At 42.6% G+C, this 60,948-nt stretch overlaps 1 protein-coding gene across 1 annotated transcript; it reads right to left on the bottom strand.

The window, feature by feature from the left end:
- Positions 1 to 11,599: 11,599 nt before the first annotated feature.
- GLI1 (GLI family zinc finger 1) lies at positions 11,600 to 31,523 on the bottom strand. Its single transcript, XM_088465891.1, has 11 exons — positions 31,406 to 31,523; positions 30,722 to 30,820; positions 29,731 to 29,926; positions 27,096 to 27,249; positions 25,466 to 25,573; positions 23,465 to 23,605; positions 23,188 to 23,337; positions 21,927 to 22,091; positions 21,145 to 21,405; positions 19,171 to 19,453; positions 11,600 to 17,226 (listed from the first exon to the last, which is right to left on the bottom strand). The coding sequence occupies exons 1-11, from the start codon at positions 31,509 to 31,511 to the stop codon at positions 14,783 to 14,785; spliced, it is 4,107 nt and encodes a 1,368-aa protein (XP_088322017.1). The 5' UTR covers positions 31,512 to 31,523; the 3' UTR covers positions 11,600 to 14,782.
- Positions 31,524 to 60,948: the final 29,425 nt, after the last annotated feature.

The following is a 60,948-nucleotide window of genomic DNA, read 5'->3' as shown; positions in this document are numbered from 1 at the left end:
AAGTGAACCATGTGGGGTCCTGAGGGCCGAGTTTGAGAACCACTGCACTAAACGATGTGTGTGATGAGCGATTTTGAATGTGGCGGGCCCGGCGGGGGTGTCGACATCAGTAAGTTTATATACACTTGCCGATGTCGGCCACGATGAATGACGGATGGGGGGCGGGGCCATGCTGCATTCGACAGCATGGCTTCGTTAAAGCCGCGTACACACTAGACGATATTTAAGAACGATATGGACGATAACGATATCATTCAACGATATATCGCTCATATCACACAGTGTGTATGCACTAAGCGATCGACGATGCACACTCCGGCGAGACGAAAACGATATCCCCCGTCGGCTGAACATGCAGCTCAATCTGGGGATATCGTTAATGATGCCATGCTGCCGAGTGCAGCATGGCCCCGCTCCCCCCGCTGACGTTCGTTGGTGCAGACATAAGTAAAAGTGTATACACTTACCGATGTCGGCACCCCCACCAGGGCCTCCGCGTCCAATATCGCTCACCGCACACATCGTCTAGTGTGTATGAGCCTTTACATATATTTACAGTGCTCAGGTTGTGGCTGTGAAGCAATCTACTTAGAAATCTGCACAAATTGCAGGTTTGGTCAGACTATATGGTAGCTAACAGGGAGCAACTAATGAGAGACTACAGCTATATATTTTGCAATCTGCATGTTACATAACTACTTATTTCTTTCTGTGAAGTCTGGGTATCCCTTACAGGTTAAATTATGAATTATACTTGATTATGAACCCCAGTTTTTTTACACACAATACTGCTGCATTGGAAGGCAAAGAGGCTTATTCATAATATAATAAATGGGACGTTAACCATGCAGAAACTATAGTTTCTGCATATTTAGGTTACCGGGCCACTCATCATCAGGAGTCCCAAATGGACCACCTGTTATTCAGCAAACTCTGAAAACTGAAAGTTTTTAGAGTTTGCCTGCAAGAACAAGCGACATCTTCAGATATGCGAAGGAGTTCCGGGGATGCAAAGAGGGATCTGAGTGGATCCCTGCATCACCTCCTCACTGACTCCCCGGTGACTTTGCGTCAGGGACGTGCACAGAAGCCAGCCATGGGAACAGGTAAGTAACGCAGGTACTTCTGTAGCTGCGCTACTAATCGTGGTGACAGCAACTTTGCAGGGCAGCTGTCCCCACACCGGAGCAATGATGAATTGCTCTGGTGTTAAGTATCCCCCGCAGAGAGGCGGATACTAAAGTATTCCCCACGGTGAGGTGAATACTTCATCATCAGCGTTGAAGCCTGCCTTTGAAATAAGCATGTTCTTTCAATCTCCCTATGCAGGTGATAGTGGGAATTTGAATTAGACATGATTTACAGAAAGATGGGGCAGTTTTAAAGTGTGAGCACACCATACTTGGGTCTCTTGGGAAAGGTAGTATCATGTGCCACTTGAGCTGACAACTTGCTCTCAAGGAGCTCTTACATATGACTTAATACACTTGCAAGATGTTGCAAACCCTTTGTTCCTGGTGAAGGTAATGAAAACTACAAGTCCAACATACTTAGCAGAATCGTTTCATCTCCTCCTTCAGTTTCTCTAGCTGTTTTTCCAGTAGTTTAGCTAATGGAATCAGATGACTCAGGCTGGCAGTGTCTGAACTCACTTCATTGGTTACTTTTTCAAATGGTTTCAATATCTTGCATAAAACAGAGGGTATTCTCCATTCTGTTGGAGTAAGGTATTTTCCCTCTCTTCTCCCTAAGTCATGGCTTGTAGTATAGGTTTGGTTGGTTTTTTGCTGTTCCTCCAGTCAGTGAAGCATATAAAGGGTGGAATTCCACCTGGATACTACCTCTTATTTCACTTGGTGTAATGGTAAATTGAACTGTTCTTGACAGCTGTTGCAATCTTTTACATGCGGTTTCTGAATGCCAAAAATGGCCAGAAATTTTACTGGCGACAGACAGCATCCCCTGCATGCTCCTGTCATTTTTTTTCAAAACTCTGAACTACCAAGTTTACTGTGTGTGCAAAACATGGTAAGTGTTTAAATACACCAAGTTGTAATGCTTGTATAATGTTACTTGTGTTATTGGAAATTACAAATCCTGAGGAGAGTCTTAGCGGGGTAAGCCATTCTGCTATCACATCCCTGAGTTTTTCCTACAGGTTAACACTGGTATGCAGAGAAAAAAACACCACAATGGCACTAGTGTAACTCTTAATCCACACAGCTCCAAAAATAAATATATGTATAATCCAACCCTGCTATTTACCTGGGTTGGATTGCCGGGTCACTCAACCCGGCGATCCAACCCACTCCCCTTTTACACCAGGGAGCTGCCCGGCTTAACCCTGCGATAACCCGGGTTTTAGCTCCGGTGTAAAAGGGGTATTAGTGAAGCCAGTGATACATAGAGTAGCCTGCCTTAGTGTTAGATACTGATTCTGCTGCTGAAGGCGATACTAGCATAGCCATCATGACTTCAGTGATCTGTTTTGCAACTGGATGGCTGCTTTCATACTTCTTGCAAATTATTGTTTCACAGTCAATTATTGTTTGAAACTACTAGTCTTATTGGCAGAGCAGTACCTAGACTTTGTGGTGCCCTGTGCCAGAAAGGCATTAGTGCCCCCACCCCCACTATATTTCAAATATGGACATAAGATGTGCACCAGAAAAAGGGCCATGGCCTCATGGGGAAGGGTCAGGGAAGAGATAGGGGAGGCCAGGAGATGCTGGGGATAAAAAAGAAGCTACAAGTGAGAATGATAATAATCTATATAAAATAAGAAAATTGACAGGCCCCAACAGCGCCCCCTGCCCTGCGGTATCCTGTGCCATGGCATAGGTCGCACTACCCTAGTTACCGCCCTGCTTATTGGTCTCCTGCTGTGGTGAAAATTCACCCCCAACACCAGTAACAACCCTGGTGCGCAAGGATTCCTCTTTGGAAAACTGGATAGGGGAAGAGTCAGCCTTTGCAAATTGGATGCAGGAGGACTACCTCCGATTATTAATGAGGAGATTCATGATGAAGGTGTTGGTGGTGGAGATTGCATGTGCTGGTATCTATTTATGCTGCTTGCAGCTGATGCTGGACTGCTTGAGAAATGTTGTCAGGATTTGGGTAAAATAATTCCACACAAACTAAGTGGATTTTTTGGTCTTATGCCCAGGTATAACAAAGGCCTTCTTCTTATCACTGGCAAGAACTGCTGCCACTAGTGGTTGACTTACTTTGACACAATCAACAATCTCCTCCTGAATTTTACCAACTTCTTATTGTCCAACACATTCATCACCAACAACATCCTCAGTAGCTTCAGATACACCAATATCCCCCTCATCCTGTTGCACTTCTACAGTAGCATCCTCAATTTCTATGTCACCATCATTACTTTTACACTAGTAATCCTCACATTTGCAGAGCAAGAAGGTGTTACATGAGAGGTTGCAGAAAATGCTTACTGTGTTTGGCCCTGGCTTGCATAATAGGCATTCTATTGATTGAAACAGCAGTAGCAGGACCACCACTCACAAAGAAAGGCCATGGTCTGAGCCTTCCTTGCCACTGCGTGTGGTGTATGGCATCCTGGCAATTTTAAGTTTGGTCGCAATAGTTGCTCTATTGGCCATGCTGCGTAAGCTGAAGCTTACCTCAGTCTGGTCGATGCCTGGTCATTTGCAAGGCCAGGAAATCTGTATCCACCGATGTAGACCCTGGCCTTGTCCCTCCCAGAAATTGGGGGCAATACACCCCAGTTTTTAGGAACAGTGGGCAGCCAGGCCCCCCCATTTGTCAATCATGCTGCGACTAGGTTGGGACTGTGGGCCTGATTCAGCAAGGAATGCAACTGCTAATATGCACACAATCAGCCGATTGTTGTGTGAACCGGCCACTGCGATCGGGACTGCAATCACAGTGACTATGCAGACCCATTGCAGAGTGATTGACAGGAAGTGTCATTTGTGGCTGGTGACGGGGGGGTTGCCAGAGAAACGCAGGCATGCCAGGGCCGTTGCAGGGGCGTGCATAAATTAGCAACTGAGACAGCATACGCTGCCTGAGGCCTCATAGCGAGCGATGAAGTTACCAAGTTCTGAGTAAGATCAGAGCTTGTGCAAATGCACATGAGGCTGTGATTGTACCAATGCTTTTGCAGTCTTGCTAAACATTACTAATGTGTGTAAGGTAAAGTGGGCGTCCTTATGTTGTGCTGCGGCCTTATATTGTGATCTCAATGAATGAGCATGCTATTGTGGGAAACCAAACCGCTCATTTGTACTATATATGCAGACAGGCCTTGTTCCTACTTAGAATACAGAAAGGCCTAATTCATGTTATGGGTTGGGTATGCTATCCTGTCGTACACAATGCCGGTGGTTAGAATCCCGGGGCCGGAATCTGGAAGGTTGGAAATCCAGGTAAGTAATTTTACCTTCCGCTAACCCTACCCCTAACCCTGCCTTCCCGCAGCCTATCCCTAACTCTCCCTTTTGCCTAACCCAGATATTTACCATCGGGATCGCAGCTGCCGGGATTCCAGAACTAGGTATTTGAAGGCCCCATAGCAAAAGTTTGTAAGGACCCCTGTGTACCACCCAATGGTGAAAAATGTATATAACACATGTAACTTTGACAAGGAAGATGGACCCCCCTAAGCTCTGGGCATTATAGCAGCTGCGCCCCTTACACCTATGGTAGTTACACCCATGTGGACAGGCGGGTTGGGTATGGGATGCCTGCGCTTGGAATCCCGGTGGTCAGAACCTCAACGCCGGCATCCCGACAGGATTAGGATACTGACCAGTGGCAGATTTTGCCTAGGGATTGCGAGGCTCCAGCCCACCCCCAGTAAAATCCACCACCTCAGTGTTGTCAGTGCAGTCCGTGACTGCACTGGCTACACTGTGTGACTGGAGCTGGCTTCCTATTGGAAGCGCCACCTGCCAGTCACATCTACAACAGGCAGCTCCAGGGGTAGGTGTCTCCTCCCCCTGGGACTGCCAATCCGGGCTGCTATTAGCAGAGAGCAGCTTCCAGGACAAAGCCGCTACTCTGCCTTTCCGCCAGCCCTAACCGGCTCCTAGGGGCTGCAGACAATTCAGCCCTTTGGATGCCAGGGTCATGCGCATGTGTGGCTCCCCACCGCTAGTGCGCATGCGCCGGTCCCAGCGCCTGACAGATCGATTGTACAGGTGCCAGGACCCATCCAGGAGGAGTGGGTGACCGAGGTGAGTAATTGCACCCCTCCCTCCCGTTTTCAGTGACGGCAGCGCCCCTCATCTAAGAGGGTAGGAGCCGCCGCTGATACTGACAACTGTCGGTCGGTATCCTAACCTCCCCCTCTTCCTACCCTAACCCTCCCAGGTGCCTGAACCTAAACTCCCCCCTAACTTAACCCTCCCCCTAGTGCCTAACACTAACCCCTAACCCTAATGCTAACCCTCTACCTAACCCCGCTACTTACCTTCGGATTCTGGCGGTCGGGATTATGACCGCATCACCGACAGGCCTTGTTACTACTTAGTATATAGAAAGGCCGTATTTGTGCTAAATATATAGAAAATACTAATTGACTAAAAGGCTGAGGGCCTGATTCAGAGCCGCTCGCTAGATGCGATACGCATGATATGTACGCAAATTGCGTAAGTAGTGCTACCGCACAACATTGCAATAGCACACCCAGTATTTCTTAGACAGCGATCACATAGTGTATGCAGACACCCACCAGCCTGTTTTAAGACTCCCTCTTTTGCATGTCATGTCCAGGAAGTGTATGCAACCATCGGTACAAATCGGATGCTATCGCATTTCTTGAGGTTGACCATACCCTGCCGCAAGCACTGTGAGCACTGCAGTGTAAAAACAAGCCAGGTGACGTGTACTATACTATGGTGCTGTCTTTTAATTATGCATGCCTCTGAAACGGCGTTGAGATGCTCAGGCACGCTTATGTTTGCACCTCCACTCCCCCGTTTTTAATGGCCAGCCCCTGTTACCACCTACAAATGGCTTCCCCTGTCACTCACCCTGCTGGGCTGTCTATGTGCAGCGAGCGATTGCATTGTGAACTTTCGCTAAGGTATGCACACGCGCACTGCGATGCACACTGCATTCCATCAGCAGCCCCGAGAGTATGCATCTTAGCGAGCGGGTCTGAATGAGCTCCTGTGTTCACTCTATTATACAGAAAGGCTGGATACTTATATACAGACAAGCAATATTAATACTAAATAAAATAAGGCTGTATACATGCTAATTATACTGAGAGGCTGTTTCGATTTTAGTTATACAGTCTCAGCAGTTCTTTCAAACTACTGTCACCCGCACACTATGGTGCAAGTCTTTCAGGGTGCAATCACAGTGACTACGTAGACTCATTGCAGAATGATTGACAGGAAGTGCCGTTTGTGGGTGGTGATGTGGGGTGGTCGTCAAAATGCAGGCGTTCCAGAACGCCATTGCAGGGGCATGCATAAATTAGCCACTGCCACTACGCAGCCTGAAGCCTCAGAGCGTGCGATGAAGTTAGTGATGTCAGAGCGTGTGCAAGTGTGCGTGAGGCTGCAATGGTACTTGATTAGACCGATGATAAACATTACGGATGTGTGTAAGGTAAAGTGGGCGTCCTTATGTAGTGTTGTGGTGGCATAGCGATCACAATGAATTAGCATACTATCGCAATTGAACTGTGTGCATAATCGCTATTGCATTCGCAGTTGCGATCAGTAGTGAATCAGGCCCATAGTCTGAAACGTAGGGATGCCATAGAGTAGACTGCATGTGCAAGCAGATGTGGCTAGGCATGCCTTGGTCTTGTCGGTAAAGTGGTGTATCGTCTCTTAATAAGTTTTCTGGATTCCTGTTTATTTGGGGTTGGTGGTCTGCAATTGGCCGAGGAAGGCATTTTCCTGTTTGTTTGTTTGTTTAGAGAGTTAGTTGTTTGTATGATGGCGGGCTCGATTCTTTAGAACTTCCAGCTTACTGCAGTCCTGGTTTTTCGCTCCCCTGCAATACACTGGATAGGCTGATTTCACCCTACTGGGGTCAGCAGCATCTCTCAACTGAGCAGGCCTTGATAGTGTACTGGTACGGGCATCGAATACCTCCCACTTACTTAAAGGGTTACTTGGCCCTTGCAAGTTTGTGAGCTCACACTTACCATTGATAAAGGGATAGTTGGCCCTTGCAAGTTGTGGTGTTATTTGCATAAGTCAAATGGACAATAAATGGCTGGCCGTTCTTTCTTTCATCATCATACATTTATTAAATAAAGCTGAAACTTTATGAAAGCCACATTGTTGTCACGTCTTTATTCTTGATAAGACTTACTAAGGCTAAGGCAGTGGCGTCCTTACCTTTGGTTGCACCCGGTGTGGGTGTACAAGAATAAGGGCGGTGCAGCCGCGCATGCTGGGCAAAGGGGGCGGGGAATCGGGACAAGTGGGCGGTGCCTCGCATGTGGGGGCGGGGCCATGCACCCGAGCCCCAGTTTTAGTGTCTCCGGGGGGTCCAGGAGGTGCAGGCTGCCCCCGGGGACCAGTGTGCTTGTAGTGCTGGCTCCCTCCCTGTGACAGGAGCCGAGTGTTGCACGTAATTCTACAGTGCAGCACCAGGCTCCTGTCACCAGAGGGGGAGTCTGCACTTTGGTGTCATCCCTCGGTGGGTGACACCCGGGTGCGACCCGCACCCCCCTTGTGACGCCACTGGGTTAAGGTTAGGTCATTTATGTATTAAATGACCTCTGACGATTGGAAGCTTAGGGAATTTCAGTATACTGCATCTATACTATTGTTTATCCATATGTTGCTGGTGCAGCAGCATATGGCGTATAATGCAAGTGTGTATATATCTTAAAGGTATTTGTGAGAATACAATACATAGAAGCACATATTTGAGAATACATTTAAAACAAACCTATAGGTACACCACTGCATTACCGTCTGGAGCTATTGGTCCCTCTATTCCCCAGCTCTATAGGTGCTGCTCTTGCAGCCATTTTCCAAGAGATCCATGGGACACCCCACCAGTGGCGTCACAAGGGGGGTGCGAGCTGCACCTGGGTGTCAATCGCCGAGGGGTGACACCAAAGTGCTGACTCCTCCTCAGTGACAGGTGGCGGGTGCTGAGTATTATGTGCAGCACTTGGCTCCTGACACAGTGAGGGAGCCGGCACAGCACACAGAGTGGTCCCCGGGTACAGGGCCGGTTTGAGTGCCACATGGGCCTGGAGCTGAAAATGATCAAGGGCCTTTTATGAGAAGCAGATGAGGTGTGACCAGTGCTGTGTGGTGTGGCTAGAGACACATGGGCATATACACTCACTGTAATCTCAACACCAATGTCGCCGTAAATATGTATAAGAAAAAAAAATGCTTTGTTTTGTAAGGTAAATAGAAATACAATTTTACTACTTACAGTATGATTTATGGCTGACCGTGTGGACAGCAGATGGTCAGTCAACATCATGCTGTCATGATGATGGAAATATTTTTATTTGAAGGCCTGGAGCTGTAGCTCCATCTGCCCCATTGTTAATCCGGCCCTGCCCGGGGGAAGTTCGCACCTCCAGGACCCCCAGAGTGACTAAAACGGGGGATTGGGCAACAAGGCCACGCACCCTACACTCGAGGCCACGACCACTGCCAGCAAGGCCACGCACCCTTTTTTGCAAGCCTCCCCGCACCGGGTGTCACTTCATGGAGACACGCCACTGCACCCCACAGCCCATATTGATGGTTTTATTACAAAATAGCTAATAAAAATGGTCAAATTTAGAGTAAATTAAGTTTTGCGGAGGAACCAAGTTTTTTGCATAGGTGCAAAGTTGGACTTTTGAGTTCCAGTTTTCTTGGCCATTCTGAGTTGTATTACTAAATGTGCAAAATGAAGAGCCTCTATAGTCTTTGAATGAATCTCAGGGCTGGATTAGTCTCCAGATGAAACAGGAAATGATCAAGGGCCTATTATGAGAAGCTGTGAGCAGTGCTGTATGGGTGTGGTCAGTGCCATGTGAGTATGTACAGCCCATACAATATCAACCCAAATGTCTCCATATATCTTCTTATATATAAAAAAAAATCTTTGGTCTGTTTGTTTGTTTGTCTGTCTCTCTGTCCAGTTATGCCTTCGGACACCCCTGCACTCATTGGGATGAAAATTAAACCAACATGAGGTGGCCCATTTGGATCCTGGCCAGGTTTTATCAAGATTAGGGTCCTGGTCGGACCGCCCGTTGGTGTACACTGGGCAGAACTTTGACCCGGTGAGCCGGTTTTGAGCCTTCCACTGGATGGATTTGGACAAAAACTTCACAGACAGGTAACATTGGATCCCAGAATACATACTAGGGGGTTGAGGTCCTGGTCAGACCTCCTGTTGGTATACGCTGGGCAGAACTTTGACCCAGGGACGCTGGCAGAACTTTGACCCGGGAAGCCTGCTCTGGGTCTTCCACTGGATGGACTTGGATGAAAACTTTACAGAGGGGTGGCAATTGCAAGGGATGCCTAATGGAGTGGTTGGGGTCCCGGTCGGACCACACGGCGGAGTGCGCCACCCAGTTTGTTCTGGGCCTTCCACTTGATGGATTTGGATGATATAACATAATGAAACTTAATAACTTGAAGATTTAAATTTGGACAACACCGGGTACTTCAACTAGAATATGTATAAAGTAGACAAAATGCATAGTTATGTGAGGAAAATAGAAATACATTTTCAATACGCATGATTTATGGCAGCCAGCAGATCGGCAGGCCGGTCATCATCATGGTGGAGGCCTTAGGCTATTGTCCTATCTGTTAACCTGGCCCTGGTGAAGCTGGCATGTCATGCTGTTGTGTGGTGTAGTTGGGGAAGGACTGGAAACACTAAAAGTCAAATTCTAGTGGTGAAACCTGTAAAAACTGTTTGAAAAATTATAAAGGCCATTACTGCGTGTGGCATAATGTGTTATAAAGGGCATTACTGCATGTGGCATAATGTGTTATAAAGGCCATTACTGTGTGTGGCATAATGTGTTATACAGGGCATTACTGCGTGTGGTATAATGTGTTATAAAGGGCATTACTGCATGTGGCATAATGTGATATAAAGGGCATTGCTGTGCAAGACATACTGTGTAAGGCGAATTTCTGCACATGGCAATTATTCGCCACGAGGGGAGAGCTTTGGGGAAGCCCGGCACCTTCGTAAGTGCTGGGCACACCCGACTGTGTGATGAATTGGGAGTGTTCTACAAGGACATGCCCCCTTTGCATGCCCCCAGAGGAATGCCATCTAAAAAAAGTTATTTCTTTATTTTTTTTTGGGGGGGGAGGGGGGGGAACGCAACTCGAAACTTTCGCCCTGAGCTCCACAATGTCTAGAACCAGCCCTGGGGATACACCACAGCCTCCTTCTAGGGACGTCTTCCACACTGATTCGGGCAGAGTGCCAAACAGAATCCCCCTCTTTCCGGCCAACGCGTTTCTACCTCTCAGAGGTCTTTATCAAGGCAACCTTTTTTGGGAATTCACGATTTCAAGTATTTTCTTATAAAAAGAGTATTTATCTCTAGTATGTATATTATTATGAGAATGGAAAACATTCTATTTTAAGGATATCTTTGTAGAAGTGTCTGCACTAGATTGTCCTTTTCTTTCTCTACTTACATGTATTTGGAGTACACTCTTGGTAAAAATTTATGGACGATTCTTGACTAGGAAAGATAAGTATATTATTGTGTTGAATAGGTGGCGCTCTGGTATAACTACTTCTATACATTTTTTTCAAAGTTTTGTAAGAGGTTAATTAGGATAACACCTCTTTTAGAAGAAATTTAACTAGAGCAACCCAGGCGCAATCACATAAACATCATCTGGTCCTTTTTTAGTTTGAAAAATTGGTTCCTGTCTATATAATAGTATAACATGGTACTTGGTCACCACCTAGTGGTTGAGCTACTGAAGTTTTGTATGAGTGATCGTACAAAGAAAGAATCAGGGAATTAAACTCCTATATGGGATGCAGTCAGGAAGCCGACGGTCAAAATGCCGACCGCCGGTTTCCTGGCTGTTCAATCCCGACAGAGGACTAATGATGGGCGTCGAAATCTTGATGCCTATCATTATCCCTACCCCTGACGTCCGGCATACTGAACGAAGGTAAGCTGGGCGGCGGGCGTGGACAGCTGCTGGGGGAGGAGGGTTAGGTTAACTCCCCCTTGGGAGTGTTAGGGTCAGGCTAGGAGAAGTTAGGGTTAGGCACCCCCGGGGGGAGGTTAGGGTTAGGCACCCCCCCAGGAGGTTTAGGTTTAGGCTGCGGGAATGGGAGGGGTTAGGTTTAGGCACTAGGGGGAGGTTAGGGTTAGGCACCCCTAAGGGAGGGTTATGGTTAGGGGGTTTAGGGTTAGTCTTACTTACCTTAATCCCCTGTCGGGATCTTCACTGCTGCCGGTCTTTCGGCGTCGGGATTTGATCTGCCGGACATAGGTCCGGTGGTATTTCACACCGATCCCTCCTATATAATGCTTAAATAATACACCAGTGACAAGGGAGACATTTTTTATTGTCTTATGAAAAAGGCTAGCAAAACGAATTTACAAATATAAAAATACACACTGTACAAATAGGAAAGTGATTTACACGCTTCCCTCAAGCTGTTAAAAAATAAACTTTTTGTTTGTTTTATATTTTTTACATAAAACATTATTTAAACATTTAAATGTAGATCAGAAACAAGAAAGTTATAGCGTTATAGCTCAAGAATCATTCCTATTTTCTACATTATATTTATATATCTTTTTTCTCCTACATACAGTAAAATGAAATATACAGTAATATAAAGGAGAGGTGTGATTTTATTATAAGACATGTTCTTTGGTATTGCTTTAAATATTATTATGTTTTACTTAAGAAATAGTTGGGACAGCCATGGCTACCGTAAATCTCTCCGTTCTTGTATGGAGTTATTTTTCTGGAAGACATTGGGCCTGATTTAGAGGTGGACCCAGAGCAGATGTTTAAGCAGTTGTCCAATGGTTTTTGTACTGTGCATGCGTCCGAGTCACCCTGTGCATGCATCCCCATGGATACCGCCGGGGAAAGCGGAAAGAATTTCGATGCAGAGCGAGGCAATTTCGGTGGGTGTTCTTGGGAGGTTGGTGGTGGAGGTTGTGGGTGGCTCATCATACGCGGGCAAGTTGCTGCCAGCGACTGCAGGTTTTTTTTCAAATTTGCGCTGACAACAGTGGCCATTTGCCAATGAACATTCTAAGCATCCATAAGGCGGCACTAATGTCTTATGGTGCGACCAATGTACCTCCGATGGCGCAACTTTCTACTCAAAGCTGCGAATTAGTGCCACAGCCGGCGGGCGTTTCTATACGAATTCCATTGGCTGCGGCATTAGCATAAGGTAGCAGACACACTGCATAAAAAGATGTAGTTGCGGCTGCATTAACGTGCACATCTAAATCAGGCCCATTATTTGACTAAGTAATCTCTGTACGCCACAATAGAGATGAATTAGGTCACAAGCTTTACACACACTGGAAGCAGCCATTTCTTTGGCATGATCAATATTCAGAATGGACTGGCACTTTTAATGAATTCTTATCTCTTTTGTAAATGTTCTGTCTGAGGGATCATCAGGGTGAGTGGTGCAGGGGGCATGACGGCATGAATCACGTCATTGTGACACTGCCCTTCCTGTACAATGGCGTGATACAAGGTGAATCATATCATCATGTCCTGAGACATTCCACTTCCTCGGGCTGGTGTACTCCCATGGGCGGTGTGGTATGATGTGTCAGCTGTCATAATGTCGACATTGTAGATGTCTACCTATTGACTACACCCAAACCCCCCGCTCCTCCCCCTGGCTAAATGTGCTTATGGATGCAATGTTAGAATGCTTCTATAAAAATAAAGTGGGTGCCCAACGCTGGGTACACACTAGACGATGTGTGTACCCAGCGACGGTATGATATAATGGGCGGTCCGTACACATTGCACAATCTGTTGTACTGCCGCCCGATACACCGTTCCTCCGCTGCATCCAGAAGCATGATGTCAGCCACCGGAGATCGCACGAGAACATCGCAATAATGCGTACACACTGAATGATGTCCAATATATCATCTATTGTGTACCCAGCTTTAGGTAATAAAATAGTGGTGTGGACAAATGTGCTGTAAAGATCAGATTCCATCTGTGGTTTTGTAATGCAGTAAAACGTCTGATTGGTCCTATGGGTTACAGTACACATAGCAATATTATTATTAATTGAGGATAAGTGAGTTATATTTTAACACCAATAGCTTTTGTCCTTTATCCATGTCAAAAATGTTTTGCACATATGGTTTTGCCTTTTATAATTTTTGTTTCAATGTTATCAATGGGAAAGACCATTTCCACTGCTGACTCATGAGATATCATAAACAGGGTATATTTTCATTCCAATTGTCTCAGATGTGAGGGGACTGTCTCAGCCGTTCTGTGATTAACTACCTTTGCCCTGAATCCAGAACAGATGAGAGATGTGTGCAGCTAGCGGTTGCCCCTCAATGCCACACAAAACCAACAACCGGTGTATTTGGCATTGAAGGGGTGATTTTTAGTGGAGGTGGTCGGTGTTGTGAATATACCCCAATGTGTTGAGACTGTATCCCTGTGTAATGTGACCACACCCCTTTTTTGTCTCAGTGTAAAAAGTTGGGAGACATGTATTTCCCTTTAATTAAAGGATCACATAAGACAGGCTTGTGGAGAAGTTTCATCCATAACACACAGTAACACAAACCTTAACAGTAGGAGGTAGAAGTAAAGTTCCCTAATAAGGTGTTTAATTGATCAGAAGGCACATAAGCAGTGACATGTATGGTGTATGCTACAAGCAGTGTCATATTGCGACTGGTAGTATATCATGCAATTAATATTTCATTTTCATATGGTCTCACTATAGCCAAGTTTAAGAACTATTATATTTGTAAAAAGTGGTAACAACAAAGATGTTATGAGTACTTGTCACTGCACTGATGATGGAGGCAGGCAGCCATTTTGACAGCTACAATATTCATAACAATGCAATTTACAATCTCACTCTAGAACCAATGACGTCACTCACTCCCTTTGTGTTACCAATTCCAAGTGAACTGGAAAGCTTTATTCAAATGAATATTAGTTTTGTTCATAGAATGGCGGTCCAAATTGTCTTTAGCTGATTACAGTTCAATAAGGCAACTGGTGAAATTCTACATCTCAATTAACTATAGCTCCCAGTGTGCCCTTGTTTTACTTGATGCATTTTTTGTGTAACCCTTTAGTTTAGTAACAGATGGAGAAACACAATTTACTTTTCCCTGACCAAAATACAAATGATGCTGTGGAACAGTCTGACAACTTTCCAACTTGTTAAAACTAAAACAAAAAGTTTATGATAAGCTAGATAGAAAAGTGTTATGATTTGTGTTTAGTAAATATGCAATCAAAGACTATCTTAAATTGTACAGTCATATTACAACAATGAATGTATAGAGAATGTGCAAATTTTGTCATACTGAAAACGTCCATGACAAAAGGACAACAGACAATTATAGAAATAGATTTACTGGATAAATCAAGTGTACTTTTCTGTGCCAGCAAAACTGAAATCTTGCGTGTTATTTCAGCACACTGTATTATAATGCTCCAGCATTTTTTTAAAAATGAGTCAAGATAATGAGCAAGCGCTGCGCCATTGTGTGATCAGTGTGATCTGGGCAGTTGTCAAAGATGTCCCTTTCACTGAAGTTTTAGAATGCTCAAGAAATAGTGTTGAGGAACTTATTCTCGCCAGCTAAAGAAGACAGCATGGAGTTCAGGTCTGTCACAGCCATGTTTGGAACCATGACTGCAGGATTACGTGGTGTGCCCAAATGTGAGGAAGTTTGAGATGATCCTTGGAGACGACTTGGAGTTAAAGTACCTGGGATCAGTGATGTGGGATCAGGATCATCAATAATGGCAGCAAAATCAATCTGAGTGTTATCCAAATCCAAAGTGTCTAAAGGATTGGATGCTGGACACGAACTACTGTATGGCATTGAGTCTGTCTTCAGTAAACCCAGGTTAGAATTGTACTGTCCATGTTGATGTCCATCGCAACTACTTTGGTGATGGTTTAGTGGTGGGGCAACCTTTTGGGTTCCTGTTTTTCCATGATGCATTTCAACTTGCCCTGAGTAATACATCATGCCAGTGGTGTCATTAGTGTCTGAATGAGGGTGAATGGAAGGCAGGGTGGCCCCTCTCCTAGGACTGGATTCAGCTGAATGGTAGGATGGACTGAGCTGAGGTGGACTGACCATGAATGTGGACTGGCTGGTCATACTTTGTTGCCGCATTGGAGGCTTTCGCCAAAAGGGGGGATGTGGCACCATATCTAATCTGTTACTTTGATTTTCTGGACTTCTAACGGTTTTAGGATGACTTAGTTGGTTTTCATGTGAGTTTGGACTCAGTAAGCTGTTCTCTGTTTGCTTACCCTGGTAATTCATGTATTTAGGGCTCATGTATGCTTGGGCATGAGGTGTGCTCCTGTGTTGGCTCTGGCCTGTGTCAACATCCTCCCTAGCACTGTTCATCATTGTCATATTCTTCGGCTGTTGCTCCCACATTAGTGCTTGTTGGGATTGAACATAATTTCTCACCATCATCTCCTTCACTTGCATCATAGGTGTCTGTGATCTGCGTCCTTGAGGGCTCAGCACGTTGGGGTTAAGGCTGAGATTGTAGCAAGTGCTTTGTTGGCTGTCCTGTTGGCCTTGGTAATCACAGTTTGTATTCAGTGGAGATATGGGTGTAGTGTTTGACTGGTTGAAAGCATGCTGTTGCACTGAATGATGCTTCATATTTTGACATGACATCATGGAGGGCATTGACTGATGAAACTGTTGTTCTGGTTTGATGTGCACCTGACCCAAGTGACTGTACCTTTGGTTATTTACATACATACTCTGCTGCTGACATGAATTACTATTTACAAGGGAAATCGGTTTGTTTGACTCTGATACTGGATTGGAGTATTGACTGTGACATTGATTCCCTAGGGACACATTTGGTTGTATCACCTGATGGTTTGTAGTTTGGCTGTCAGACATTTCCATTGTCCCTGAGCTTACTTCATGCCACTGTACAGGTAAGCCTGAACTACTGGTCATGTGCCTTGTATTATGGAAAGGCTGGTTCTGAGCTGTCATTTGGCATTGGTTGAACTCTGGGTGACTCAAAGCATTACTCTGGTTGGAATGACTGTCAGGATTTATGTGTATATTGCCTGTAAGTCGCATAGAATTAGTATATGCATTTTGGTTTTGAATATCTATCCCATGAAGTTGGTGGTTAAAATTCATCTGGTTATTGGGAGCATTCATTTGAGAGTCTTGATAGCTCATGTATTGCTGCATTTCATTAGTGGCCATAACATTATGTTCCTTATTGTGAGATGATCCATTTGTGCTAGATGTCTCCATGAACACATTCTCACTGATGCTAGGTGGCCGGGGTGAAAAAACATGTAACTGTAGGTTTGCATCAGATCCTCCATAAGGTTGCTGTTGACCAAGAGTATGTCTTCCCATCATTGATGTGTTCATGTTTGACATGCTCTTAAACCGCTGGACTTTGGGTATTGCCTGAGGTTCCCCACCAGGTCTTGCAGGATCACTAGCTCTTCTTATTCCAGCTCCTGGAGCCTGAGCTGGATGAATTATTCCTGTACCATAACTGTGGTATTCATTGTTGCTATGTCTTCTTTGGGTATTAGTAGCTAGTAGTGAAGAGATAGATGACCCACGGTAGTCACTGTTACCAAAAGTCATCCGATTATTTGAACTCATTCTCTCCATATTCGGAAGAGGTGTAGGTGGAGGACCACCAGTAGCTGCAGCATATTTTGCCTTTAGTCTGTATTGCTGAGCTGGAGTTAGGCCCGGAAGGCCAGTGGCATTGGAATGTCTTGAAGTATCTGATGCCATTTGATCATATGTATCAGCCATGTTCCCACCATCAGCTGACTTCTGGTTGGAAAAATATGGGGACACCACTGAAGATCTACGGCTCACTGTATAAGCTGAGCTCATTGTACTTGTTGTGCTGTTACGTCTGTCATTCAGCTTCATATGGTCACTAGAAGATAACTCCATGATGTGATTGTTGTGGGTCATACCAAGTGGACCACACATGCCTTGTAGCTCTCCCTGAGAAGCTGTTAAAATACAATAAATAATAAATAAATGAACAATAAAGATAAGTAATATTAATCTTTGATCAAGCGCCATATAAATAAAGGATAATAATAAAAATAATAATAATAATAATAATAAAGGGTGATGATTGACAATACACACCGCAATGTTTTGACTTATCTTCTAATGGGTGGATATAAATTTATAATATGTTAGATTTTCTGAATTTAACTGGTAAATGTAACCATATCTAAATTTAGTAGATGTTTTATGATTATATTATTAACTAAAAAAACATAATAGTCGAACATATACCATTTTATGTGATCTACATGACAGAAAAAAGAACAATTAACTACTCTGAAGACTTAAAGCACCTGATTTTGAGTCTCACGCAGAAGCGCGCAGAAGCTTCTATTGGCGGTCACCCATCTGTGACATTATACAAATGGCAAATGAACTCCTTCCCTTGTGTACATCCGTGCGGCTGAAATATGCAAGGACTGAGACACCCACCTTTAGCGCCCATGCACGCTATAATACCGATTGGTGCGTCCTTATACGCCACCATTGTTCGCACCATTGAAACTTGCACCAGCTCTATTGCAGGTGCAATTTCTACATCTGACTATGACAGCCTATGCCTGTGGCAGTGCATCCGGGAACGCAGCCTCTTGCACTGACACGCCCATGACGCTCCCATAATATGCCCACTGACCATTGTAGCGTGTCACCACCCAGGAGCGCCAATAGCTATGCCGCCAACTTTGTGATACCGTCTGTTCCGATTGCAGCAGCGTCTCTGTGCATATACTCTGTGTATTGCATGCGTCATAGGAACTTTCAGATTTTCGTGCATGTGCAGTTGCAAATAATTGCTCAACTACATTGCCATTGCATTCAGACTGCGTGGGACTAAGAATCAGGGTGGAGTTTACTATGTCAGCATTAAAAGTTACTCTGATTCACTTTGAGAGATCTGAAAGGTCCCCGAAGTCTCCAAATTGTTTTGTGTTGGTTTTCTTTAAAGGATGGGTACTGGATATCGGAGCTCGGGATCCTGGCGGTCAGAATCCAGCCGCTGTCATCCCAACAGGGTTAGAATACCGACGCTTGTTGGTCAGTATTCTATACCCCCCTCTTCCTACCCTAAACCTCCATTCCCAATGCCTGACCTTAACCTCCCCCCAATGCCTAAATCTAACCTCCCCCTCCCCGCACCCTAAACATAACCCTCTATCCCCTAGTGCCTAAACCTAACCCCTAACTCTAACGCTCACCTAACCTTCGGATTTCCGGCAGTCAGGATGCCGGCGCCGGGACTCTGACAATTGTTGGGATTCCAGGGTCCGGAATTCTGAGCACCGGAATCATGGCGGTCATGATATTGAATGCATCCCTTCGGTACTCTAGCCTTCTGATTCAAAGAGCTGCTGCTGATACTTATTCCAGTGCACTTGTTATTTTTATATACTGGAAAGTGGCTCTCCATGTTTACATCAGATGAGTGTAGGGCCCCATGTGTCCTGGTTTGCTCAGTACAGCTTGCCTTTTTAACAGTAGAAATGTTAACTCACAAAGCTTATGTTCCTTTATATAAGGTACTTGATACTTACAAATTTAAAGTATATGTGAAAAAAATGTTTCCATATTTTTTTACATTACTTGGAGCCAAAAGAAAGGGGTGGAGTGAGTAAAATGAGTATACAATTGCTATTGTTTTTTCCATTTCCATATCATGGAGACTAGTGTATATTCTTACCAGGTGAACAGAGCACCATACGTAAATAGACATGGTAAACTCCACCCAACACCCAAATTTGGTATTTAGGATAATTTCACTACTTCAACATTTGCTAAACAAACAGCAGCACATTCTGCATGAATACCAATGATACTACTGTAATTCTCATTTTATTTTGCAATCCAGTATCTATAATTCCTGCTCTTCTACAGCTGCCTACCTGTGCTGTGGATAGCAGGCAGTTTTACAGATTTTCCAGCAGATGGTGCTTTCCGCATCTGGTTTAGCTTGTCAATCCTGAGGTTCTCCAGCTTCCTTAGGGCTGAAGCTCCTGCAGTACCAATAGACTCCACTGAGGGAATGTCCTCTAAATTGGAGAGGTCCTCAAAGCTCCCGCCTGTGTTGGCATTCATCTCTACTCCACTATCATTGTTATTGGTGCTACCCAATGGAGACCTTTCACTGCTGCAAGATGACTGTCCACCAGGGCTGGGTTGGGACTTCTAAATACAATCAAAAAAAATTATTAATAGTGATAACACTTTAGGGGACTAAAGCATTCACTTATTTTTTTAACTTTAAAGCTTACTTTTTGCTTTAATATTAAATCAATCTTTTTTTATTTTCCTAATGCATCTTAAGCATCAACAATACAGAGAAAAAAAAACATTTTTTTGGCATATGATGCTACAGTGGCGGTTTTAGGGAGGAGTGGGCCCATGTGCAAACTACTAGGTGCAGGACCCCTCCTCTCTGTGGTGCCATAGACTCTGGTATTGTGCCAAAGTATACTGAGCATACTCAAGACTCCGGTAAAATGGCACCCACGCCATGGTCCCAGAGACACCTCTACTGCGTTTGCGCAAATCTCCAGGAAAGTGGCTGGAGATTTGCGATGCTACTGCAGCACAGATGTTAGACTGGCATACACACGAGACGATACCTTTGATCGGCATGAATGATAACTATATCGTTCAATGATATATCGTCCATATCGTTCCGTGTGTATGCAATGAACGACCAATGATGCGCGCTCCCGCTGGACGATAACGATATCTTTGGTCGTCCGGACATGCTGGTCAATTTGGACAATATCGTCAAGAATTGTCTGTTCAGAGATGTGGCAGGATGACTTCACAGAAAGATATCTTTCAGTGTGTACACTAAATGTCGTTTGTCCTGCACTACGCAAAGTTCAAGGGAAATCTTTCACCAATATCGTTTAAACAGCACATCATCCTGCGTGCATGCACCTTTAGTCTTGTAATTTTAGGTGAGTACCATACTGGCACCTTTGTTTCTAAGTGCCCACACCTTTTTTTCATATAAAAATCACTGTGTGATATTGTATGTGTTTTTCACAGATTTTAAACCAAAGTCAATAGGGGGGACTTTATCAAGTGGTGATTTCACCAAGTCAACTCTTTCTTGGCATGCTTTTGAGCAATTTACAAGTTGCTGGATTTATCACCACCAAACTGCCTGAGGGTTAGTGTTAGGCACAGGAGGTTGGTTGGGGTTAGGGTTAAATAAAAAAATTTAAAAAATATGTCGCCCAGTTTTGTGGCAACCATTTTTATGTCGACCATTTGAACCTATCAACCTATTGCATGTCGACCATCTGGTGTCAACCCATTGTCTGTCGACCTTTACATTGTCGATCATCTTCTATCTGCATACCATCCGCTGAGAGAATCGACCTTTGATAATTTACCCTATAGTATTTTTCATGAATGAGTTTTTCTGTTTTTCTTGCAAATTTCCTATTCACTTTATGCATTATATATGGTAATTATAGATGTTTACAAAAAAAAGTCAACTTAAGGCAGTGGCATCACTGGGGTAGGTGTCTCTCAGTGTGCCAAAAACAACCTGTACACGTTGAAGTTGCGTGTAAAGTAGCATGGCCTTCTGTGGAAGGGGCATGGCCTCCTGGCACGCCCCCATTTTCATCATTCTGGGGGTGTGCCCAGTACATGTAGATGCTGGGCTACCCTCAGAGACTCTCCCTGCACTGCAAGCTCCTCAATGATCAGGAGCCGGGCGCTGCACCATAACGTCACAGTGGATGGTGACACTCGGTGCAGTCCACACACCCCTAGTGATGCCACTGACTTAAGTCTCAAAGTACTAGATATGGATTCTCTGCACATTTGTATAAGGTAATGTATGTTATGTGTGTTATATTTCTCACCAGGACCATATCTGGCACAGTCAGTCTTCCTTCCTCCTTCCGAGCCTGAGAAGAGCTTGCCTCCAGGTCCTGCTGGATATCACTCTTTATTCCTTGATGCCCAGTACCCTCATGTGTTGGATGGTTCCGAGGCAGCCCGTCTCCACGGTGTTTCTTTGTGATGTGTGCCTCAGGGCCATGAACTGTCTTCACGTGCTTTCTGAGAGAGCTGGGATCTGTGTACCTCTTGGTGCAGCCTGGGATCTTGCACACATAAGGTTTCTAAAATAAATGTAAGTGTAAGTGTTATTACACAGAGTATATCTCACAATTCAATAAGTGCAGGGATAATACCATGACATATTTATTTTTATATAAACAGGGTTTTTTTGTTTCTTAATAATGCCTTGCTTGAGTTTATCCTGTGTTTCACAGAGAATATTTAATTATTCACAATACTCTGCCCCAATGGGCTTGCTATCCATATTCGCTAACTTTGCCAAAAGCTATTTAACCATTCATGTATGTCTTTGGAGTGAGGGAGGAAACTGGATGTCCCAGAGGAAACCCCCATAAACAAGGCAAGAACATACAAACTCTGCACAAATAGGACTTAAAATGGAATTTTACCTGTCACCTCTTTACTGTGAGACAATAACTGTGCCACCATGCTGCCCAATCAAATACCAAAACACAGTTAGTTAAAATATTACCTGTTTGTTCCATGAATAGTGTATTAATTGGTCTCATTGTTATACTGATTTAACCCTCTGACCATCACCATTAGTCAAATTCCTTCATACCTCATTGGAGTGCGTGCGATTCTGGTGCTTGGCCCGGTCTGAGGCATTAGAAAAAGCTTTATTACAGCCTTCATGTTCACACACATATGGCTTTTCTCCGGTGTGGGACCGCAGGTGAGTTTTGAGGTTCTCAAGGCGGGAGTAGGCTTTGTTACAACCCTCAAACTTAGAAAAAATAAAGAGCACAGATACATGATGAATGCATTTTGTTAGTAAGAAGCACAGGCCTAAGTGATGTTGAATTATCATATATCGGGGTAGATGTACTAAGCCTTGGGGAGAGATAAAGTGGAGAGAGATAAAGTACCAACCAATCAGCTCCTAACTGTCATTTTTCAAACACAGCCTGTAAACTGATAGTTAGGAGCTGATTGGTGTGTACTTTATCTCTCTCCACTTTATCTCTCTCCAAGGCTTAGTACATTTCCTCCACCATGCTATGTGATTCTTCTTCACTGTCTTATTGATCTTAATTTCTATCGACTAGTAGGAAATGCTTTATTTACCAGTGTAGTACTATATATAATAACTGACTTTTACTGGCATGCGTCCAATACATTATTTGGATTGCTGAGTGGTGGAAAGCTCTGATTGAAAATGAAAATATTAAACCAAAATTGGGTAATGTGGTTTAAAGCTAGTAAGCAACATGATACCAAATACCAGTCTATATGTTTCAGTGTTCTTGAAACCAAAGTTATTGTTCTAAAGTTCTACAAGGACTAGAGACCAAGATGTCTGTCTTAAAGGGCCTATCCATTAGCAGATAAATTTGAATGATGAACGATATATCATTCAGTCGTTCAATTTATCTGTCATGGATAGGCCTGAACGATGACAGATGTGCACTCCCGGGCCGACCAATTATGTCTTTCGTCTCTCCAACATGTTGGTCAGGTAGCGCTTATCGCTGACAGATATTAGAAATATCTGTCAGTTTATAAGCGGTAAACGACAACCGATATTTTTAATAGAAAAAATCCACTCCCTGAATGATGTCATGCAATATCGTTCGTCATTTGCAAAAATCTGTCATGTACATGACAGATATCTGTCACCACAGCCCCAGGAGTTTTCAAGGGATAAATCTTTTCTCTTTCATCGTAGAGAAAGATCTGCTAAAGGATAGGCCCCTTTACAGTAGCTGTCATTGCGGTTGTCAGTAATATAACACACATTGATACTGAAAGGCAGCTCAGAGTGTAATTTGCACTGATAAGCTAGATAATGGTGAAAATGAAGTTATAATATAACAACTCACTGTGCACTTGTGAGGCTTCTCTCCAGTATGTCTTCTCATATGGACAACAAGCATGTACTGAGCTTTGAATGGCCTGAGCTCCCGGGAGCAGTCCTGCCAGTGACACACAAACTCTTTCTTTTCCCCGTGAATGTGCTCATTGTTTATGTGCTGTGATGAGAGTAATTACATTGACAATGCATTAGTGAATGTTTTTTCTTATAGGTATATTTGAAAAAAAAAACAGTATAGCAGTCAAAAAGCAAGTATAAGGAAATGTGTGCCTACTGTATCTTACATGCACGAGTTGCTCCTGGGTATCAAACTCTTTAGTACAGCTTTCCCAGTGACAATTAGTCTCATACACGATTTCTGGTTCATGCTTCCCATCTTCTTTCTCTAAGTCATCACGTCCATCGAGCAACCCAAGTAATGGATCCTAAGTCATCACAAGTTAAAGACTAGATTTAGGAAAGCCGACTTTTCAATCACAACTTGCACAATGTACTTGTCTCATGCCATCATGTGCTTATCTTATACTCTCTGTAGCTCCGCACAGAAGAGGAAGTATAGTACTCATGGTACTCCCTATTTCTGGTTGAAGGGGAAATATACCTACAGTAATTAATGGCACAGTGTTTTTCCGTGTTACTTGTATGTAAACACTCTCCTGCTTACTAAATTAAATATACCCATGCTAGGAAGTCAAACTTGGGCACCTGATATGCTCCTTTCATGAGACATATAGGGAACCTTGGAAGAGAATACATTAATATTATTATTATCTTCTATTTATATGGCACCACACGGGTTCCACAGCACCTAACAAAGTACATTAACAATTGAGCAGATCAAGAGAACAGTGGAACAGCGGTCAAAACACTCAAATAAGTAGTATGGTGGCAGAAGTCAAAGGTTAGTTTCTGTAAGTAATAGTAAGGGAAGAAAAGCATGTGGGGAAGAGGGTCCTGCTTGTGAGAGCTTACATTCTAAAGGGTAGGGGCAGGCAGACAGGGGTGACACATATGGGGTAGATAGTGAGCATGGGAAAGAGTATATTCCAAAACACTCTTATTTCTCTTTCACGCCAAAGTACTGTAGGGTTTCAAGTGATAGAAGTGTAACAGTCGTAAGAACAGTATGTATCCTTTCTGGAGCTAAGATCAGAGTACCTTCTACTAGTCACAGTTTAGTAGAAGGAAGATGTGCTGTAGGAACAGTCAAAGGTGGTGATTCAATTAGTAACTCGGCCAGGAAGTGTCATCCTAGCTAAATGTCACATAGCAGCCAGCAACATCGCCAGCTTAACCTCGTACAGATTGAGGTACGCATATAGAATAACAATGTTTAGCTTTCTTATTTGGCTGGTTGTGTTTTAAATGGGTCACCAGTCCCTGCAGCTTGGTACTGACATGTCTGTTAGAATAAGATCTATATTGGCTCATTCCATGAAATCAGTAACAAACAAAACGTAATAAAACACTTTTGTCTTGTTTTGGTATCAAATTAGAGTTCATTTTCATAGTGTTAAGATTAGCTATGATAATTTCATATTTATGTCCATCATTTTTGTCACTTGTTAAGTGCCATTATTTTCACTATGGCGTCCCCTCATTATGCTCCGACCCGATACAAATCTGTGTCCAGCCTGAAATGGTTGCCTTGATAGATACTATACATTAGTTATTATTCTATCTTTATACTTCATATTGTACATGATAAAACAATATATATATATATATATATATATATATATAAAATCCAATACTCATGCGCTCTTTTTAACTAGTTATCTAACTTGTGTCAGCTGTATTCCTAGGTGCTTTGCAACAGGTGTGCTTGGAAACTGTCTCACATTTAAATGCAAAGTTGCTGTGAGCTTTAAACCTTGATAGCATACCCTGAGTTTAACACTAATGTGATGGCTATGTCCATGTTAGAATTCTTAGCAATAGAGTAGGGACTTGCAGTAAAGTGGGGTCCCGTGACGAGGGCTGCAAGCTTAAATGCATTGATCAATTCATGAACCAAAATCCCACTGTTTATTATGTTTATTATTATTATTGTTAGTTATTATGGTGAGTGCAGAGCCCCTGTGATTTATATATATATATGATGTATTTGGAAAAAATGCAGTAGAACTTTACGTTGTAGTCATGTTTAGTAGTCAGGTTACATTAGTGGCTGTTGTGGTCTAGGTTGCTATGTGCCTGAATGCATACTCACAGCGACAACAGGATATTGCATTGCAATGCAGAGAATCATGTAATAAGACTTCTCATGGCCCATGCCATCTTACCTGTGTCCCAGCAGAAGCAGGGCTTGATATATCCCCCTCCGATCCATCTTCCAGTCGTTTGCTGTTGATAGCATCTAGCCCTGAACTGGACAGTGGCTCTGACTTCATCTGTATTAAAGAACAAGATTTGCAGATAATTGCACCACAATAAAAAAAAGAACCACTTTCTGATATTTTGAATAAAACAAAAATTGTGCCATATTTGAAGTTAAAAAGACACAGAATTTATAATTAGAGATGAGCGGTTTGATTGCACAGTACTTTGTTACGCTTGGATCTGAAAAACAGCATCTTGTTCGCTTTTCGGCTCTCAGGTGTTTTGGATAGACAATAAGATAAATCTGAACCCAGCCGCTCATCTCTATTTATAATACAGTGTGGGTAACTAGTGTCGCACTTGCCCACCAGGATATCAGGGAGGTCCCTGGTATACCCTACTGCCTGAAAGTTCTGCCAATAAGTGGGAGGGGCCCAAACTGTGCACTGCTCCCTGCACCCTTAAAACTGATTGAAACAAAGTCCCAATCTTATTAGGTGATGTCTGCGATGCTGTCAACAGAGAGAAGTCGGAGAGCACAGAGGTAAAGAATGTAATAGGTAATCAATCAAAAGTATGAACAACTCCTCAATAAATTTGTATACAATTCTGGTCTGTAGTTGTGCCGGTTGGCTCCAGGCCATATTCTTTGTGAAAAAAACGCAAGATCCATCCATCTAAATGGATGTGTGTGTGAGTAATACCAGTATTGGCAGGGTGGATGAGTAATACCAGTATTGGCAGGGTGGATGAGTAATACCAGTATTGGCAGGGTGGATGAGTAATACCAGTATTGGCAAGGTGGATGAGTAATACAGTATAGGCAGGGTGGATGAGTAATATCAGTATTGGAAGGGTGGAGGAGTAATACCAGTATTGGCAGGGTGGATAAGTAATACCAGTATTGGAAGGGTGGAGGAGTAATACCAGTATTTGCAGGGTGGATGAGTAATACCAGTATTGGCAGGGTGGATGAGTAATACCAGTATTAGCAGGGTGGAGGAGAAATACCAGTATAGGCAGGGTGGATAAGTAATACCAGTATTGGACGATCCATGAGTAATACCAGCATTGGCAGGGTGGAGGAGTAATACCAGTATTGGCAGGGTGGATGAGTAATACCAGTATTTGCAGGGTGGATGAATAACACCACTATTGGCAGGGTGCATGAGTAATACCAGTATTTGCAGGGTGGATGAATAACACCACTATTGGCAGGGTGGATGAGTAATACCAGTATTGGCAGGGTCCATGAGTAATACCAGTTTTGGAAGGTCCATGAGTAATACCAGTATTGGCAGGGTGGATACCATTTTTGCAGTAATAATTCTAATTTTCATAAATATAGCCTATGAGCTTTTTTTCCTCAAATTAAAACTTTGTGAAACTTAAATAACAGATATATGGTTTCGGCAACACTTGCTAATGTGATGCAATTAAAATGTATTTAAGATACTCAACTGAAAGATTGTGTAGCTGAGCTTATAATTAATATATTCTTATTTACATTAAGCTGATGAGTGCAGTTTGATCCGCTAGACTGTGCAGTGAAGGTCTAGGCGGATATGGCCACACCAATCAAAAGTCACCTACCTGGCAGTGCTTTAAAGATGTGCGAGATTGCAGGATGCCCACTCCTCTGTTGCACAAGGGCTCATGTGAATTGTAAGACATCAGAGTGTTCAATCCATAGGATGCCCCCTGTGGTCTCTGATGATTAAGGCAATTCTGATACCCAAGTGAAGGACTGCAAGTAAAGACAATCTGTTATACAACCTGAAGAAATCTTGGAGTATTATTCTGTATATCTGAAAGCTTTACTAACAATTATAAAAATATTTAGTAATGTGCCCCTTCACCTAGTTGGAGCCCTGGGGGCTGCTCCATTAATTTTTTCCTAAAGCCACTTTGATTCTCTTAGAGTCCTAAACAAAGCCTGGGGAAGGGTGCGAGCGGAAGGATCACAAGATGAAATTGAGAGATTGAGGCTTGTGATTCGTCTCACACACATCTTCTGTCACCACTTTAAAGTAGGGATGTGCGCCGGACCATTTTTGCCGGATTTGGATTTGGTTCTAATTCGTCGTCCAGCTTTGGATTTGGATTTGGATTTGCCAAACTGCGGTGACTGGCTTTGGATTTGGATTTGGATTTTTTTACAAAAATTGACAAAAAAAGCTAAAATAATATAAATTGGTCTTTTTTTTCTTCCTAGAGTATTATTACCCTCAATAACATTAATTTCCAGTCAATTTAGACCTTATAACAGCTCATAATATTGTTTTCAACATTATTGGCCAAAGGTTGCAGTGAGCTGACTGGTTCCTAAGCGATAGAGCAGCGGCACAACGACACAGACACCACAGTATAAAGCACATCTATGACACATTGCCACACAGCAGTGGCAGAAATGAAAAGTAGTGCACCCACCCAGTGGGGTACGGCCAGCAGAGTCACAGTACTTGTTTACATAGTGGGCTACGGCCCAAGGAGTCACAGTGCACAATCTTATTCACATTACACCGCACGTAGGGCCTGATTCACATTACACCATAAAGTAGTGTCTCTTATTTATGTTACGACACACAGTAGTGCCCCTTTTGCACAATGCCCACAGTAGTGACCCTTTTACACAATGCCCACAGTAGTGCCCCTTTTACACAATGCCCACAGTAGCGGTGTTCTTTACACAATGCCCCCAGCAGTGGTGCCCCCTATGCAGTCCCCTTAGTAGTAGGGTCCCCTATGCAGTGCCCCCAGTAGAATGCCCCCCAGTAGAATGCCCCCCATTAGCAGGCCCCCCCAGTAGTATGCCCCCCATTAGCATGCCACCCAGTAGTATGCCCCCCTTTAGCAGGCCCCCCCAGTAGTATGCCCCCCATTAGCAGCCCCCCCAGTAGTATGGCCCCCCAGTAGTATGGCCCCCCCAGTAGTATGCCCCCCCCAGTAGTATGGCCCCCCCAGTAGTAGGCTGCCCCCAGTAGCAGGCCCCCCTCAGTAGTAGGCTGCCCCAGTAGTAGCCCCCCCTGTGGTATGGCCCCCCCCTGTAGTATGGCCCCCCCAGTAGTAGTAAGCCCCCCCAGTAGTATGGCCCCCCCAGTAGCAGGCCCCTCAGTAGTATGGCCCCCACAGTAGCAGACCCCCCCAGTAGCAAACCCCCCCCAGTAGTATAGCCCCCCCCAGTAGCAGGCCCCTCAGTAGTATGGACGCCCAGCGCCCAGTAGCAGACCCCCCCCAGTAGTATAGCCCCCCCCACAGTAGCAGGCCCCTCAATAGTATGGACCCCCAGTAGCAGACCCCCCCAGTAGTATAGCCCCCCCAGTAGCAGACCCCCCCAGTAGTATAGCCCCCCCCAGTAGCGCCCCCGGATCTTTGACAAGTAAAAAATAATAAATAATAAAACTTACCTGATTCCCCGCTCCCGCGCCGTCCGCTCTGCTGTCACACGCTGCGGAGGGAGCCGGAAGACGGAGCTCATGTGTGAGCTCCAGCCGGCTCCCTCCGTACAGCAGCCAATGAGAGTCTGTGTGACTCTCATTGGCTGCTGTGACAAACACACAGCTGCCGCTGGCGGCTGTGTGTCTGTGTCTGTGTAGGGCAGAGCGCACTGCGCTCTGCCCTACACGCGAGGAGACCTGATGTCGGATTCTCTAGTGAGAATCCGACATCAGGAGGCCGCCGTTCGGCCCCGAACGGGGATCCGAGTCAGGCGGTGAACACCTGAACAGGGTTCGGGTGGACTCGGATCCCCAATGTTCGGGGCGGTTCGGATTCCACAGAATCCGAACCGCTCATCTCTACTTTAAAGTGGCAAACAAAATAGATTAGTATACAGATCTGGAAGTGCCCTGGAAAAAAATGGCAGCCCAGGGAACTAAGGGGAGTATGATCTTATTAAAATCTTTTACCTAATGGTACTGCAGCTTTAATATAACAATGGAGATATTTAAGCAGAGATAAATAACACATTCTGAGAAGAGTGTTGCTATTACCTACAAGCTAGTGAGTACCTCTTGTTTTATATGTTATTAGTGTATGAGCAGTTATATGGACATAACAGTGTCATTGGTCATTTTATAGATTGTGTTCTCTGTAATGCACTAATATTCTTCATAGGAAAATAAAACATAGTGTCTACAGTAACAAATATGTTTTACATAAATAAATAAATATATTACATTATTATTATTATTATTATTATTATTATTATTATTATTATTATATATACCTGATAGTTCCTATAGACAAATGGCCATAGGAGCCATTGGCTGAGGAACACCTGGAGTTGATGAATGCTACTAGGGAGTTAGGGGATGTACGGATCATGGTCTGCAGGTCAATACTTGCATCTGATAATGGGGAAATAGACATTGCTCTCTTTTTGCTCAGCTTCACTGAATTTCGAGGGGTGGAGAAACGAGATCCTGGTTTGAGAAAAATATAAATGTGAATGGATGATACAAGACATACTAATAACATCTTTACCAAAATTGAGTCGCTGACACCACAGTCAATTTATTAAATGACAAAGGGCAAAATGTACCAGTGATTTCAATTTGATTGCAATCTTTTGCCCTGATAATTGCGGTCTAATCTGGCATTTGTATCCATCGGTATGCATCATCTAAATCATGCCAGGACATCTCTCCGATAAACAGCTGTCCTCATGATGTAGTTACTCCAAGGCTTCTTACCTGGTAGTTGTAATGCACATGCATAGCCATGGGGAAGCTTATGTGCAGGCAGCGTCTAATGGGGATAGATCTGGGGGATCTCTCTCTGGGAAAATTTGCGAAATGTAGCCCACAGGCGTCAATAGTTAATGGCATTTAATGCTTGATACAGTCAGCCAGATCGCAGCCCCATAGAAACCCATGGGGACTGCTCTACTGAGGGACTGCAAAAGATATCTCATATGCAGTCCCTGATAGTACATATGGTCGATTCTAAAGTGATGCAGAAAACCTCAGAATACTACATTTTCAGGATGTTTTACAGCAAAATTACTTTAATACATCTTGCCCTAAGTCAGCCTTTTTTTTTCTTCATTTCACCAGTACTGATGGTGGTAAGTATTGTCCAAAATTATTTAATTTAAAAAGAATGTAAAGTCTAACACATTAATATTTCTTCTATCAGCTTATCCATATTTCAGAAGTTACTGTACCTCTGTTTCCTCTTTATATTATGTCACAATATAACTGTATGAAAACACTCACCATCTGGGCCAGCCATGTGCTCATTAGTTTGTGCCAGCGCAAAGCCATGGTGACTGGTCATGAGGTTGTTCTGATGGCAGTAGGTCATCTCGTTCATGCCTGGAAGCCATTATAACATAATGAGGGATGCACAACACACGTACAAATTTGACACACTGAAATCACACAATACAGTACCTACAGCTCAGGACAATTTGTTTTGAACATATTCTAAACAATAATTTTACAAGTAATACATATGGGGGAAATTTATTAAACCTCCTGAAGAGGACAGGTGGAGGTGTTGTGCATAACAACCAATCAAATTATAGCTAGCATTTATCTACTACATTTTATCAAATGATAGCCAGAATCTGATTTATTGCTTTGGGCAACACTTCAACTTGTCCTCTTTAATAGGGTTGATAAATCTCCCCCAGAATTTACTGTTTTATTCATGTCTAAACTTCATATTCCAACTTGGTTACAAAGAGATGAATCAGCTGCTAAATAGAATAAGAAAGTGTTAGGGAGTTCTTTGAACCTTATACAGATTATCAGACAATGGAAGTCTCTCAGTGTCTATTTACAGAATCGTCTCTTGGCTGGATGCTGACAGATCTCTGTTGGGAAGTGAGAAGACCTTAGTGTGACCTTTTGCTTAATAATCTTCACCTAATATGCTCGATATGACCAGACACTGACCTTCAGCCATGACATTAGGGGATCTCATGTAGCAATGTTCCACATAGTTGTTCATAGGAGGATTCATGGAATTGAACATAGCGGGCGGGCATTGACGAGATGCCATTTTGTGGATAGTCTTCAGTTAATGGCACATCTGACTATTTCTGCAAAAGTGCAAGAAAACATATAACCATATGTACAATACACAAAAATATATCCTATATATAATATATATATATATACACACAACTGTTACACATATGAAATACTATATACCAGTTAATTGCTCGCAATATAAATGAAGTATCATCAAATTAGAAATAATATATCAATTTCAGATTAAAAAGAATTGATATATGCAACTTTTTTTATACAAACATTTTTAGGTTTATATGTGTTTATGATGCTGTTTTTTCTTCAGCATGATCAGTTCAGTTCAGTTCATGCAATTGTCCTTTAATGTGTTATAATCGTATATACACTACTGCATAGTTACTGGCAATTAGGTTCCTGAAATCCTGTTATCATTTACCTCTGCAAATGGTTATAAGAGCTATGGCAGAGACTAATACTGATTGATCACTGATGGAGCGGGAGGTACAAAAGGGGAAAATGCAGTAAAAGCCCGGAAAATGCAGTTTTCAGGGGTTTTACCGCATACCCCATATGTACTAAGCACTGGTATGCGATGCATTCCGGTGCTTCATCCCGATGTGTAACGCTATCTTCATGTGGTGTTACCCAATAGAAGCCTATGAGCTTCTTTTCAGGACGCCTCTCCTGAGAAGGGGAAAGGTATAGATCCCTTTCAGTATTTGTACCTGGAAGTGACATGCAGTGAGGATGGAAGTGCGGTCCCATGCCCATAAAGGCCACCAGAAGAAGAAATTTTTCTCCTTGCACAGACTCGCTTCACTCGCCGCACTTCGGGCAAGGTGGCTCGCTTCACTTGTCACAGATTTATGTTCCCCCTCTATGTCCACGTGGATAGTAGGGAATGACGTTGGCCCGTAACTGATGATGTCAGGGTACAATTACTTAAGGAGATCTATCCACTTCTCCTGAGAGGGTTCCAACCGGATTCCTCCCAACACCTCCCATTGCCGGCGTCCTTCTGCGCTTGCCCAGAAGTCCCTCTCTCCGGAGCCATCACAAAGGACAGCTCTTATCGGGAGAGCTGTCCTTTGTGATATTCTAGGTACATACCCCGGCAATCAACCATGGTATGTACACGTAGTGAGGCGGGGAGTACAGTATCACGGATGCGATGCTTAGTACCAACCATGACCAGTAACACTCTTACCCATTATTGGTTTGCAGTAAGTGGTAAGCCTGGCAGACATTACTGACATTAATAGACTTGTATAACTTTTATATTTCAATCATACCATGAGATCTGACACCAACTTTGCCATGAAATCAGTGCTACCTTTATCTATAATGATTTAAAAACTTTTATGAGTCTCTCAATTTTTTACTTGTTTGTTAATGTAAGTTTCTCATGAAATATTTAATTTCTAGCATACAATTGCCATTCATTTGTCAATTATCCCAACATATCTAATTTCAGGAATTTCTGTGACTTCAATATTGGTATACTAGCATGTTACATTCTGATCTTATTAAGTACATTTAAACAATATGAATATTTGTATCCATCTTTAAAGTCCTATTTAAATATACTAAGCGATATGTCATGTAGGACCTCAACTCAGAATTATCAATAATTTCACTGTTTTGCTTATAGTAAAATTAATAAAATGTATGTTGCTGCTATCTGTATATCTATCTATCTATCTATCTCTTATATATACAGTATACATCAGTCTCATGTACCTAATTCTTTACCTCTGTATGTATATCACTGTCAACTACAAACTAGTCAATGAAATATGTAAGTACAACAGTAGGTGGTGCTATAATTGTAGGACTATGCAGTGAAAGCATCTAATGAAACATCTGTAACAAGACTGAATGACTGTCCACAATTTGAAACGTAGGTGGTCATTGTAAAATCAGAAAGCAGTTAAGATCATTCACTTAAATTACATCTTCTAAGTAAGAGTTGATCATCATATAAATAAAACAAATACAACTATTTCAATACAAAACCATCTGAACGTGGTTCCTGCAGACATACAGTACATGATGAGATATAGGTCCCGTCACTGTAGTATACAGTATAGTAATATATTAGAAGTATCACTGCTACACCTCAGTGTAAAAGAATGCCAATGCTTTTTTGTCTCCATAGTGTGTACTAAGGGCATAAGCTAGTAAGATTGAAAATTCTGAAACCTATTTGATGCACAGCCTACACCTTTGCATTTGTCATTTTCACCCAACTATTTATATGTTTAAGGGGCTTATGTATCAAAGCTTGATGTGAGATAAACTTGTGAGATATATATCACCAACCAATCAGCTTCTAACTTACATTTTGCAGGCTGTGTTTAAGAAATGATAGTTTGGAGCTGATTGGTTGGTGATATATAGTTCACAATTTTATCTCACATCAAGCTTTGATACATATGCCCCATATCCTATAACAATACATATCCCCCTAAATGTTTCTACGTGAGGCTGAATTGTCTGACTTATTGTGAGAACCTCTGCATCCATATGCACAGTGACTGTCAGATAGTAACATGAGAGGGCCTCGGCTGGCTCAAAGTACGTCAGCCAAATAATACAGTGAAATTAAACAGGCTGTCTGAGAACTGTGGAATGTACTTTCCCTGCATTTTTATTGGGTGCTGTAAGCTGTTAAAAGCAAGTAAAGCAATTTAGGCTTGGTTATTATATTATAGTCATTGGAAACACCAGGTTTACAAAGCTTAGAATAAATGATTCTTATCACTTTATTCCATAGGTGTAGCTGAAATGCATTTGACAGCTAGATTAACCCTCCTTGGCACACACATCATTCTGGGGAAGATTGTTGTATTTAGAGGAACTATCTGCCCAGGTCAAGGGAGGTCAAACAGAGACATTTATGTTGCAGGGTTGAGTTGTTCAACAGCTGACAAGCTTTATAATGAGGATCAGGTCAGCTGACACTCCTGCAAAGCTCCTCCCACAACTTGGGTGGTATAAGGGAAGACTGAGAGAAGCCAGGCATCCAGTCAGCCAGCATAACAATGGACAAGCTGCATTCAGCAGCTCCCAGAAGGGAGCTCTCATTTCCTGACAAGCTGGAATAGAAGAGCTAGATGATGTTATTCTTTTCCACTAGTCCTACATCTCCTGACGTTAGTCCATCTAACATACCGTTTCTTTTTATAGCACCCATTTCACCTAGTCACTATGCTCTGCTCCTTGCTTTCTAGTTATTGTAATTCATGTTAAATTGAGCTCAGATTAGAAAATCATGGGAAAATGGTTGCGCAGAAAAACTGAGCAAATGGGCCTTTGATTTATTAAAGCGGCATGTTAAAATATCTAGCAAAGGACAACTGTCTTTATAATGCTTTTATTGCAAGTGATACTGACCTATTATAAAAGTTGTGCTATAAGCCCCTCCTACTTTCCAGTCACAGGCAGGGGACATTCCTGGGTCCTCCCTATTATAAGTACTGTGCTATACTGCTAATTATTTCTCAAACCAGTTTCATACATATCGCCTGTACAGTAAACATCATCCCAAGTATAGGGAAATGCTCCTAAATAAAGTGCTCTGATTATTTTACTCTTCTTACTCTTCTAGATTATATGCTATATAAAATAAAGTGTAGTCCAAACTGTATATTCACAGGTTCAAAGGAAGAGCTCACATTGATCTAGATATTTTACTGAATTATTTTTTTACTTCCATTTCCTAAAATACAATCTTTAAAAAAAACAGTTATTATTGTCATGGAATTATTATTATTATTATTATTATTATTATTATTATTATTATTATTATTATTATTATTATTATTATAATAATATAACTATAGTAGACAATAAAAAAAACCTTAAAAGAAGATTTGCTTCAGTTTCAATTTTTTTTATTACAGTAGCTTTGGCATAAAAATGTAAATGAAATTCATAAAATACAACAATAAAGCATGAAAAAAAAAATTATAATAAGATAAAACAACGTTTCACCTTTTTATACTTTTTTGTCAATGCTACTGAAAAAACAAAAACAAAATGACACCACTAACTGGAACAGAGAATCATTAACACCTAGTACACAGGACATATGCACAGGAGGTGTGTACACACAAAGCATTTCAGAAACCACATGGGAGATCATTGATCGAACAGGTATAACCAGGGCCGTAGCTAGGGTGGTGCGGTTGGTGACACCGCACAGAGCGGAACAGCGCTGAGGGCGGCACACCGGCCGCCCACCACCTCATTTATCTGTTAGTGCTGGACAGCCGCTGCTGCGCGGCCACGGCGCCCAGCACTGTTTGATTACAGAGAGCCGAAGCCTTCCCCCTCCTTTTTACAAAGCGTGACTCACCTGAGTCTCCGCCCCCCGAGTCCTGGGAACCTATTGGGACGCGGGAGACATCATTACGTGACGTCTCCCTGCCAAAGGCTCCCAGAGTTCATGGAGGAGCTGCATGCTGCTGTGTGGTCGGGCGGGCCATGCTGCCAGGGAGAGTGCGGCGCTGTGTGGGGAGTCGGACACTGGATGACAGGACTTGCCAGGTGAGGTCCGGTCCAGTGTTTTAGAGACGTCCGGGTGGTATCCAAGAGCAGTGGCCATAAGCCTGCCCCTGCTATTGCCACTCCTAGTGAGTGAGTCACTATCTGTAATCAGATTAAAAAAAAAATATATATATATATATGTAATGGCTTTTTGTGAAATATATTTAATAAGAATTTTATAATAATGATTAACAGAACAACGATAATGAATAGATATCACATAATATGGAGATGCAGCTCTCACCAATCTAATTAAGCTCAAATACGGGCACCATAAAAATCATACCCAGTTCATCCATAATATCGATATAATTTTTAAAATGCCCGTAATTGAGCATAATTAATTTGGTGAGAGCTGCAGCTCCATACTATGTGAGACTTATTTATTATTGTTGATCTGTTAATCTATGTGTAGAATTCTAATATATATATATTTTACAAAAAGCCAAGAGTTAGGGCTGTAGCTAGCGTGGAGCAGTTGGTGCCTCCGCACAAAGCTGCCTTTATACTTGCAAACTCTGGCAGTTGGGGGGGGGGGGGGCACCAATGCGCTTTCTCGCACAGGGCACCAAAATGTCTAGCTACGGCTCTGTGTATAACATAACTTCCCCTGTAATAGTCTCCCCTAATGCTTATGAATTTAATCTGTTTATCAAAGAGATCAATGATAGTTCTAGATCAATATGAGCTCTGTCCACCTTAGGGTGAGCAGAATACATCAGCAATGAAAGCTTGCAACAGCACTGTATCAACTATATCAAATCTTATATCATTTTGGTGATTGGTGGATCAGCCATACTGTATTTGTTGTCCCTCTTGTGTTGAAATCCTTATTTAGCATTTCATTTCTATCAAACTAATGAATTAGGCTGGGCAGGGGCGATTCTAGAGAGGAGGGGGCCCGTGTGCAGTCTCTGACTTTCCTCCGGCTGTCGGCAGCGCTCTGAGCTGTGCGCGGCCAGCGCCGCACTTATAGACTCTGGGCACCAGAGTGTGCCTGGAGTCTATAGCGCATGCTCAAGTCTGTACTGCGCATGCGCAAACAACGGGAAAATGGCCGTGGCGGCCATTTTACATTCACTTTTACAGCGCCGCTCCCCCGCGCCGACATGGGACTCCAGAGAGGTAAGTATACTATCAGTGCAGGGTGTGTGGTGCGGGGCCCGCACACCCTGCACCCATTATAGATACACCCCTGAGGCTGGGTACACACCTAAACGACCAGCAATTGTGACGATGTTCAGGGCGATTTGCCTTCACCCTGGAACGCATGATTGCCAGTACACACTTAAAAGATTTAATGAACGACGGAACAATCACTGTTCCATCCTTCATTAATATGTACAGCCTCACATGTAATATCGTGTGATTGGCTGTGCAGCCCGGCCAATCACACGATATTGCATGTGACCACGGGAGAGTTCGCAAATCGGGCATACACACTGCACGATATACTCGATTTGTCATTCCGATTTAGCCAGGCGGTAGCTCGGAAAGGCATAAGCACGCCCACTTTGTGTTGGCGAGTGATCACTTTGTGTCTATAGACGTCCATTAGCGTATGTAGAGATGCCCACTAGCGTACATCATCTCCAGGAAGTGTATTAAAACATTGGTACATCGAGGACCATCGGAAGGGCTCGCAGCGCTTGTGGTTGCCTTACCTTACCACAAGCACTGCAAGGACTTCAGTGTAAAAAATAGGCATGTGACGTGTACTATGACGCTGGCTGATAATTATGCATGCCTCTGAAAACGGCGTTGCTACAGTCAGGCACGCCTGCGTTCGCACCTCCACTCCCCCGTTATTAGTGTTCTGCCCCTGTTACCACCCACAAACGGCCTCTCCTGTCACTCATTACACTGGGCTATCTATGCTGGGCGAGCGAGCGGATTCCGATCGCTCCGAGTAGTTTGCGCATGTGCAGAACGAAGCGTGCGCATGCGTGACCGCCTACCATCAGCCACGAACGAGCTAGCGGCCGCTTGCGAATGGGTCTGAATGAGCTCCTGTGTTTGAAAAGTGACAGGAGCTGATTGGTTGGTACTTTATCTCCATCCACTTTATCTCTTGCCAAGGCTTAGTACATAGACCCCTATTAGTTGCAGTAGGCTGGTGGGGTAATTAAGTTTCTGCTCATGGAACATCAAGGAAGCATGTCTGCCATCTATAGTTGCCAAAACCTGCTCTGACCGCCCAGCCATTACTGACATTTTTTTGTACCCCTGGGGGCACTCGAAATTGAGAACCATTGTCTTACGCTATCACTTTACTGCCAGTTTCAGACCCAGCTTACCTCCTGCCCAAGTGCAACCTGCCAGCTGCACATGTGCAAGTATAGACTGTCTGGGAAGTATCCAAAGATCCCTCTCTGGCAAAAAAAGGTAGCCTATAGGCTACAATGGCTAACGCCATCTAAAGATGGTGTTAGCTACCGGATGCCAGTTTTCAGACAATAGACTGAAATTAGTACATGAATAAATAGGTCCTATAAAAAGATATGCATTAATATAGTAAGTTAATAGAAATCGCTATGCATTTCTTACTGCACTTTTTATTTTTGGTGTGAAGTATCTCAACAACTGCTGTAATACCGTATGTCTGAGTTAAGAAAAAAAGTTGTTCTCCCTATTTGACATCAAGTCCCTGCTTAGCATGTGTATGGGTTATAACAGACAGTGTGGTGCCATCTGCCCATTACATAAACTTTATAAATCTGTATGTGTGACAGAAGCCAGTAACCAGCTCGCTCACAAGGCTGCAGACAAGGCATTTACAATTCCAGGATTCCCAACATATACACAAATGAGCATAACCTTCAGAACTGGCGCTTGGGCATCAAAGATTGTCATCTGTAAATTTAGTGTCCTGATGCACATAGCCTGCGTCTGCCATTCCGGTAACTGTGTAAATTATTTCTCGTCACATTGTGTTAATAAAACTTTATCTGATTCTCTTATGAAGTATGTACAAAGATTTATATGTAAATAAAAAATGACTAATGCTGGGTACACATGGAACGATCATCAGCGATAACGATATCGCTGAACGATCTCCCTTTAAAAATCCTGGTGTGCTGGATGAAAGATATTGTTCATCCACACATCCAAAAACCTCCAACGACCCACAATCAACGATCATGGATCCCTATGGAGAGATAACGATATCGTCCTTATTGGCCTGCATGCATGGACGATGGTCGATATCGTTATCGTCCAGCGGGAAAGCGCATCATTGGTCGTTCATTGCATGCACACGGAACGTTATGAATGATATATCGTTGAACGATATCGTTGAAATATATTGTTCCGTGTGTACGCACCTTATAGGTCTGATTTCAGTGATGTATGATGTTGCAATCATACACTCATGAGTACATACATATTCAATTAGCATAGATGCGCAGCGGCGTACATAACTGTTAATTACGGTAGCACAACATAAACTTTTCAGCAGTCAAATTTTACACTAAAACCTATAGATATTAGCATTTAAGTTTCTTTACATCCACCCAAGGGAGCTAAACTGGAGCCTTGGGGACATTCATTAACCTCCCCAGCAATGGCTGCTTGCACATGCGTGGCCTGATGACAGTGCATGCCAAGTAGCGCGGCTGGCCCCCGAGCCAACAATCACTTTACTTCTAACAAATCACAAGGATATCCTTGGATGTGAAAATCTGTAAATGCCGTAAACCTTTCAAGTCCTGGTAACTAATAAATATTGCCAACAGAAATAACACATTTGATTAAACACGAAGAGACTAATAAACTGATCCATGCCATTTCTTGACATGCAAAATATTCATGATGTGATTGCGAATGTGCATTAAGTTGATATTTCATTAACTTGAGCTGCTGGACAAACTCATGGCCAGCGCTTGTAACATGCCATGGGTAGAGCTAGACATGCCCTGTGGGCAGCGATACACCCCCCTCTAATGCGCTTTACAGTAATCTCCCCATAATTAGTTTTCAAAAGTAGGTATGTATGTTGCAAACTGGGATGTTACCATGAGCAGATGTGGATGTGGTTGCTTGTGGACTGGACAGATTTTTAGCAGGGCCATGTTTGCTTATTTTAAACATTGGACAATGTGTATCAGTGGCGCACAGAGGGAGGGTTTCTGAATACCCAGAATTTCCACAATGATGACTGGATTATTTTTCTGAGAAGGAGCCAGCTCTACACTAAAATTGGCTGCAGCCTAGGATCGGATGGTCTTTGGGGAAGGGGCAGCAGGGCCCATGTGCACACCTGGTGAGAAAGTCAAAGTAATCCATAAAGCTTTCAACTCTATTCATTTTGCCAATAAGGGGTATCACTTTAATGACATTTTCCTATGTATATCCCTAAACTCACATGTTTCTCCTGCAGTATTTGAGGTCTGAGCTGGCATAGGACAAGTTCCTTAACATATTTTTTTATTTTTTTGCATACGCTTTTTATATATGATGAAGTACCATGGCTCACCTAGTTTTGCACAAAATTCTGACTCTTTTAGCTTTAGCTGCAGGGGGTGCTAGGAAGTTACACTTCTCTGCATACCTGTGTGGTAAAGATGTGAATAAAAGTGTCAATAGGTTGTTACTTGGGTGTGACCTAAAATACAAAACTCACCCTCCTTCTATGTTATTCTACCACTGTTACACATAGGTCCAATAGAACAAGTTTCACTAAGTGATCATAAGGTTGTGAGGTCAGAGAACCTCTGCAGTTTCTAATATTCTACAGTATTAAGATTAGCTCTACTACACAGAAATTCCAATTCCATAGAAAAATTAGAGCCAGAAAAGTTTTTCTTACCATCATTTATTCCATTTTCTACAAAAAGTATTGTCAAATTCCAATGTTATTGGACAATGTAAAACCAAATACAGATTACCAATATACCCTCAAATGCAACAGTTGTAGTTAAGTAAAATGCAGTGTTAAATTATTAATATAACATAATTTAGCCGTTGTACCGCCGTTATTAGTTTTTATCTTCTGCTGATATCGAGTGTGAAGTGACCTCAACTGTTGTTTTTTATCCTGCAGGTAAATCCATACCAGGCATTCGTGCAACTTTATTTTGCTGTCTGCAATAATCTATTGATTATTAGGTAAATCCATACCAGGCATTCGTGCAACTTTATTTTGCTGTCTGCAATAATCTATTGATTATTAGGTAAATCCATACCAGGCATTCTTGCCAGATATCGCAAGCATATGTTTTTTTTTTCTTTAGTTTATAGATGTATAGATCCAATACTTAGCTGGTATTTCTTGCTTGATTGTTTAATTAAATTTGCTAGCCATCCAATGGGTGGGGATTGGGGGTTGTTTGTAGTCATTGCATACACATGCTAGGTCTCATTATTTAAGTGCCTCTATATGGCTGTAGAAGCCTGTGCTTAATATATAAGTGCGAAATTAAAAGTGCCATTTAAACATAATTTAGCCATTAAACCGAAGTGAAATAGAAGGATAACACTCAAACTCAACAGAAACCTAAACAACATTTGGACAAAATATCAACAAGAAATGTGAGTTCAAAAACTATTTAATCAATACAAACACCGGATGTCAGCATTACCAGGACTTTTATCACTGGACTCTGCTTGCTCATTATAAGAACTCAACATTATACTTGCTAAACTCTGTGCTAACTGTCTGATTACACAAAAACCTCCAAAATTTACTGTATTCTATGCCAATGTCAGTTTTCCTCTTAAACATGATGTCTTATTGCCTTAGTCCTTTGCCTTGCCACATGTAATCTATCTTCTAACAGTCTACTTTAACATTAATTTTCTCCACCCATTAAATCTGCACTTTTAATCCCCTCAATAATAAGCTTTTGTAATTGTGCAGACACCTTTTCTCCACTGTATTCTCACTTGCTTTTCTGCAAATCTCCTGCACTTACTCACATTCATACTTTATTCCTTCTTCCAGGTTTCCTCCCTATATTCACCTCTGCCTCACTTTGTCCATTTTTCTCCCACTTCCCCCCTCACTCAGTGGCTACCCAATCCTCTGCTCTGCCCCCTCTTCCACCTTTATCCTCTCCCCCTTGCCTCCTTCACCTACTACTTCTTCCCTTATCTCCCCTCCTCTGTCTGCCTTCCTCACTTTCCTCTCCCACTACACTTGCATTCTCTTCTACCCCGCCATTGTTCTACTACCCCACTGCTAATCCGTCCTCCAACCCTCCTCTATGTGCCACCTCATCCCAACACCATTCGCATCTCGCTAAACTCTCTCCCTACTCAGCACCTAAAGGTTCCCTTCCCAACACTGGTGCCCGCACAATCTCTCCACTCTGTTCCTCTCGGTCCCCAAAATTAATCTCACATACTCGTTACAGTAATCCTGATAATCTCATTCACATCTCTCCCACAAATACTGTCCCTTTATCCTGTGCCCTCTGGAATGCCAGATCGGTCTGTAATAAACTGGTTCCCACCCGTGACCTTTTCATCTCCAACAACTTGCATCTCCTTGCCATTACTGAAACCTGGATTTCACCCTCTGACACCACTTCTGCTGCAGCTCTCTCCTCTGGGGGCCTCACACCCCTCAGCCCAGGGGTCACCATGGTGGTGGTGTTGGGGTCCTTCTATCCCCTGGTTACACCTACCAACTTATACCCCCTGAACCATCCCTTACGTTCTCTACATTTGAGGTTCATGCTATATGCCTCTTCCAACCAGTACACCTATGAGTAGCTATCATTTACCGTCTCCCTGGCCCTACCTTCAAATTCCTTAACAACTTTGCTTCCTGGCTCCCTCACTTTCTCTCCTCAGACCTTCCCTCCATTATGCCTCCCTTACTTCTGCTCTTGACTCTGTTGCTCCGTCAATCACTACTCATCCTCGCAGATCCACATCTCAACCCTGGCATTCCAAATGCACCAGATATCTGCAAAAGTGTTCATGAACCGCCGAGCGACAGTGGAGAAGGTCACGCTTTAATGCAGATTTTCTCCATTTCAAATTTATGCTCTCTTCATACAGTGCTGCCCTTTCCCTCTCTAAACAGTCATATTTCAAGCACCTCATCTCCTCCCAGTCCTCAAATCCCCAGCGTCTCTTCACCACCCTGAACTCCCTCCTCTGCCCACCCCGCCTTCCCTCCTTGCTCTCTGCCCTTGACTTTGCTACCTACTTTACATCTAAAATTGACTCCATATGTCAGGATATCATTTCCCACCTGTCCCCCAGCACTATACCTCCTACTTTCCCGGATCATCCCTCCCCTTCCATTTTACCTACACTGACATCCTTCTCCCCTGTATCGGGAGTGGAAGTCATGACCCTTATCCAGTCCTCCCCCCCTTCCACCTCCCTTCTTGACCCTATCCCTTCACGTCTCCTCCACTACCTCTCTCCCTGTGTCTGTTCCCATCTTGCCCACCTCCTCAATTTCTCCCTCTCTTCTGGCACTGTTCCTTCTTCATTCAAACATGCCCATCTCTCTCCCATTCTCAAAAAGCCTACCCCTGATCCTATCACTACCCCAACTACCGACCCATCTCTCTCCTCCCTTATGCATCCAAACTCCTTGAGCGTTTTGTTTACAACAGCCTTACCACCTTTCTTTCCTCCCACTCCCCCCTTGACCCCTTTCAGTCTGGCTTCTGTTCACTCCACTCCACTGAAACTGCCCTCACTAAAGTCAGCAATGACCTCCTTGCTGCCAAATCCAAACACCACTACTCTGCTCATTCTCCTTGACCTTTCTGCTGCTTTTGACACTGTGGACCATCCTCTCCTGCTGCAAATCCTTTACTCCCTTGGTCTACGTGACACCACTCTCTCCTGGCTGTCCTCCTACCTCTCTGACTGATCTTTCTCTATCTCCTCTAATGGCTTATTCATGGTTTATCTTCTCCCCCACATCCTCTCACAGTAGGTGTTCCCCAAGGTTCTGTTCTTGGACCACTCCTTTTCTCCCTTTATACGTTATATGTCCTTTCTAGGTGAACTCATCAGCTCTTTTGACCTCCATTATCATCTCTATGCTGATGATACTCAGATCTACCTTTTCTCCCCTGAAATCTCTCCCTCTCTCCTCACTCGCATATCCAACTGTCTCTTTGCTATCTGTTCCTGGATGTCCCAGCGATTTCTTAAACTTAATATGTCTAAGACTGAGATGATCATCATCCCACCCTCCCACATAACCTCACTTCCCACTATTTCTTTATCAATTGATGGCACAACTATCTCCTCTAGCCCCAAAGTGCTCTGTCTTGGAGTTACCCTGGACTCCTCCCTCTCCTTCAAACCACATATCCAGACCCTCTCATAGTCCTGTCGTTTCCATCTCACAAATATTTCCAGGATCAGACCCTTTCTCAGCCAGGATGCAACTAAGACCCTAATACACTCACTAGTCATCTCCAGACTGGATTACTGTAACCTCCTCCTATCTGGATTCCCCATCTCCCATCTCTCTCCTCTCTGGTCTGTCCTCAATGCTGCCGCTCGACTCATCTTTCTCTCTAAATGCTCTACTTCTGCCTCCCCTCTCTTACAAGCCATCTACTGGCTCCCCTTCCCCTTCAGAACCCAATTCAAGGTTCTCACACTCGCTTACAAAGCCCTCACACACTCATCTCCCATTTACATCTCTGACCTCATCTCCCTTCACTCTCCTGTCCGCCCTCTTCATTCAACAAATGCCCGTGCTGCTCCCTGCCTTTGGAACTCTCTCCCTCTCCCCATCAGACTCTCCACCTCTCTACAATCCTTCAAACGGGCTCTCAAGACTCACTACTTCATCAATGCTTTCCAGCTCTCATCCTAACTTGCTGCTACATGCTCCCTCCTCCCTGTCTTCCCTATCTGTATCATGTCTGTATGTCAGTCCCTCCCCTTGAGAATGTAAGCTCTTACGAGCAGGGCCCTCTACCCTCTTGTGCTTCTCCTTACTTTATTTTCATCTACTTCTTACCCACTACTAGGACACCTAACACTTGGTTGCTTATGCTCTGTTGCTTATTTGGGTGTTATGGCCACCTATGTATCAATGTATATTATCCATGTCCTTGTCCTGCATTGTATTGTATTGTACTGTACTGTACTGTAAGTAACTTTTTTGGTTATGTACTTTGTAAGGCACTGCGGAACACTTGTGGCAACGTATAAATAATAATAATAATAATAATAATATCTTCACTGGCAGAAAAGGGAACCGGGCATCTATAGTACTTACAAGAGCATAAAGCGATGTCAAAATTACAAAGCAAAAAAAAAACAGTAAATGGCAATAAATATAATTCAAAACAATATTGAGGTTATAAATAAGGTCACCAAGATTGAGGATATAAATAAGGCCACCTGTGCAGGGGGAATAATGAATCCGCCTCAGTATGCACAGAGGCCCTGATTCAGAGCCAGACACTCTGACAGAGCGCTCGCTCTGAAACAGGGCCGGGTTATTTTATTTTTTAGAACGGCCTCCTGGCCGCTCGCATAGCTGTGGGTGACCACCCACAGTTATAGCGAGTGGCCAGGAAGATGGTCGCGATGGTCAAGACCATCGCGACCATCGGGCTTGCGACGAGACCCTTGTGGTAGGGTCTCGTTGCCGCAAGCCCCAGAGAGATTTCGGCTCTAACAGAGCTGCGAGTTTGCCAGAAACATACACAGATCAGTGTGATTTGTGCATGTTTCTGCGTGTGGGCTTAATGTAAAGTGTTTATATAAAAAAAAATTACGTAGGGTCCACCCCCCAAAAGACATAACCAGCCCGGACTTGTCAGCCAGTCATGGTTCCAAAAATTACGGGGAACAAATCTCACTGATATGTGCAGGCTGCTAGCTCAGGAGAGATTTGCAGAAAGAAAACACTGCAATCTCGGGTGAGTAATCTCATCTTCACTTGCAACTCTGGGGAGATATCTTGATCTGCTTCACCATCGGCAAACTCACTTTGAGCTAAACTCACTTCTTCTCTAAATTTGCGAGATAAAAAACAGGAAAATCACCTGAGATTCAGCTATGCAAATCGAGATTCAAAAAAACTTAACTCGACCAAACTCGAATCTTAGTAAATTTACCCCTACTTGTCAATTCACATTTTGTGGAATGTATAGCCTGATACTGTTATGACGACAATCAATTCATCCTGGTATATGATTTGGTGAGATGGGACTGAGGCCCTGATTCAGAGCCGGACGCTCTAACAGAGCGCTCGCCCTGAATCAGGGCGTGTCCATCGGGAATGGCTGGGAGGGGTGCGCCCTCTATGGGGTGGCACCCCTGTTCGACCGCACTAATCGAACATGCCTCGAGCCGGCACTGTAAAACACATTTGGTGCTTGAAAAAAATCGGACATTACAGGACAATATAGAAATGAATTTGGGTGAGAGCACCTTGTATTCAACATTCTTTACCTGCTCGTCTAGGATGTCCCCAGCTTATTAGCCAATCAGATCATCAGAATGTTTACAACAGCAGTATTTAAGGCATTCTCCCAAATGCCCCTCTTTAGGAATTGTTAAAGGAGCACTTTCTCACTGCTGCTCTGTGAGTAGATGGCATGCACATGTGCACAGCATCTAAACAGTGCAGGGGAAAGACCCTGGTGGCTAGACACTTTCCTAGAATGACGGGAATAGGGCATGGCACAAGGTCATGGGCGCACATCTTCGGTATATGCAGAGGGTCTCTCTTCCCACCTCCCATATGTTGGGAGGTATGTTTTAGCAGGTGAGTGTGTTCACCTTGTGGGAGGAAGTAAGCTTGCCACTTATTTGATTTGGTAAGTACATGGCTGCACTTGACAAGGTAAGTATCATGATGTGAGAAGGGCTATGAATTCAAGCTGAAAGTTATTGACTGACAGGTAGTAGAACAAACAGGGTCCACGCAACTGTACACAATAGTGATGAGATGCTGCTGTCAAACTGGTGCAGGAAAATTGTGAAACTTAGTCGAATATTGACTCAAGCCAAAAAGTGTGTATCTTCATTGAAAGTGTAAGTTACAGTACAAGATATCATTCTCTTTTAAAGACAACAAAAAGAAATGAGAAAGAAAGTTAAGGAAAAAGTAAGGACGTTCTATTGGTTAGAGGTGATTGTAATAATGGGTTTATAATGTTTTCATTTTTCATGGCATGGGTCATATGTATTGGAAAATTGCTAAGACAACTCCCCATAAGTTGCATGTATTATAAATATTGCTTGCCTCCCCTCACCCTCCAAGTCACTAAAATGTGCCTTATGGAATGCACGCTCTGTCTGCAACAAACTAACATCCATCCATGACCTCTTTATTTCAACTAACCTCAACCTTCTGGCGATAATAGAAACATGGCTCACGCAATCAGACACTGTCTCCCCTGCTGCACTTTCATATGGTAACCTACACTTCTCACACACCTCCAGGCCTGGTAATTGTAAAGGAGGTGGGGTAGGACTATTACTCTCCCAATCTTTTACATACACAGTTCTCCCACAGGTACCTTCACTCACATTTACATCATTTGAAGTACATTGTATCAGGACTTTCACCCCTTTCTCTCTGCGAGTTGCTGTTATCTATCGCCCACCTGGGCCACCTCAACAATTTCTGGAACATTTTTCTGCCTGGCTCCCTCACTTCCTATCCTCTGACATCTCCACCATCATTATGGGTGATTTCAATATCCCTATTGACAGTCCACAATCTCCTCATGCCTCCAAACTACTCTCTCTAACCTCCTCTCTTGGCCTCTCCCAATGGACTGACTCCGCTACTCATAAGGAGGGCCACTGCCTTGATCTTGTATTCACCCGACTATGCTCAGTCTCTGATTTCACTAATGCTCTTCTCCCTCTCTCAGATCACAACCTTATCACCTGCACACTCTCCTCAATTACATCAACCTCAACGTCAGTGAAATCAAACACACCTCCTAAAACCAGCAGAAATATTAATGCTATTAACTTTCATCAACTATCTACCTCTCTACAACAACAACTCTCACCAATTTCTACATTCACTTCTCCAGAGACTGCTGCATCACACTTAAACCAGATTCTAGAAAAAGCCCTTGATGAAGTAGCTCCAGCTACCCATCACACACCACGTAAACTTAGATGTCAACCGTGGCATTCTAACTTTACAAGGCATCTACAAAAACTCTCACGTAAAGTAGAACGTCAGTGGCGAAAATCTCATACTCCAAGTGACTTCCTCACATATAAGACTATCTACAACTCTTATCGTACTGCTCTGGACACTGCCAAACAAACATATTTCCAATCTCTTATCTCTGCTCAAGCCTCTAACCCCAAGCGACTTTTTAATACATTTAAACTGCTTCTTACCCCTCCCTCACCCAAACCACCTGCTACTATCTGTGCACAAGATTTTGCTTCCTATTTTAGGGACAAGATTGATGAGATCCGAAATGAAATGGTATGCTCTTCCTCAGCTAGTGACCTGCTCAATTCGCTACCTGTATCCTCTGGCACATTCTCTTCATTTGATCTCACAAATGAAGATGAAGTATCTTCCCTCTTCTCATCCTCCTACTCTATTACCTCTTCTCTAGATCCTATACCCTCACAAATCAGTAAAGCTCTGTCTCCTGTGCTTATCCCAACCCTAACTAAAATCTGTAATCTCTCTCTCTCTACTGGCATCTTTCCATCACTGTTCAAGCAAGCAGTGATTACTCCTATTCTGAAAAAACAAAACTCTGACCCCAACAATCTCTCAAATTACCGTCCTATCTCCCAGCTCCCATGCCCCTCCAAGCTACTTGAGAGACTTGTCTACACTCGCCTCACACACTTTCTTAACTCACACAACCTATTGGACCCACTTCAGTCTGGCTTCCATTCCCAACACTCCACAGAGACAGCACTGACTAAGGTAGTAAATGATCTGGTCACTGCCAAGGCTAAAGGCCATTACTCACTCCTAATTCTTCTAGATCTCTCTGCTGCTTTTGACACTGTTGACCACTCTCTTCTCATACAAACACTACAATCCCTGGGTTTTAAGAACACTGCTCTTTCTTGGTTCTCTTCCTACCTATCTGATCGCTCTTTCACTGTTCATTTTTCTGATTCTGCCTCCTCTTCGCTACCTCTATCAGTTGGAGTACCTCAAGGCTCTGTGTTAGGGCCTCTGTTATTCTCAATCTATACCTCCTCTCTTGGCAAACTAATCAGCTCTTTTGGATTTCAGTACCATCTGTATGCGGATTATAAGCAAATCTACCTATCTTCCCCAGATTTATCACCAACTGTACTAGTCCGTGTCACTGAATGTCTTTCTGCAATTTCATCTTGGATGTCATCTCGCCACCTGAAACTTAATATTTCTAAAACAGAATTAATTATATTTCCACCAGCCAACAACAGTTACCAACATGATCTCTCTATCACAGTTGATAAGTCGACAATCCACCCTGCCCCACAAGCTCGCTGCCTTGGTGTCATCCTTGACTCTGAACTGTCCTTTGTTCCCCACATTCAATCTGTCTCTAAATCATGTTACATACATCTAAAAAACATATCCAAAATTCGACCATATCTCACACAAGACACTGCAAAAACTCTAATTCATGCACTTATTATTTCCTGCCTTGACTATTGCAATAGTCTCCTTACTGGTCTTCCCAAAAACAGGCTATCGCCATTACAATCAATTATGAATGCAGCTGCAAGGCTTATCTTCCTTGCCAAATGTTCATCGTCTGCTGCCCCGCTCTGTCAGTCCCTCCATTGGTTGCCGGTTTTCTACCGTATTCAATACAAAATACTCTTACTTACACATAAGGCTATTAACCAAACCACACCAACATACATCTCTTCACTCATCTCAAAATATCGCCCTACCCGACCTCTCCGCTCAGCACAAGATCTGCGTCTCTCATCCCCATGCATTACTTGCTCCCACTCACGGTTACAGGACTTTCTTAGGGCTGCACCCACTCTATAGAATGCCTTACCACGCAAAATACGACTTTCCTCTAGTCTCCAATCCTTCAAGCGATCCCTGAAAACTCACCTCTTCAGGCAAGCTTATCAGATCCCAGAACCGCCCTCACAACCTTCATAGTTACCATATCTAATTATATCCCCTTTTACAGTCCACACATAACCTCACACATTGTCTTTCTCTCACATCCTCATGACATTTGGCCGACATTCCTGTGTGACTGGATCATGCAGCCAACCAAGAAACTGTGCATTGTGGCTGGACGAAGATGCAATATATAGCACCTATCCTTGTGTATCAATGCCTATTTCCCTATAGATTGTAAGCTTGCGAGCAGGGCCTTCCTACCTATATATCTGTCTGTTATTACCCAGTTTTGTTCTATCAATGTTGACAATTGTAAAGCGCAACGGAATATGCTGCGCTATATAAGGAACTGTAAATAAATAAATAAAATAAATGCATACTTTCTCTAGTCCATCGCTTCCTGGATGTCCCACGCTTTCTTAAACTCAACATGCCAAAGACTGATCCCCCTCCAGGATTCCTTTTGCTTCCTAACTTACTCTATCTGTTACTAACAATATTTTCTGTCATGTTTTTTCAAATCTGCTGCTTGAGTGACATCCGTGAGTCCTCTCTCTTATTCCCCCACATTTATGCTATTTCAAACCCTGACTCTTTCACCTCCAAAACATCTTCAAGATCAGAACCTTCCTCAACTTAAAGGCTACAGCATCTCTTATTGAAGGCCTTATCATCTCTTGCCTAGACTAGTATAACCTGCTACACTTCGGTCTTCCTCTCTCCCACCTCTCATCTTTTAAATCTATCATCAATGCTCCTGCTCATCTCATCTTCCTATCTAATTTCACTGGTTCAACCACCCCTCTCTTCTCCTCCTCCCTATCCCCTACAGAATCCAGTTTAAGCTCTTTAACTTCACTTATACCAGTCAATTGCTCCTCCCCCATCTTCATCTCCTACCTTATCAGTGCACAACCTCTTGCTCTCTCCTTTTAATTGTTGCCTTTCCTCCACACTTACCTCCTCCTACTCTCACATCCAAGAATTTCTCCTGTGCTGCTCTGCTCCTATGGAATTCACTCCCATGCTCTACCAGCCATCCTCATGCTCTTGACTTACACCCTCTGTCCTCCCACTCCATCTTTCCCAGTTCACCTTTCAGCTATACCCCCACTACCATAGACTGTAAGTTCTCATGAGCAGGACGCTCCACCTTCTTAGTTCTCACCCTTCATTTTCCTGGTTTCCAGTGCACTCCCACTCCCACTAAATGCCCTCTCCCAAGGGACTGGGGCATTTAGTGTTACCTATTGTCACTGACTTAGTTTAATTATGTCACTGTTTTATTTATGCCTGAATATTGTTTGTTTGGAACTTTTTTATGTTGCTCTTACCTGTGCGGCGCTATTCACACTTGGTGGCACCATATAAATAAAACATTATAGCAAAAGTAATAAGGTGATCTTCATATCTGTTTATTTCCCTTCACTGACAACAAAACTTTCCATCTTTCAAGACTTAAAATTTCTCTTGTCACATTAGGAATCTGCTCTCATCTCAGGATCAGGTGAGAGCACAAGGTGCTTTTTGCTTTTACTACACTCTGCTAAAAACGATGCTGTACAAAAAAAAACGTATGGAAGTTTTCATAGTGCCAACCTCGGCCCACACGATGTCAGCTGAACAACCCAGCACTAGACATTTTTTCTCACTGATTGCGCTTTGTTTAATGTGGACTGAATGGGCTGAAATGGACGTACATTTATCCTGTTTAGACTAGCTATTGCCTGGACCATGACAATTCCAAAAACTATATTTATGTTACCAAAATACACGCAACATAAAAAAAGAAGGTAGGAGCATGAAACATTGCTATGGTAACAAATGTGCTGAGATGACATTCCTAAAAACCACTTAATGGACTGAGGCAGGAAAGGAAGAGGCCTCAGAGCTGCCAGAGAGGACGCTGACACCCTTCATCTGCATTCCTGCTCAGCCACCCAGCATGAAAAGACGGGGAACTACACAGTATGGGACATGGGACGCACATACTGTAAGGGTCCCTAATATTATTTATAGACAGGGGAAGCTACAAAATAACGGCTGAAAATGTCAACTTTGTGTAGTTATAAAGAGCAACCTAAATACATAAATTAGAATTAAGCAAAAACAAATAACAAAACTGAGGGAGAAATGATGCAGACGGATTGGAGAGGAAGAGGATTTTATGGATTTTGATGCATTATTATTATCATTTATTTTATGGCGCCACAGGTGTTCCGCAGCGCCTTACAAGGTACATGAACAAATAGGTGACCAGTGACTTACAGTACAATGTAATACAATACAGGACAAGGACATGGATAATATACATTGCTACATTAGTGACCATAACACCCATATACCAGCAGAGCATCAGCAACCAAGTGTTAGGTGCCCTAGAGGGGAGTAAGAACTAGAAGTAGATGAAAGTAAAGTAAGGAGAGGGTAGAGGCTTTCTATGGGGGCTGTGAAGCTGTCAGATTTGCCAGGCACCAGAATGCGAAGATGGCGTTAGCTACTGTAGTCTATTATGGGCGACATATCGCAGGACCCTCCCCAGCAATGGCCGACACACATGCCTGGTCGGCGGATTGCACATGCATAGAATGACCCTGACTGCTGAAGGAGAAGTGGATTGATGGCTTTTACAATCATGTCACTTCTTACACATCGCAGTATGGGATCCTTTCACAGCCCCTGTCCCTGCGGGTGATTAATGATACAACTGGAAGATCTATTATTTCTTATTGCTGCAAATAGCAGCATAGGAAATTATAATTATTGGGTCTATAACCCGATAATCAGTAAATATGCCCAATAAAGAGATTTATTAAACACTGTTAAATAGGATTTCCAGTATGGTGAGTAAGCAATAGTATTAGATGCAGAGTGAAGGATGAAGGTCAGAATGAGTCTGCTGCATGCGAGGTGGGTGTTCCTATCTAGTTATGGTTTGGAAGCAGTTATTGTAAAGACTGCCATGGGCAGATTTGCTGCTGCTGCTGCTGCTGCTGTTATGACATAGCACAAGTTGGGTTTGCTTTGGGAAGAGGCCAAGCCAGTAACTGAGGGCTAGTAATTATTTCAGAAGTACTTAACCAAAACAGCACAATATTCCCCAAAGAGATTTTGTGCATGTGAATATTTCTTTCATACAAGAACGTGGATGATTATAATATCTAAGTATTGCCGCAATATTTATACTGCCCTAATACCTGTTCTGTTATCGATGGTGATAGCAGAATAACATAATTTACAATAATGCTTTGCATATACAGGTTGAGTCTCCCATATCCAAAATGCCTGGGACCAGGGGTATTTTGGATATCGGAATATTCCGTATTTTGGAATATTTGCATACTATAATGAAATATCTTGGGTATAGGACCCTAAACTAAACACAGAATGCATTTATGTTCTATATACACCTTATACACACAGCCTGCAGGTCATTTTATACAATATTTTTAATAATTTTGAGCATCAAAAAAAAGTTGTGTACATACATGAAATTCATTTATGTTTCATATACACTTTATACACACAGCCTGAAGGTTATTGTATACTGTATTTTAATGATTTTGTGCTTTAAAAAAAGTTTGTGTACATTGAACCATTAGAAAGCAAAGATTTCACATTCTCAGTCATACTAAATATATTCCGTAATTCGGAATATTCCGTATTTCGGAATATTTGGATATGGGAGACTCAACCTGTAGCATGTTTTTAGGTTTTACTTTTACAATCATAAATAAATGTATATTTAAAAAAAAAAAAATACTTTTTATTTTTACATTAATGTAGCTGATAGCCTAATCTGACTCACATATTTTAAAGAATGGCCTGAATTGAGTATCAGCTGCACCAGCTATTTTTGCTAAATTGCAAAAATAAAAAATCAGCCTTATTGCCAGGATCAGCTGTGAGCAATAGAGTCTCCTGTGTGGCAAAGGTGTGCTTCAGGAGTCCAGGACACTGTATAATTTCAGGGAACCCTACAGCACACTGGGAGAGTAGACCAGCCTCTCATATCTCACCCACTCCACTGGATACTGTAAAATTACGTGACTTACAATGCTGCACACTGGTGAGAGTGGCCACAATAATGTGATCACAGCATCATGCCAAATCATGCCACCCACCTACTGTAGATGCACCATCTGGACTGCCTGTACGCTTAGCTCCAGCCTTCTACAATAAAAAGTAAAAGTGTCCTAATTAGGCCTAGGCCTATCCACCCCTGGTGGCACTTCCCCAAGTCCCTAGGCTGCACCCTGATTAACCTATTGGTCACAGTTAAATTCCACCTACTTTTCTATGTTCCAGCTCCAGTTCCACACAGGTTAATAATAATAAAATAAATAATGTCTACCCTATTACAATTGGAGGTATTTTGTACTTTAATGGACAACTTCACCAAAAACTGAATTTTGAGTTAAGTTCAAGAAGTTAAACAATACTAATACCGAGTACTACTTATCCAGGGACTAGTATTATCAAATGCTATAAAAAAATTATTGACTAAATTCTTTAATCCAGTAATTATACAAACGAGGAGTTTAGCTCCCCTAGGGGTCTATTCATTATCTTAATTATCAGTGTCCGGGCGGACCCCGCTAATTAACATTCCTACTCATGGCAAGTGCTGTCTCCCTGAACGTTTTCAGTGCTCCTTTTGGAGCAGTGAAACTTAGCACTGACGAGTCAGATTCAACGTAGGTGCACAAAAGCCCCAGTGTCCAGCAGAAGGAGCTGGACAGGGGCGGAGGGATCCGAAAGGATCCATTTTCGCAACCCGGGACTCCTTCCCATCTCGAGCTTAACAACGATTCCCATAATAGTGTATTAGGATAGTGGGCCACATTGGGAGAGAAAGGTAAGCAAGAGATATCTGTGATATCTCCTGCATTGCCTTTATGATGAATGACCCCAAAACCTAATTTCTACAAAAGCAGGTAAAGATGTTAATTTTTACCTGCTTTTGTAGAAATTAAGTGACAGTGAATACACCCCTTAATATCATTAACCAGACTCCAGTCGTCTAGCCTATTTTCTAATCTAACAAGAGGATCCCACGTTTGCTGACCTACTATTGTATTTGGGACCAGCCCCAGTTATCCGGCCTAGGGCATATTTTCTTTATATCAGGAAAATCACATGCTCATGTTTCCTTGTTCTTGTGAGAAAATTATTATCGTTTTATTTTTAAAGCACTGACAAATTATTCAACACTTTATATTGAGGGGTTTGTGACATAACACAAATAAATTATATACAATGCCAAGAAACAGAAGGCAAAGATGGCACTGCCCAAATTAACTTACAATCTAAGATTAATATATAAGTTTGAGGAATAAATAGGTTTTTTTTGCTGGTGGCACAATTGTGGTTGACTATTGTTAGACAACAGCATCATCAGCTTGAAATAATTATCTTTTATTTTTATTTTGACACAAGGGTTTTGCAGCACCTTACAAATGAGCAAAGCAAGAAAACAGAGACATAGAGTACAAAACAATGCAGGATAAGGACATGGTTTATAAACATTGCTGCATCTGCGATCATAGCACTCAAAATAAGCAGCAGGGTGGCAGCAACCAAGGATTAGGTGCTATTGTAGGGAGTATGTGATAGTATAAGTAAGGGAAAAGAAAAGCACATGCACATGAGGGAAGAGGGCCCTGCTCGTGAGATCTTACATTCTAAAGGCAAGGGGCAGACAGACAGGGGTGACACAGATGGGGTAAACAGGAGGGAGCAGTGGGCTAGGATGAGAGTTGGATGGCTTTGATGAATAAGTGGGTCTTGAGAGCCAGTTTGAAGTGAATAATAAAGCAGTGATTGGTGACTGGGATTTCTGAGAAGCTACCGGTGGTGTTGTTCTGTTGGAACAAGAAGAAGCTGCAGATGTATGGACAAAAAACAGGAATGAGTCACTGTTGAAATCTTAAAACAGTCACCTGTTCATAGCCATAACTGACCTTCATACAATATAATATCTGAGCGTCCATCCTCTGTAGGCTCAAGAGGAGGATTTTGCTTTTGCACTGTACGGGTGCTCTTTTTGTGGTTATCTGGCAGTTTGGAGTAACTGTGCATAGCCCAGTGTTTTTCTTTAGTGTCAAGCTCGCTGCTGTAAATAGAGCCTGGACTGTTGTTCCCCATGTTTGGTGGCAGCTGCTGTACAGCGGTGATCACCAAAGGAGGAACAGAGATGTTAAAACCAATGACAGTTGACAGCAATGACAGTTAAACTTACTGGGCCCAGCAGCTGAACTGGGCAGGTTTTCGGTAGATCTTCTGAACAACCATGGCAATTCTTGAGTCCACCACAATAATTTCCCACTGCCTTCACAAATTTGTAGGTATTTTACATTTGTGGGAATTGAAGATGATCATGTGGGAGGTTAAGCATAGAGCTGATCTACACAGTCACCTACAAAAGAATATTAAAACTTTGATATTTATCCTAAAATGCAAGAGAATGATACGATTTTTTTCAGTCTTTTAAGAAAAAAAGGCTTCACCAAGGGTCATCTTGGGTAAACATCTGAAGTCTATTGTATAGGTGTGATGAACCTTGTTTCTACCATCAACCAAGGTAAAAAGGAATAACCCTTTGTTTTTTTTATTTTATTAGAAGAGATCGACAAAGGGTTTGAAGAAAGATTATATCAATAAATATAACAATCCCTATGTCAGATATCAAACTCCAAATGTACTGTGAATGAGCCCAAAAGCGGATAGTAAGATCTATTTGTTGATAAAAACACACTAATAATTTTTAGTAAATGCATGTAGCCATAGGGATAATTGTTCCTTATAACCAATTCAAGGAAATTATACTAATCATCCCATTTGAAAGTATATCTCTCTGGGTTTTTTTTATGTAACAGCTTCACAATTGGGGTAAGGCGCAATCAGGGAGACAGGGAGATTGCTACTATTTCAGGGAGACTCCCTGACAATGAGGGAGAGTTGGCAAGTATGATATATATATATATATATATATATATATATATATGTCAGGTCCATAAATATTGGGACATTGACAGAATATTCATATTTTGTCCTCTATTCACCACCACAATGGCTTTGAAATGAAACAAACAAGATGTGATTTAACTGCAGACTTTCAGATTTAATTTGAGGGTAATTACATCCAAATCAGGTGAACGGTGTAGGAATTACAACGGTTTCTATATGTGCCTCCCACTTTTTAAGGGGCCAAAAGTAATGGGACAAACTAAACATTCCTAAATCTAACTTTCACTTTTTAATACTTTGTTGCAAATTCTTTGCAGGCAATTACAGCCTGAAATCTGGAAAGCATAGACATCACCAGACGCTGGGTTTCATCCCTGGTGATGCTCTGCCAGGCCTCTACTGCAAATGTCTTCAGTTCCTGCTTGTTCTTGGGGCATTTTCCCTTCAGTTTTGTCTTCATCAAGTGAAATGCATGCTCAATTGGATTCAGGTCAGGGGATTGACTTGGCCATTGCATAACATTCCACTTTTTAGCCTTAAAAAACTCTTTGGTTGCTTTTGCAGTATGCTTCGGGTCATTGTCCATCTGCACTGTGAAGCACTGTCCAATGAGTTCTGAAGCATTTGACTGAATATGAGCATATAATATTGCCCGAAACACTTCAGAATTCATTCTGCTGCTTTTGTCAGCAGTCACATCATTAATAAATACAAGGGAACCAGTTCAATTGGCAGCCATACATGCCCACGCCATGACACTACCACCACCATGCTTCACTGATGAGGTGGTATGTTTTGGATCATGAGCAGTTCCTTTCCTTCTCTTCTCTTCCCATCACTCTGGTACAAGTTGATCTTTGTTTCATCTGTCAATAGGATGTTGTTCCAGAACTGTAATGGCCTTTTTAGATGTTGTTTGGCAAACTCTAATCTGGTCTTCCTGTTTTTGTGGCTCACCAATGGTTTGCATCTTGTGGTGAACCCTCTATATTCACTCTTGTGAAGTCTTCTCATGATTGTTGACTTTGACACATATACATCTACCTCCTGGAGAGTGTTCTTGATTTGGCCAACTGTTGTGAAGGGGTTTTTCTTCACCAGGGAAATAATTATTTTGTCATCCACCACAGTTGTTTTCCGTGGTCTTCCGGGTCTTTTGGTGTTGCTGAGCTCTCCGGTGCGTTTTTTCTTTTTAAGAATGTTCCAAACAGTTGATTTTGCCACACCTAATGTTTTTGCAATCTCTCTGATGGGTTTGTTTTAATTTTTCAGCCTAATGATGGCTTGCTTCACTGATAGTGACAGCTCTTTGGATCTCATATTGAGAGTTGACAGCAACTGATTCCAAATGCAAATGTCACACCTAGAATCAACTCCAGACCTTTTACCTGCTTAATTGATAATGAAATAACGAGGGAATAGCCCACACCTGTCCATGAAATAGCTTTTGAGTTGATAGTCCCATTACTTTTGGCCCCTTAAAAAGTGGGAGGCACATATTGAAACTGTTGTAATTCCTACACCGTTCACCCGATTTGGATGTAATTACCCTCAAATTAAATCTGAAAGTCTACAGTTAAAGCACATCTTGTTTGTTTAATTTCAAAACCATTGTAGTGGTGAATAGAGGCCAAAATCTGAAAATTCTGTCAATGTCCCAATATTTATGGACCTGACTGTATATATATATATATATATATATATAATTTATATATTAAATTATTTGTTAAGCAATTTATTTTATTTTATTAATCTTTGTTTTTAAAGAAGTGCTGAAACTTCAAGGCTGGATTTTCAAATCCACTCTGCATGTGCGCACCGGCCTGCTGGGTCATCATGAGTAGGGTCTGGCATGAGTAGAGGCTGGCATGAGTAGAGGCTGGCATGAGTAGGAGCTGGCATGAGTAGGGGCTGGCCAAGAAATGCGGTAACTTATACTTGCATGCTCATGAATTTCAGGGAGCTGTCCCAGACTCCGAGGAGAGTAGAACAGCCTCCTGCACCCCGTCTTCCGGGTTCCCTGATAATGGGATTCACACAGTGTCATCATGGCTGTGTTCCCCAATTTGCAGCATTGTACAGAGGGGTCGGGCCGTGATGACTGTTTTTTTGATGACATGTCCCCACACAACCCACCTGGACATCCAATCCTGCATCCCTTGGAGGAAGCATTTTAAAAGAAAGTAAATGTACCTTAACATGAATATCGCTCCGTTGCCTTGGTTATATTTTATTGACTAATAGGGGCCATAACAGATTTTCTATTGTAATTTTTATAGAACATTTTTATAGAACATTAGTGTTATTGCCTCTTTTAATAGATAGTCTTGCAAATCTGTTGACATGTATTGGTAGTTTTACTTTGGTATAAAACACTTATCTTAACAAGCCTTTTTGGCAAGCAAACTGACAGGCACAAGTGGGTGAATTTATAATAAGGAATTTACTGAGTTTCTTCATAATTATTTAATAATTCGATAACTGGAAGTAAATATCCCAATCCTCACCCCACCCCACCCCTGGCAGTCACCATTACATTCCTTTAGCAATGTTGCCAATTTATATATTTACACAAAAACTGGAATTGTAAATAAGTGAGAGTAGAAAATATACACATATTAATATTTGTCATATGTTTATTATATCATGTATAATGTATAATCTTTATGGAAAGTTTTCATAACTGAACATACATTTGCCCTGATCCTGGCTGAGGTGGTGGTGCTGTTTATGATTATAAACAGTGATACCTGAACTAGCTTTCCCTCCCATGATGCGGTCACCACATTACAGAAAATAGCTTATTGCAGAAAGAAGCTGCATGACAAGAGCCACCAGCTCGGCTTCCTACAGTCACCATTATGGGCACCTGAATTGTATTACTAAGTAAATTATCTACAATAAAAAAAAAAATTTTGCATTTTTTTTTCCAATTCACTGAAGAAACAGACACTTTACTTTTAAAGCACATTGTGAAATTTGAATTATTATTTTTTTTACTTTATGTATTCTATTTATATTAATATATTTTATTTACATATTTGTCGATAATGCTTGTAAACATAAGACACATGCTTGTAAATACGAGGGTGAGTCAAAAATTATCCGCACTCCAGTTATATTAAACTTTCTGTTGGCCGCACGGTCTTATCAACGCTTTCCGTAGTAGGTCGCTGTCTCCCCGGTCACTGCTGTGCAGGTTTGAAAGTGTTATGTCAGTTCCTTTGTGACTGTAGTGCAAGAAAAAATGGCTGCCCCACTTGTGATTTGCACGAAAGAAGACCAGCGTGCAGTCATTTGTTTTTATTTTTGTTTTTGTCTGTGTTTGGTGCTGATATTTATTGAAGACTTTGTGTACAGTATGGAGAAAATGTTTTGTCGCGAAGAAGTTTGTATGAATGGATAGAGAAGTTCAAAGAAGGTTGCACAAGTATCAGCCATGAAGAAGGAGCCGGACGCCCGTCCACATCCGTGACTGATGAATACATTGGGCGTGCATGTGAACTGATTCTGTTGGATAGATGAATGATAGAGAATTATGTTGCAAATCATTTGCAAATCAGCCATGATTCATGTCTGATGAAGAGGTGAAGACAGCGGTGCATTTGTGGCTCGAAGCTCAGCCTAAAACATTTTTTTAATGAGGAAATACAAAAGCTTGTTGACAGATGGCCAGCCGGTGTGTGCGAATTATTTTTGACTCACCATTGTATATACATAAAGCACACTGTAGTTAGTTGTTATATTTTTTACATATGAGTACACTTATTAATAGTGGAATCTTAGCACTAATGCAAACAAGGTGAAAGTAAATAAACAAAAAGCAGGAGCAGGCTCTTATGTAGTTGGTGAAATGACTTAGGGGCAGAGGTGGATTTAGGCCTCATAGGGCCCTAAGCAAGATACCAATTTAGGCCACACC

This window comes from Taudactylus pleione, unplaced genomic scaffold (genome assembly GCF_031769625.1).
Source record: "Taudactylus pleione unplaced genomic scaffold, aTauple2 ptg000065l, whole genome shotgun sequence".
Classification (NCBI taxonomy): Eukaryota; Metazoa; Chordata; class Amphibia; order Anura; family Myobatrachidae; genus Taudactylus; species Taudactylus pleione.
Note: the sequence above shows the minus strand (reverse complement) of the source record. Positions and strands in the feature narration are given on the sequence as shown.

Excerpts from the sequence above, each read along its gene's own strand:
- GLI1 (XM_088465891.1), bottom strand. The coding sequence starts at position 31,511 with ATGGCATCTCGTCAATGCCCGCCCGCTATGTTCAATTCCATGAATCCT. Across the intron at positions 21,406-21,926 it reads ATCGCACGCACTCCAATGAG|AAACCTTATGTGTGCAAGAT; the intron begins GTATGAAGGAAT and ends CATTTATTTTAG. Across the intron at positions 19,454-21,144 it reads CTGTGCCAGATATGGTCCTG|AAGTCCCAACCCAGCCCTGG; the intron begins GTGAGAAATATA and ends GATTGTATTTAG.